Source organism: Neolamprologus multifasciatus, chromosome 2 (genome assembly GCF_963576455.1).
Source record: "Neolamprologus multifasciatus chromosome 2, fNeoMul1.2, whole genome shotgun sequence".
Lineage (NCBI taxonomy): Eukaryota > Metazoa > Chordata > Actinopteri > Cichliformes > Cichlidae > Neolamprologus > Neolamprologus multifasciatus.
Window position 1 is genome coordinate 3719965 of NC_140440.1, and position 60948 is coordinate 3780912.

The 60948-nt window shown below is 40.3% G+C and overlaps 1 protein-coding gene, 1 long non-coding RNA gene and 1 pseudogene across 5 annotated transcripts; 2 read left to right on the forward strand and 1 right to left on the reverse strand.

The window, feature by feature from the left end:
- Positions 1-1831: 1831 nt before the first annotated feature.
- On the reverse strand, positions 1832-18911 carry LOC146523846 (uncharacterized). 3 transcript variants are annotated; one of them, XR_014876025.1, is made up of 4 exons: positions 17723-18911; positions 7476-7623; positions 6831-6942; positions 1832-6186 (listed from the first exon to the last, which is right to left on the reverse strand). It is a non-coding gene; the product is annotated as an uncharacterized LOC146523846 (long non-coding RNA). The 3 variants fall into 3 exon arrangements; XR_014876027.1 differs by having other exon boundaries at positions 1832-6942; positions 17727-18909; XR_014876024.1 differs by having other exon boundaries at positions 1832-6942; positions 17723-18908.
- Positions 18912-23303: 4392 nt separating this feature from the next.
- slc25a48 (solute carrier family 25 member 48) lies at positions 23304-40961 on the forward strand. Its single transcript, XM_085172307.1, has 7 exons — positions 23304-23506; positions 26091-26134; positions 26670-26741; positions 27695-27947; positions 29660-29950; positions 38038-38171; positions 39548-40961. Exons 1-7 carry the CDS (start codon positions 23452-23454, stop codon positions 39650-39652), a joined length of 954 nt encoding a protein of 317 aa, XP_085028433.1. The 5' UTR covers positions 23304-23451; the 3' UTR covers positions 39653-40961.
- Positions 40962-41083: 122 nt separating this feature from the next.
- On the forward strand, positions 41084-60245 carry LOC146523848 (uncharacterized; annotated as a pseudogene). Its single transcript, XR_014876023.1, has 16 exons — positions 41084-43615; positions 43722-43844; positions 43923-44033; positions 44428-44522; positions 44628-44759; positions 44880-44951; positions 45183-45290; positions 45660-45749; positions 45864-46081; positions 48387-50190; positions 50297-50470; positions 50686-50858; positions 55893-56066; positions 56327-56497; positions 56610-56656; positions 56818-60245. The product of XR_014876023.1 is annotated as an uncharacterized LOC146523848 (transcript).
- The last annotated feature ends 703 nt before the right edge of the window (positions 60246-60948 follow it).

Here is a 60948-nt window from a genome sequence, read left to right on the forward strand (position 1 = left end):
TAAAAGGTCCTTTAGACAACAGTGCAAGGGAATAAGTGTTTCAAGCAACATAAATATGAGTGTACAAATATGGAGTTTGTCATGGACAAACTGTGGTTAAGTCCAACAACACAACAGTTCCAGCAGGCTGTTCTTCCCACCAGCTGAGGTCTCAGTTTAATTGCCTAAATGAGCACTGAAGTTCTCCAGCAGGACAATGAAGTCTCCAGCAGGGCCATCTTCAAGCATCCTCCTCTGGGAGTTTGCATACAGTGAACTACTGTGAACTTTTGCTGTCAGAACAGCCCTGACCCATCAAGGCATGGACCCCACCAGAGCCCTCAATGCATGCTGCTGTCTTTTAAGTCCTGTCAGCTGTGAGGTTGGGCCTTCATGGATCGGACTTGTTTGTCCAGCAGATCCTACAGATGCTTGATTGAATTGTGAGGTCAAGGGCAGGTCAAGTCAACACCTCAAACTTGTTGTTGTGCTCCTCAAACCATTGTTGCTGCTGTGGCAGGGTGCATCATCCTGCTGAAAGAGGCCACAGCCATCAGGAAGCACCGTTTCCATGAAAGGGTGTACATGTTCGGACATGTACCACCTACCTAAGCATTGTTGCAATGTAACAGCCACGTGGACGGCAGGACCCAAGGTTTCCCAGCAGGTGTTCCCCAAGTAAGCAACGCACACACATACGGACATCCACGTGATGTAAAAGTAAACATGATTAATTATGATTACTGCAAAGACTCCTGTATCTAAATATATGTAAATAATATTTACAGACATTCAAAATGTTAATAGTCCCAGCTTTTATACTGTTATTTAAAACTTCATTATTTTCACTTCCTGAGCAGGAAAAAAGATTTTTGAATAAATGGAAATAATCTAATAAGCCATTTGGCAGATGGAGTCTTCCGAGGTGCTTTGTAATTTTTAGTATACCTCAATTCAGGAGATGCCGAACCTTTAGCACTGGCGGTGTTAGTGCCTTGCTCTGCGCTCTCTCGTCAGCTGCACAGGAACATGTGAGCAGTGAGTCAGCAGATGCTCTGGGAGGTTTCATATCGCCCTGATTCATATCTACCGAATCCTCAGACCAATAGCCCACCATCTCTGGAGTGTCCTGCATTCCCTGACAGGTGTAGAGAGTTGGCTTCTCTTCACTGCAGAAATGGCATCAACTGTGCTACAGATTATTTTATTACATGGTTGTTGGCTGACTCGCACCTGAGCTGTGAGGAAAGAAAGGAGGGGGTGTTCAGCACAGATGAGCTGGACTCTTAAAGCTGCTCCTCTGCAGCTTGCACACAACATGTTGTGGGAAATCATTTTTAAGCAACATCCAGGTTCTATCCATCCATTCCCTTCCACTTATCCTTATCAGGGTCACGGCTGCAGCCAGTCTATCACAGGGCACAACATCCTGATTATTTTATGACTCATAAGTCAAAAACTAACGTTAAAAAATCCCTGAAGTCAATGTATGTCAGGTACACTCAGCTGTACATCACGGAGAAATGAAGCAGTGGGTTGGACCTGGAGGATGCTCGATCCTCCAGGTTTCTGGGGTAAAGTCTAGACTAGTGTCTTTTAAACTTCTATGACATCCGCTTGAAGTCTGCTGCCTGAGGTGAATGCATGGTTGGTGCAGATGAGTCCACACACTCACAAAAAACAGGCAGGCACACAGACATCTGCACAGACCCTCACACTAACCATTCGATGACATCACTGGGACCTAAGCAGACCCGAGCAGACTCACGGACATGGAAGGTATAATTCCCTTCTTGACAGTTTCTGCACATTTTTTAAACTTTTTTTTTATTAATTTGTTTTTACGGTGGCAAACTCTGCACACATGTTGCAGAATTAATTATGAAAAGCACGAGGAAAAATGTTTTTGTTAAAACACCTGGAAAATGACAAGATTTAGTTGGCTGAGTGATGAACTGTGTGTCTTCAAATGAAAAGTTTCTCTAATGTTTTTAAGCAACTTGTAGCTAGAGCTCTGTAAGCACACAAACTAAGGAAGAGATGTGAAAACAAAGACTGAAAATCCAAACAGACCATGACAGCCTCAAAGAAACTGAGTTACAGTCAAGCAGATCTGTGAAGCGAACAGACGGACACTGCTGTGTTACAGACGCTGTCACGCATCTCCATCATTTACATGTGTGCAGGATTCTGTGAGAGTGGACCTTTGAGTGTGTGTGTGTGTGTGTGTGTGTGTGTGTGTGTGTGTGTGATTTTATTTCACACCCACTCACACGCATAGTTCACTCATATCAAGCAAAGATAACAAAATGTGCATCTGTCAAAAACACTCTGCTCAGCAGTGTGAGAGATATGTGATATTGATGAGCACCGTCTCAAAGCCAAACAGATGTAAGCTGTAGAGAAAACACAAAATTGTTCAGTTCGCTGTCAGTTCTGCTCTATCGTCTCCATTTATCTGGTGATAAGATGTGACCTCTGACCTCAGTAAACTAGCACTGATACAGTACCCACACATCCTCCAGTAATGGCTGTATCAGCAAATGCAGACTGATAAACAAGCTGAAATCTGACACGCTGGTCTAAACCCAGTGAAGTGTTGGGAGCATAGGTGGGTCCGTTACTGTTTACAGCATGAGGAGAAGTATTCCTGTCAGAAACTCGCTAATCTTATTTGCCTTGTGATGTTAGGATATTTCTGAAGTTCTGAGTGATGCCAGCCTGAAGGATGATGAATCTGGGACTTGACGTGCGGTTACAACCAAGCAGCAACCTGAATGCTAGAATTGTATTTCCTTAAATGGCCACTAGAGGGCGACTCCTTAAATGAGTAAAAAAGGCTTCACCTCCATCACTGTTGAAGTCAGTGATCTTGGTGCATGGCTTTCGAGTTGTTTATCAGTTTGTTAGTACACATGCTCTCGTTAGCATGCATCTGCGTTTATGCATTACCTGTGCAGGTGCAGAGCGAGAATAGAGACTAGACTAGTCTATGGTAGAAACACATTTTTTTGCGCTCTGATTTGTAACTGAACAAAGTTTTAGACCTGCCTGTTACACGTGTTGGGTCTAGCTCGCTCCTGTGTGTCGGCTGTGTCTCCTTTTCTAAGTTTATTAAAAGATGCCATAAATAGTCTATGTTGTTAAATAACTATCTAAAATGTTTCGTTAAAAGTTGCAGCTTGCATGCTGTTTTGCTGTGTTTCACTGTGTAAGCCTAAAGGCCAGGGGGGGAAAAAAGTAAAAACTGCAAGCAGTAAGTGAATCTGTGGGTGTTTTTAACACGCTTAATCAGCCAAATCATGCTGTTTATAAGAGTCGACAAGAGTGAACCTTGGCAGACCCACTGCAGAAACTGCAGGCGCAGGTTGGTGCCCGAAGGCCAACTGTGTTGGTGTGTCAGGGCCATTAAGGTCAAGACATGGGAAACTTTGAACTGAAGTCTGTGAAAATAGCTCTGGGCTTAATTTTAGCTTCGAGGCTCAACACTCGGTTCATCTCGTCTCTCAACAGAAGCTATTTTCACCTGGAAGGATGTCACAGGGCGTGATTGTCACAGGCTTTTTTTTTTTTACGTCTTGGGCAACATCAGACTCTCTCAGCACAACGCAGGAGAACATCAGAGCCAGAAGGAAGGAGGCTGGCTGTCAGAGGCAGAGAAATCTTCACGAAAAAGCATTTTATGACTAAAAAGTGAGCCAAAGCTGGACCTTTGGAGAAGGTTAATTATGTGATCACTTCGCTAAAAGTGTGCATCTGTCTGTTTCACCCCTCTCTGACTTCTTTCTTCATCTGTCTTTTCTGGACTCTCCGTCTGTAAAGAAGCAGCAGGTTGGAGCTGGAGGCTTAATACTATTTGGATCAGCCAATAGGTGAATGAATCTCATTATTTCTGCAGCAGCAGTCTCTTAATTTATTTTACCATGAAAAATGATATGTGACACACAGTACATAAGAAAAAACCCATGAGCAAAGAGTTTGTTCCTCTTTACTTCTGATAGAAGAATTATTTTTTATTTTGTCCTATAACCATCACTCTGCATGCCGTCTGCTTCTGGAGATTACTGGTGATGATTTGAGTATGTTCAAGTACTTTTGAGCTCTCCAGAGGATGACCACATCACTCTGAAATCAATCGTTATTGATTTCAATTAGATACAGCTTAAAGTTATAAAGGAGAAACACAGCAAATATGTAAAAGGTATTTTTAACTAAGAGCCGTGGAAGCAGGTGTTTTGCAGACAGTGCAGTCTACCTGCACACATTTGATTTTGTTGCCTTTTTGCTATGGAGTCATTGCATCACAAGCACAGACAGGCCAGACATGACCACAGTTTGTCTCGGAGCACTCAGGTCCGTCACTTGATCGGTTTTCAGATGTCAAGTCCAAGGTTAGACTCTCTGTGCCCACGGGCCTGGTGTCAGTGAGAAAGCAGATCTGAAGGGAGGTAAAAATAAACACACAAACACACAACCAAAGACAAAACAGCACAACCCACAAGAGCCAAGCTAACCTTTTTTATTTATTTTTATTTTTCATTCTGCTGCTACTCAGGGCAAGGTAAAAACAAAAAAAAAGTGTTGAATGGAGAGAGGAAGGAGAGGGGAAAGACTGAAGGGGGAGGCGTTTTGGGGAGTCTGGGAGAGAAGGATGAAATAAAGAAAGAGGGGCAGGAGGTGAAGAGGAGTCACTGGAGAGAAACCGAGCTGAGCTGCTGTCGGATACAGGAGATGCTGCTCACAGACAAATATGTTGATATTCAAGTTACGTTATTGAACATATTTGTAGAAAACAGCAAGAAAGGTTCCACTGCTGTTTGAATTATGGATAGAGGTCTGCTGTGCAAACACAAACTACACACTGAAGCATTTTTGAGTGTTAGCTAGCTTAAATGATTAGCATCTTCTGTGTATTATTCATCAGTTAAGATAAATAACTGATATATATTCATATGTATGCACATGTGCAACGTGTTGATTAGCTGGTTTGGTTACATCCAGATTTTTAAAAGTCAAACAAATGACATTATTTACATAATGGCAGACATCTAAGCTTTGTCTGTCAGGCATTGATGTGTTTCACTTTAATCTACGGTCCATAAACAGACACCGGATACTGTACGATTTTAATAAATGCCTGAGAACAAGAAGGGAAATGTGTGGAATGTGTTATTTATGCAGCAGCAGCATTGCATGGTTTCCTACCCCAGTGATTATCCTGTTACTTTCATGTTTTCAGTGAGACCCCTTGTCGAGGTTTTGTCCTTTCTGTTTTCCAGGACACGGTCGTTAGTGCTAATGATATTCTCAGCAGACACACTCTCGGTAAAATAATAAGCAAACAAGAAAAGTATTCTTCTGGAAAGAGGAATATGTTGACCCAGAAAGCGCTAAGAATAGCAGCTAAATGCTCGCCGTGTGAAAAAGGATGGTCTCAGGCTGACATGTGAACAATCATTGTTTGTTCAAATACACGCTGAGCTTTTAAGGTAAAAATGGAGACTGGTCTAAAAACAGCCACCTGGAATTTCTGTCTTCTCGCTGACGGCAAATGCATGCGTTTCCTTATGGAGCACACTTTTATCCATACAATTTGGCATCGTGTTTGGGCCCCGCTCTGCCTGTAAACACTGCAGCACTTAACCTTTGAGCACAAATGGCTCACACACCACAGAAAAGGCAAAATTCAACTTTGTGCTGCTTCCTTTTTCTTCTCTCCTCATCAAAAAGCCTCCTTTCCAACGTTGCGGTCAGCAGAGTCAACACATTACCCTCCCCACACATAAACACACACACACACACACACACACACACACACACCCTGTGCACAGTATTCTTCTACTACTGTCACTTTACATTAAGGATGCTCACCTCAAACAATTTGCTGGGGGCTGCAGCAGCAAACTGGTTTTACATCAACACATCTCTCTCTCTCTCACACACACACACACACACACACACACACACACACATATAGATATTTGTTCCCCAAGCATATGTTTAATTTTCCTGCATTGTAAAATTCACATTTCCTATTAATGATGTATTGTATTTCAGGTCCTGAGTGACTGACAGTCCCCATCACACAGTGTGAGAGTAAAAGAGAAGCAAAGAGCAAAGATTAGAGGATTGATCAAATTTAAATTTTTACTAATTAAATAAGTTAAACAGCTACGAGGCAGGTGGTCTTCCACTTGTTTCTCCTTTCTGTGAAGAATTGGAAAAAGTATATAAATATATATCCAAAGACACTTCTCAAAATTTAAATTCATATCGCGCCAATTCATAACAGGAATCATCTCAAGGGTCTGGATAAGGTAAAGCTCACACAGTGTTGGGGAAAACCCTAACAATCAAGCAACCCTGTATGAGCGAGCATTGCAACAGTGGGAAGGAAAAACTCCCTTTTAACAGGAGGAAACCTCTGACAGAACCAGGTTCGGGGAAAAACAGAGGTTTGTAGAATCTGACCCTCGTGAAGGATGTAAATGCTCCTGTTCGCAGGTCCTAGCAAGCCTCATCCATCTGATTTACTGAATTCGTCTTCATAGGCTTAGGAAACATTATGCAGCGCCCTCTCATCTGCACTCACACCTTCCTCTGACACCTCTCAGCTCTTTCAGACAAACGTGGCTGCTGCTCTCAGAGTTTGACATGTCTTACAAAGGCCTCCGGTGCCACACGTCGCTTCAGCACTAATCCTACAGGAAATTAATGAGAGATTACCCACACAGCTTTGTTTTTTGCTGAGCTCCTCTAAGAGACAAACTGTGTGGTATTCATCTGATTGAAATCAAAGTCAGCTTTTGTTTTTCTGTGGTAGAGAACAGAAAGCTAAGGTGAGATCCCACCTGGCTCAGAGGCAGCCGCACCAACCAGTGCTGTGCCCTGTAGCTGCTCGCTCCTTTGAACACGCCATGCATATCATCACAGTGGAGGCGTGGCCTCTCTGAAGGGGCTGGCCTGTGAGTCAAGGACATTTATTATTACTGTTTATTGGTGAAAATTCATGATTGGAGTTGTGAATTATTGGCACCTCAAACAACATGTGTTTAATAATCTAGACTGAATGGTCACAAACTGAATAGTAAAGCAAACACCTGGAAAACTCTGATATCAGGCCTCTCACGCTCACATTTTTATTATTTACTGACTAATTTTTACTGTGAAAAGAAATGTTGAATATTTTTCCTTGCAGTTTTCACTTAAATGCAGTTCTGTGGTCTGCATCCAAGTCCAAGGCTTCCATATTAAACATATAAATGACACTGTGACTTCCTTTTTTGTTTCAGTATGTGCATCTTTTTGAGATAAACAGTTTAAGGAGATGAGAAAATAAGAACTAGAAGCAGTTTGGTTCAGAAAAACAGATCTTTTTTCTTTCTCTTCACTTTTTATATCTTTGATTGGATGCTGTAAAAGTCCCTCTACGTTTTCTAGTCTGTTGAGTTAATGATCAGTTGAAGAACAGTTAAATTCATCGCCTGAGTTCTTACCACCAAGGAATGAGGGAAGACGTGATGTTGTGCTTGAGGAGTCGCTCTCCAAGTCGTTTTATCGGGCTTTCTCGCTCTCATGAAAGAAATTTCCTTCAGGACGATGAATTTCTGAGCTCAGCTGCTAGCTCAGATCCTTTGACCTTGACTTGTGGTTGAAAAGAAAAAGCATTCAAAAGGCAGCTGAAGTTTAATTTATACATGCCTATGGTAACAGGACAACCACTGACAAATATGAATAAATATAGATATAAGTTTAAATTAATTATTCACTCAAAGATCTTCACAAAAAAATATTTTTTTCATTTCTAACATGCAACATGTGAAACATTAAAATGATCTGTTTATAATACTTTTTTCTGCTGCTGTTGTTATCTTATTTGACCACATGAGAACATCTGAGGATCTTATTAAAACCTCACTAATAGAGCCAAGCATTAGAGTCACAGGAATTATATTATTTCCCATTAATATAATTCCTGTGGCTCTAATGCTTTTAGAGTTGTTGACATACCCATCCACTAACTTTTCAAATGTATAAATAGGAACTTTCTGCATTGGCATTGCAAATAAATCCAATTTTGCTCCTATTCTCCATGTATTTCACTTTAAAAAGTACAGAGTAATAGTAAAGTATCATCATGGAGTAAGTGTAGCATCTGTACTAACTAAGAAAATCCTCCAGCCTTAGATTCATACTGCTCCTGGAGAACTGCACTCAGACTTATTCATTCTATAAAGTTCCCTTTTAAGCTGATATGGATCAAAGCCAGCTTTTACCTGCAGGGACAAAATGCAACAATATTCATGTTTGTGATTCCAAGGCATCACAATATTAGAGCCTAATGTTATTATGTTATTATCATAACGAACGTTATGACTAGGGATGGGTACCGGTATCCGGTGCCATGATGGCACCGGTTCTGACATAAACGGTAGTAACCAGACCGAAAAGCAGCGCACATTTCGGTGCTTTATTTCGGTGCTTTTTTTCCTGAGATGTGATACACTTTCTTCTTCCTTACATTTGTATTGGCGGTTGGCAAACAACTGAAAGGTGCATTAGCGCCACCAACTGGTATGGAATGATACGCTTTAGATTCTAGCCAATCATTTTACGTTCCGAGGATAGTAGGCGGGTCCAGGTACGTACGTTCTTTTAGAGCAAAGCTACAGATTAAAAATACCCAAGGCAAAGCGGTCAAAAGTCTGGCTGTACTTCTCAGCAAAATATACAAACTCAGCAGCTGCAACAAGTGCTTTAATCTGATACTGTGATACTGTCAAAGGAGGTAACACCTCAAATCTGATGAAACACCTGGCGCCGCATAGCGTTCTTTTTTAAAGCCGAGAAATGCGCCGTATTTGATAGCTTGTTGCGAGACCTCACACCGAGCACATCTACTGCTTGTGGGTTGCCTGTTATCGGACCTGGAGTTAGCAACATCCCCCAAAAACCCGAAGAGGAGAGTCCTGGCCCCTAGCCCTGCCAGTGTAGCAGAAATGATGACGGATGATGATGCAGCAGCAGCTGTTCTTCTCTGCATCAGTAGCTTAATGTTGTTCGTGTGTAATTACGTTGAGTAGGCTAACCACGTTAGTACATTAATGCATGTAAGGTGAACTAGCAAACACCATCATAGCTACATGCGGCTGTCTTCTTGTTTGATGGCAGATACTCCCTTCACCCTGGCCAAAAAGGCTAAAATGACCAAAGAAAAAGTGGAAAACAGCTAAACATAAGAGGATTTTGGACAAAGTTTGTGTTTTTTCCATTGTTTAAGCTGCTTCCAGCCAAGAATGATACCATATATGCCCTATAGCTGCAGAAAAGGCTAACATTGTTATCTTTTTACAAAAAAACAGCTGAACATGAGACGTTTTTGGACCAATTTTGTGTTTTCCATTCTTTAAGCACCGGTTTGAGCACCGTTTAAGCACCGGCACCGTTTCAAAAGTACCGGTTTGGCACCGGTATCGGATAAAACCTAAACGATACCCATCCCTAGTTATGACGTTGTTTGTTTCGCTCTTGGGTTTGAATGCCGGAGCAGTTCAGACTGGTTTGTGCCACACGTGGAATAAAGGCTCAGACATTTGGACGATCTGTGGAGGTTGTGCTGATTTTCAGCAGTCTGAGAGCAGATTCATTCTGTTAATGTGATTAGACGTGTTTTTTCCACTGTTGGCTTGTTCAATAATAGATTAGAGACCGCTGTAAGTTCACTTGGTACTTAGTTGCTGTTTCTTGGAGTGGGGAGAGCTGCTGTATATGTAGGCTGAAGCTTTGGCTCCTGGTGAGATTCATTTTGTCAGGGGGTGGTGTTGAGGAGGCCACGGTGACTGAAAGGGGGTGTAGCCCAGTCCAGAGTCACTTTATCAGTTGTTACATTTAGTTCTGGATGATCGTCTTGAAGTTGTTACTTTTTTATTTTAGCGTAGTTTATTTTTTCTGCACTTTTGGACAAATTGATAATTAAGAAGCATAAATAATCTGGTAAATATCTGGTGAAATGCAAGAAGACAATGAGTTAATTCTGAGGGAACAGTAAGACTCCTGCACTGTCCGTGACCTGTAGAGGGCAGTCCCCACATTTATATGGAAAAAATTACAGGACAAAGTCTCAAAGTGCACACAAGAAATAAATGATTGACAATTATTATTATTATTATTAGAGATGGACAGATCCAATATCACGTACTGACCTAAATTACTGGATTGGATATCGGAGAGAAATAAAAAATGCAATCCGATCTTAAGTATCACAAAATCACAAAATGCGCTACTTGGCTTAACTCAGCTCGGCGCATCGGAGCAGTATGTGTCACGTGATAGAGCGGCTGATGTCTGCGAGACCTGTCGGTGGTCTGTTGGAGCCTTTGGAGCCTCGCTACCTAATTTTTCACACAAACTCCCTGAGCGGTCCCTTGGACCACTGTGAGCAACAACAGACGTGTGCACTGTGGTCACGCCAGCATCGAATCCTTCCAAGTTACATAGTTTATTAAAATAACCAAATTACAGCATTTACATTTATGTTAGACTACTTTTAATTAACTGCTTTAGCCCACTTACAATGAAAATTAAAAAAAATCTTGTTCATGACCTGTGTAGTATGTTAACACTATTGGAAGTAAAAATAACTTGAAGTCCAATTTTGAAAAAACAACTTTTCAGAGCTTTTTTTATAAAGCTCTGACTTGTATTATGAGTATGAGTCTGTGGTCTGGCAGAGAGTCCTGTAACTCTGTGTCTGCAAAATACAGTATATAATGACCAATGTTGGGCAATTATATAGTTACTTCAGTACGAATCCTACAGGAAATTAAGGTGGCATTGTTCTAATCCCATACGGGAGCAGCCAGTCACTTACTGGCTAACACTGCAAAACAGAATTGTTAAAGTATTAATTTTAATTTCAATTCAGGTTAGATTTATTTTGTGCGCAACGCAGATTTTCTGTGCGCAGAGACCGTGCCAGGAGTGCGCAATTCCGCATGCGCGCAGCTTAGAGGGAACATTGCTCGCTACATGCTTCCTAACCGCGGCATTTCATCTCGGCGAAAACTATCCCAGAGAAGTAAAGCAAGTGTGTAAGTTCATCCCTGAATGTTTGCATAGTATTTCCACGTTAAGCTTAACAACTGATATATTGAGCCACAGCTGGACTGGCCATCGGAGTTCCATATTGAGGTGAAAAGGACGCGATTTGTCCAGTACTTCAGCTAGAATTAAAAAATAGATTTATAGAGTTATTCTGTCTTTGCTGCGCAGTTGCATCTACTTCCCTCATCCCCCTTCCTCTCCTGTTATTACTTCAAACATGAAACTGATCAATGATCAGCTGATCGGCTTTTCTGCCCAAGTCCAGTCTTTCTTGTTTGTTTATCGCCCACTTTGCACTTGAAAGAGGAGATCAGCGAATAAACAACAGCAGCACGTTTAAGCGTGATAAGCTGCTGTTAGAATGTATTGAATATTACTTTCTAGTATCAGCTGAGGTTTGCTGGAGCCACAGCTGTAAAAGCTGCTGGTCATGATGTCGGTTTGGATATCCTGGTGAGAGGGAAACATGACGATGAAACCAGGAGATGTCCTTACTAAATCATCAGAGCTGAACAGGTGATGGAGAAACAGGTTTACCTTTTAGATGACATGAATGAGTTGAAGGGAAGTTGAACTGTTTCTGAGAGACAAATAACACCAGGATCCTTTTCTACATAGCTGACAGCTGGTAACTGTGCAGAGGCGGGTCTAGCAAAGTTTTGCCAGGGGGGCAGGTTGGACATTAACAGGGAAAGGGGGGCGCAAAGAAATATTTTTCTTTGTTATGTAATTTAAAAACTTTGAATAAATAATTATCTGAATCTTAGAACAAAATTGGTCACCTGATTAAATGTATAGAAATCCATTATTGTATATAGTAACTAATAAGTCTAATATACACCCTAGTAAGCTATAGTACTTTTTCCTTTGGGAAGGTACCATCTGTGCAGTCTGCAATTCTGTTGAAGAAAGATGTTGAATCTATTTAATTATAGTAGAAAAATAATTGATTCCTGTGCATTTGTTTTACACTTGCATTAAATTAAAGTTGATTACATCGATTAAGGGCAGGGGGTGGTTCCCTAATATTTTTGCTGGGAGTTTTAGAACCCTATTAGTTAGGTAGGTAAGTACTCTTTAAAATACCAGAATAGGGAGGATGGTGTAGGTTTAAATTTATTAGATTGATCAGTGTTGCTGAACTATAAAATATTTTGGGTGGAGTGTATTTTTTGCATACAGGTATAACAGAATAGCTTCAGTCTCTTGTTTTTTAAAACTTGAGTATGAACTTATACAAAATGCAGCAAGATATTTATTTTAAAAAAACAGTTTTATTGATTACAAAATACGCTATATCGGATTCATATCGGTATCGGCAGATATCCAAATCTATGATATCGGAATCGGTATCGGACATTAAAAAGTGGTTTTGTGCCATCTCTAATTATTATTATTATTTATTAATTATTATTGGCTAATGATCAATACACACATGTTTATTAATACCAACTGTCTCCCATATAAACAGTAGAGTATAAATATAAGTGTCCTGAGCTGTAAACTTCAAACGACAGCATGCATCAGTAGTTTTGCTGAAATATGCTGAGGAGTACAGACCTTCTGTGTGTAAGGAAGTGGTTTGGACGATGACACTCGGGTGAATAATGTTATTACTACATGTAGTTTGCTGCATGATTAATATTATTATTATTATTAATTTTACGTAATATTAAAATGCTTACAAATAAAAGAAAAATGCCCAAAAGCTTCACAGATGTGCTCCATCTTTACAAGCTGCAAATGAAAAGTTGTACTTCTGTTTTTCTTTTATCAGAATGTTTTCTAATTGTTGTACTTTATCTAATTCATGAATACTGTGCATACAATGATGTGTTTGTGTATAAATAATTTTTTAAGGAGTTCATTTGGAGAAAACCATTAAATATCTCTCCTTGTTACTGCGTCACTGCTGAGTTTTGGATCAGCTGAGGGGGTTTCAGGGAGGACAATGAGGAATCACAACAGTCCAATCTCAAAGTAAGAAATGCATCTCCGCATTCAACCGGAGGTGAAAGGTCAGCGTGGTATTAAATGCTCATCAGAGAAGTTTGTGTGCAAACAGGTTCACTGTGATCAGCTGCATAATGGATGTGATTAGCAGTCTTTGTATGATGGAGATGGAAAATGAGTCTTATTTCTTGTTCCGTTGTCTTTTCTGTGATGAGCTGAAAGACGTGCGTTGCAGCACAGCTGCCTCAGTTTCTACTATATTCCTTTGATAATAAAATATTTAGAAATGTAGAAAACACAGCAGCATGTTGAGTTTCCTTGACGCGTAAATCTAAAGCTTGACTTAGATTTCTGCAGGAAATTTAGGACCTAACTTATGTAGCAACTCCTTTTATGCCTACAGGGAAACTTCTACATCATCCAAGTCACTGTGGTACACGTCGAAGACACCAACAGATGAAGGTTATTTTTACCACCAGGGTGTAGAAACAAGCTGCCAACTGCAAATCTAGGGAAACATTCCCATTCAGCCCTATCAGACCTCTTCATATGTCAGCATGTGTGACTCGTTAAACCGTTTGTATCTGTGAGGTGTAGTGCACACTGACGCCTCTGGGGGCATCCGTGTGAAATCTTTAGTGTTGATTATCTGATTTTAATTTCCTGCTGAGCGCTTTCTCTTTTTTCTTTGCATTTTTCCACCTCGTTCTCTGTTTTCATCCCCCTGTTTTGAGGAATAATTACCTCCTTTCTACATATTTTTAATGTCTCACAGTCTGAGCCTCAAATAAAAAATTTACTCTGTCGCCTCAGGACTTGGGCTCATTAAACCATATTTCAGTCCATGTCATGTAGGAGTCTCACGGCAATGAGACTGCACCTCATTTTAGGTTCCGGTCTGCAGAGTCTGAAAACCACCCACACGTTAATAGAATTCATGAAAAGAGCCTTTTTCCTGTTTCAGCCGGACCGCTCAGACAGGAGGGACATAGAAGAGTCAGGATTGAATTTATTTAGGCTCAAAGTCAAATTTAATTTTGTTCTATAAATGCCATCAGGGGTTCATATTTTCTACAAAGAAAGTATTATATCATCCAGTGAATTAAGTAGCCGTGAAAGGACATTAAAAGGAGCGTGTTGCCCTGATAGTCTGCTCAAAGAATGAGTTTGTTCACATTACCATGCCATGAATTACATCCAGGGTTCATAAACAGTCGGGAGTCGTAAAAGTTGTAGATTAGAGCTCACAGCACATCGCACTCAGTGTTGGGAAGGTTACTTTTAAAATGTATTCCACTACAGATTACAGAATACATGCCCCAAATGTATTTTGTAACGTATTCCATTAAGTTACTCAATGTGAGTAATGTATTCTGAGTACTTTGAATTACTTGATATATTGTCATGGTTTTTACAACTACATAAATGTACTATTTCTGTGTGATTTATTACTATTACTGAAGGCTACTCGCCACCGAGTCAGATTTCATCCCTTTCTTCTTTAAATGTGAAGTGGTTTCTGATTTTCTGTTGTGCTGGCCCCGGGTCCGTGGTGTAACTGACACCAACAACATTAACAGGACGCTTACATTAGAGCCTCTTATTGTGTGTTTTTTGGGGGGTTTACACCTGCATGGAATTACCAAAATTAGAGAGAGGCTAGAGAGGGGATAGCATAACATATGAAACATATGAATCCATTTATTTCAACAAAGTAACTGTATTCTGAATACCACCTTTTTAAACAGTAACTATAACAGAATACAGTTACTCATATTTTGTATTTTAAATACGTAACGCCTGTACATGTATTCCATTACTCCCCAGCACTGATTGCACTAAAACTATCAGCAGGGTCCTCATACACACATTTCAGCACAACGGAACTAAATGTGAGAAATGAAAGTATTACTTTATGGAAAAGGTATTGATTACATTTCAGTGACTAAACTAAAATCTAAAGCTTTATTTTCTTAAAAACGTTGACTTATTTACTCACTTTACATTTAATTTACATTTTTGAGAATATAACAGAAAAAATCAAGCTGCTAAATTGAGATTTTGAGATAATAACCCAAAGTTTTGACTTGTTGACCAAATTTTTGTGGTTTGAATAACTGAACCAAGCTTCTATACTGTAGGTATGTGCATGTTATGAAACTAGCTTCTGCATAAATATTTGAGTTCTTTCTTACATATTTTTATTAGACAGAAAAAAGGAAAAGCTGTTTGACTAATTAAAAGGAAATGTGCATTATTTTTATTTCCAACAAGAAGACAAATTGACCAAAACTTTGACTCGTCTAAGGTGAGTGAATGTTCACAGGAGCTAAGTTTCAAATCTATAAGCACAAACATTCAGTGCGTTTTATATGGTGCTGTAAAATATTGCCTTTAACACCTCGGAACCCATCAGAGAAAGGAACAGAAACAAAAAGTGTTTTAATACTGCTTTTATTTGAAATAATGTCAATTATTAAGCGTTATTTGGCTATGCATGTCTATGCAGTAAGCGTGGATAAATTTCTTCACATTTCTTCCAATAAGGACATTTCTATACCAACATGAGTTTACAGGCAGTGTGCTTTTAAACCCATGCTGCTTCTTCAGGACTCCATGAGTCATGATGTGTATTAGCATTATTTTATTTACTGGAACACTTTAGGAATTCCTCGGGAATCACTTGTTCTGTCGCAAGAATGCTACTACGGGAGGCGGAAAAGGTAATCCGTAATTGAAAATGTGACATTGAAGAGGTAGAACAGAAGGATAATTAACGGGCATCCCTGAAACTCAAAGATGAAGTTATTCTGCCCTCTAGTGTCAGCAGGAGGCAGGTACATTTTTCACATATTTTTCTTTTCTATTATATAGGCAGTGACTTGCTGTTGTTCACTATCATGTCACCACCTCGCTCATCGAGCCAGTCACTGTTTAGTCTAAATTTAAGAGAATGACCAGTTATCACTTATATAACTCAAACACTTCAGCGGTTTTGTTCCTGTTCAGATTTTGTGGAAGTAAATGTTTTTGAGCCAAATCAGAGAGTGTTTGTACCGGTTACCAGGTTGGCTCACGCTGATGTGATTAACCTGGATGCAGCAGTGTTGAGCGCCATACATTTGATTGGAAGAACTATGATATAAGAAAAAGATTCAGTGGGTTAGATAATCTATTATAATCTCTGGAAGTCACATGATGCTGTGACACAATCCACGGTTTTTAGTGTAACACACACACACACACACATATTTTTATATCTTAGTGTGGACATCTAATTGACATAATACTTCCTGGTGACCAGTCCACCTTTACCAGGTCCATATTATCAGTCCAGCTAATACAGAAGGAATTTAACGTTTTGTAATTTGGTCATTTGTAGTTTGATTCCTTCCAAAAATGTATTAAATTGGAAAATAGCATGTCACTTTAATTTGTTCTGTACATCTCCTTTTTTCTATGTTCTGATAGAGGGAGACACTTTGACTTTATGAAACCTTTATTTTTCAAAAAAAGAATTCATACAATAGGTTTCGAGAATAATTGTGGTGAAGTCTATAACCTGTTTTCTCTCGCTGAGCTTCTATATTCAGAGAAACATATCTGCATAAATTCCTTTTGCCATTCCCAGCAGTACTGAGTTTCCAGTTCCTGTGAATAAACCTTTTAAAACTGCTGTCGGCCTCTGGGTTAGCTGTTTGAGGCCAACCTCTGGTAAATGTGACAAAGTTGTTTGTGAGTCATAGAATTTCTCAACTTTCACAGTGAAGAAATGTAAAAATGAAGTGATCACTTTGTGTAGACACACTGAGAATTGTACTTTGTTCTCTTCATCACAATGAACACGTGAACTATTTTTTATTAAAAAACTATTTTTAGGACTGTGTGGTTAATGTTTTTCTTCACCCTCCCCTGCACAGCATTACCCTCAGGCAATGGAAAGTTTTTGAGCCACTTGTCCAGATAATATCTACTGGAATAATTGCAGCTTCAACAAAACAGCCAAAAAAGTTTTTATACTTTCTGTGACAGCTGGCCTGGATGGCATTCATTCAAACCTGTGAAATATGGTTCAAATAATTCATTCTGTGTTTCTGCTGCCAATGAATACCTCACACTGGCCAATAGCATGTACTCGTGGATACACAGGAACTCCAGAGGTTATTGTTCAAAAATATAATGTGCACCTCTGTTTCACAGTTTAGTATTACTGCTTTTCTAAGTTTCACACTGAATGAAAGCTCATTATATGATATGACAATGTACATGACACAGCCGTGTATGAAAGCATGACAAAACAGATCAGTCGTGGGGTACATTTATTCTTTATGGCAAGTAAACCCCTCTAAGTTTACGATACTAACCAACCTGTAGATTGTTTTTCATCCATCCATCCAATTCAATTGAATTCAATGTTATTTATACAGCGGCAAATCACAACAACAGTTGCCTCAAGGTGCTTTATATTGTAAGGTAGCCCCCCACAATAATACATACAGAGAAAAACCCAACAATCATATGACCCCCTATGAGCAAGCACTTTGGTGACAGTGGGAAGGAAAAACTCCCTTTTAACAGGAAGAAACCTCCAGCAGAACCAGGCTCAGGGAGGGGCGGTGCCATCTGCTGCAACCGCTTGGGGAGAGATAAGGAAGACAGGATTAAAGGCATCCATCCATCCACCTACCTACCAGCTCTTCCAAGTCAACAATAAGTTGTTTGTAGGCCAGCTGAGAGACAATGTCACCGGGGTGTCCTGGGTCTGCCTGGCCGGTCTCTGCCCTGTGGAATATGCCTCTAACACCTCACCCAGGAAAGGCTCCCTGGAGGCCACCTAAAATGACTCAGTTTGATGTGTAGGAGTAGCAGCTCTGCTCTGAGCCCCTCCCACATGACTGAGCTCCTCAGCCTGTCTCTGAAGGGCTCATTATTGTCATCCTCACAAACAACCCAGAGCTGCACTTTGGTGTAACTTCGGCCAATAATGCATCTCTCCAGTTTATAACCCAACAGGTGTACACCTGCTGCCTTCCTAACCAGCTTAAAAATCTGAGTTTTGTTTTTTTTTTACTGCTGCTTCAATGATCTATCAGTGCAGAAGTTCAGACTCAGATTCTACAAAGAGAGATGCTGCAACAGCTGGGAGATGTGACTTCCTGAAGGACAGTTCTCCTCCTCTACCAGCGCTGATATGAAGGTTTGTCTGAGCAGTGACACCCATCATTCATGAGCAGGTACCCACGGCCTCGGAGAGAAATGTTGATGTCTGCTGTTTACAAGGAACCATAATGGGGCCCTGAGGTTGAGCCCACCCACCTTTGAGGAAGCTCTTTTCTGACACTCCCATCTTCTATCTCATTCGTTCAGACATCACCCAGAGCTTGTGTTCATATGTAAGGGTGGGATAAAAGAATCAGCCACTTCACTCTCTCTCAGCCCTCCTCTCCCCTCCTCTCCCCTCACTTGGGGCAGTGTCTTTCATTTTACTCACTTTTCTAAGTTAATAAACCAAAACTGTCATTGTGTCAAAATCTGTCCTAATAATACAACCCTGGAGATAAATGTTTGGGCTTTTCAGACTGACTTTTACGTGAAATGATGTAATGCTTGCCTCAATCTGTAGTAAAAGAGTGACAGGAGACACAAACACACTGTTTTGTTTTTGTTTTATTTATTTTTTCGATAAGTCAACGGGCCTCTTGGCTGCTTCCTTGTTCCTTATTATTTCCCAAGCAGGTAGATCCGTATATTTTATTTGGCCCTGATATCACAGTGGATGTAGTCCCTGACCCGGCCTGTTTATCCACTTTAAGTTGCCTCCTGGAATCGAACCAAAAAAAATCGGAAATCCTGTCAAATTAGAAGAATATAATTATTCAATAATAACTTCAACATATATCAGAATCTTACTCGGGATGGTTGCCTTGTTGTTTTGAGTTTCTCGACTTTAGGAATATTTTCTAAATAATGTTCCCTTTATTTTTACAGATGAACATTAATGGATCAGCACTGAGCTCATGTATGTTTTTTTCATTTCAGGGAAAGCTGAAAGGGGGGAGGGAAATAGAGGAGCTGTTCTTTGCTGGTTGTTTTTTTTTTTTAAATCTTTGTCGGTCAAACTTGACTCACTTGTGTTTTCTGGTAATTTTCCATAAAGTACGAAAGCGCTGTGTCTCTGTTATCAGCGTCTTATCGCAGGGTGGAGCACGTGTGGAGGTGCAGGAGGAAAGGGGGGAGTGTTCACCACAAAGACATAAGGTCATGTGATTTCAGGGGAAGTACATGTGTTTACAAATGATTTAACCCTAAATTATATTTGTGTGTTCACTCCCAGCACAGCAGAGTTTAAGCACATAAAGTTTAGATGTCTTCTCATTTGGATCCTTAAATTAAAGGACAGAGTATGAATGCTGTGCTCAGTGTTACACTTGTATAATGCACAAGAATGTTTCCTCAGTAATTTACATTTTTGTGACAGACTGAAGTTGATGTGTTTTTGTAGCACTTTGTTGTTGGTTTTTGTGTTCAAAGTTTTCACATGTTGAATATGAATATTTAATATCTAACATCTCTTTTTTGTTGTCTGAGTTTATTTCCAGCTGTTGTTGAAAAATATTGCAGGATTTTGACAAAATAAGAAGGATCGATACAACGTTGATATCAGCCTCTGTTATAAAATAGAAACAAAGCTCCACTTTTGTCCCAATAACTCACATCTGGTGCCTGAAATGTTGTTTTTCACCAAAGCAGTGAGCTGAAAAGTGGAGATGATTCCAAGCTGCCACCCTGTTTCCTTCTTAATAATTACAAGGAAGGTCAAAAGCAAAGGACAAAAGCCCCGGGAACTAATAATTAACTTCAGTTAACTTAAAAAGACCTTTTACAAGACAGCGAACGAACAGTTTCCTTTTCCATGCAGCTGAAGGGCCGTGAGATACCTGCAGAAAGATACAGGACACAAGGATAATGCCGTGCAGTTTTGCCATATATCTCCAGTAGGAGTGATACAGAGAAGAGCAGCCAAAGGAGATCACCCAGCAGCCTGAAGCTGCTTAACATAGAGGTGGTTTAAGTTCACATAATCCAGCTCTAACTATCAAAAAGGAAAGTTTGAAGCCTATTCTTAAAAGTAGAGATAGTTTATGTCTCCTGAATCCAAACTGGAAGCTGGTTCCACAGAAGAGGGGCCTGAAAACTGAAGGCTCTGCCCCCCGTTCTACTTTTAAATACTCTGGGAACAACAAGTAAGCCTGCAGTGCGAGAGTGAAGAGCTCTGTTAGGATAATTCAGGATTCTGAATTATAGGAGAAGGATTTTGTTCTGAATGTAGCAAGGAACCAATGAAAAGAAGCTAATATGGGAGATAATATGGGAGCGACCTTATAAAAGTGAGTTACAATACACAGGAAGTTGTTTCTGCTCATCTGGATGTTGGATTTTCAGTGGAAGAAACATCTGAGTGACTTCTTCAGTCTCAGCTGACTGCAGGTTTCCCCAACCTTATAAACAATGCTTCTGCATAACGGCTGACAACAGCACCATGACTAAAGGTCAAGTTTCAGGGTCATTAATATGCAAATTGTTGTGACCATTGATTAGCAACCATGAATAACATTCACAGAGAGCTGGCTATAATCACAGCATTGTAAGATCGTGAAAGATTTCCCTTCTCCTCAATTCAGAGATGGCCATTATCATGTAAATGCTGGAATACTGTAAAGTAGTACTAAATGCATGAACTAGTTTTTCAGCATCACTATGACACAAGATATTTCTCATTTCAGAGATATCGCACAAATGGAAGAAAGCAGTCCTACATATTTGTTTAATATGTGCATTGAAGGACATATCCTGGTCAGAAAGGACTCTGAGGTTCCTCACAGTGTTGCTGGAGGTCAAGCTATCATCTGGATTCAGCATCTGGTTAGATACCATATTTCTAAGATTTTCAGGGCCGAATACATTTTCACTTTTATCTGAACTGAGATGTTTTGTGGCCTATGCGATATAAGTCCGTTTTTTAAATACGTTGTGCATTCAGCATTGCACCTTTTGAATAGCTCTGTGTTGTTGTCTAAAGAGCTTGGAAAGAAAAGCGTCTGGACTTCTTTAAGTTGCTTGAAGACGTTTCACCTCTCATCTGAGAAGCTTCTTCAGTTCTAAGGTCAAATGGTGGAGAGTCCCAGATTTAAGTCGTAGTGTCCCCCAAGGGAGTCATGAACCCCCTGTTGATCCTTTACTTAATCACACAAGCCAAGGTGTGAAAATGGGTGTAGGTCACAATCAGTGTTGGGAAGGTTACTTTTAAAATTTATTCCACTACAGATTACAGAATACATGCCCCAAAATGTATTTTGCAAGGTATTCCGTTGCGTTACTAAGTGAGAGTAACGTATTCTGAATACTTTGGATTACTTAATATATTATCATGCTTTTTACAACTACATGAATGTACTATTGCTGTGTGATTGATTACTATTACTGAAGGTTACTTGCATACCAATGCCAACTAGAGTTTTAAATTTTAATATAAAATGAGCAACAGTAGGGTGGAGGCTGCCCTTTTTGCAGCGATCTCGTATAGAAAACTATTCCGCACGTATATAAAACAGGTCCACTGCTCCAAACCGTAAAGGCGTAAAACCGTAAAGGGACCTCTAGCTAATACGTCGGGTTATAGCTGAAAACTAGCTTTACTTTGTTGTCTGGGTCAAATTTGCTAGCGAGAGACAGAGACAGGCGTTGAAAGGCTGCTCCAACGGAACTTATTGTTTCGGAGGAAAACACGAACAAACTGTACAGTCCATCCAGTCTTAATATCTTACTTACAACTGGGCGCGTCAGGCACTCTTTTTGGCTGCAGTGCATACGTAACGGGTATGGCAGTCCATTCTCCCTGCAGCACGGACTACACTGCCTATGAGGCTACATTCTTTAGGGCTGTGCCTGTAACACTTTGCCTATTACCTTCTTATTAAATAATTTTTGTGAATATTTTTTTTTTAATATTTCTTCACGTCATTTTGTGGGCTACAAATAGAGGTGACATGGGCCGCGAGATTGAGACCCAGGCATTAGACCCTCTTAATGCGCGTTTTGTTTAGGTTTCCACCGGCGTGGAATTACCAAAAATAGAGAGGGCACAGCCTAACATAGGACAAACAGGAAAAGACCGCAGAGTAATCTATTTATTTCAACAAAGTAACTGTATTCTGAATACCACCTTTTTAAATGGTAACTGTAACGGAATACAGTTATTCATATTTTGTATTTTAAATACGTAACAGCGGTACATGTATTCCGTTACTCCCCAACACTGGTCACAATCAGCCAAGGATGAGCCTGCTGTAAAACCTAGCCCCGCCGTATCATGTGATGTCTTGAGGTCAATGTATTGTTATATGATTTGAGGATCCTTACCTTATAGTATAAAGTTCATCGAGGTGACTGTTGTTGATGCCACAAAAATAAAACTGAAATCATATTTATAAGCAGTTTGTGTAACTGCAGTCTTCAATTTGTAACCCAGGGGTGGGGAAATTCCAGGCCTCAAAGGGCCGGTGTCCTGCAGGTTTTAGATGTGTCCTTGATCCAGCACCGCTCATTTAAATGGCCAAATTACCTCCTCAACATGTCTTAAAGTTCTCCAAAGGTCTTGTAATGAACTAATCATTTGATTCAGGTGTGTGGAACCAGGGTGATCTAAAACCTGCACGTCACCGGCCCTTGAGGGCTGGAATTCCCCACCCCTGTTGTAACCCTTCTTGTTTTTAAAGAAATCAGATCTTCATCAAACACCTTCTATGATGTTCTCTTTATTATTGTTTTTTTTTTTTTTACTTTTCCCTTCAGCAGACAATTTTTATCCAGCTCAGTCTGTTTGAGTGCAGCTCTGTTTCACAGCTGTGTCACTGATCACACTCCACCATTCATATATATGAAGTGTATAGAAGATCAATATAAGCACAAGCTGCTTTAATTACATCCATGATGATCATTTTACAGCACATACAGGAAGTTACTTTTTCTTGTCCGTCTTTAAGAGTTTTACTCTTATTGGGCAGGCTGAGGTGAAGTACGAGAAAGGTCAAAGTGTGCAGCAGTATCTGTTTTTCTGCTCAGCTTTCCTCATGGCTCATTTCCATCCCGGCCTCTCTATAGGCCGCATAGCTTTGGATAGCTCACTTCTGATTGGCCAGCAGAACGGCCTCGCAGATTCAGGCTTTGCTCTGATTGGTTGCTAGTGACAACTCCCGGAGTTACCTTCTATAAGCTGTTTTTTTCCCTTCTTGTGAAAAAAGTTTGGGCCGATACATGATCAGCGGGAGCCGGCAGCAGTAAGTGTTCTGTCCCGTGGAGAGCGCGCAGACTGTGAGATTACTGGCGTGGGGCGCGCAGAGCAGCTCCAAGTGGAAGATGCAGACCTCCAAAAGTTTCCGCGTGGATGATTTCATCGCAGGATGGATCGCAGGTGAGTTCCTCAGTCAGACACTCCGTCAATGCGTCACTCCGTCAATGTTTTCAGTGGATCTTTGTTGGGTGTGTGGGGCGAACTGAAGAGGGCATGGGTGGGAGGTGGAGGGAGGCTCAACAGCGCGTTTGTTTGGGTCCAGTGAGCTTCACACAGAACTCCACAGACACTCACAATCCTCCGTTGTTGTACTGTAAAAACACGTTTATCAGGGGAAAAAACGTCATGAGCTCCGCGTGCATCCTCATCCAGATAAACAATGGAGGCTCTGCGCAGACTCCCACCCCCACCCGAACCCCTCATGTTCCCACAGTGTCACCGCAACGTGTCACCGCAACGAGGCTCACCGCCTCCGTTTACTCGGAAAGCTGCTCGCTAAATGCTCTCTCCCCTCGGTCAGTCTACAGGATTCAGTCTGCGCACGTTTTTATTCTAAGGACAAAAATTCGCTTTTTCCAAGCTTAATGCGTGCTGTGTCTGGGCTAGCCGCTAGGGGCTTTATTTGAATTGTTCTATGAAACCGAAATTATAAAAAGATGTAAAACAAATTAAAACCTGACATATAAAAACAAAAAAGCACATAAAGCCCTGCAAAACACATTATCTGTTTAAGCTGTCATATAGTGATATTCTAAATCCCAGCTGTAATACAAAACACAGAAAAACCCTGACATTGTTAATATTCAGCAAGTCTGGTTTGGATAGGAAAAAGCTCCAGCTGAAAAGCTAAGACAGTCTCTGGGCTTATTAATTTTGCTTTATTTTGCAATGTGAAGCCCTGCTGCCAGTTGGACATTGCATTATTATGATGTCAGAGTCACACCCGAGCTTTTGCAGTCACAAAGAAGGTTACACAACGAGCTGGTGCCGAAAATCTATGTAGACCTACTTCTTTTCTCCAAATGTTCAGCTGAAGCAATAGCGGTGATCCTATCAATAAAAGCTTTTTGGAGGCCGATGATGAACTCAGAAAAACCCCACAAGTTTGGTTCAAGTGCAGGACTTCTAATCTGATTTTAAACGACAGTGTCCAGGGGCGCATTGCATTTTTCTGTCATCACCAAGATTTCACGTTTTTTGGCTGCTTTGCAAAATGCAATTAAATTTAAATTTTAAAAAAAGAAGAAGAATAGAAAGCTAGAAATAGACCTTAAAGAATATCTCAATGATTTCCCTGAATGTTATAATATATTAAGAAACGTATGCGGCCTCATTTGCAGCTTGACTTTGTGTTTCACTGCCTTCACAGCAAAGGTGAACTGACGTTTTTTAAAAAAGTATATACGTTTTGCAGGGTTACAAATTCAGTATGAAATCACTGTGATTTTTAATATTTGCGATATGTCGACCAACCTTCCAGTTCTATAGCAGTAAATGGACTGATTCTTATATAGCGCTTTTCTACTCTCTCAGAGCGAGAGTAGAGTACTCAGAGTACTCTCTCAGAGCACTCAAAGCGCTCTATACAACATGCCACATTCACCCAATCACACCCATTCTCACAAGCACTTTATCTATACTTAGTGCTATTAACTACATTCACACACATTCATACTCCGATGGATGCATCGGAGAGCAACTTGGGGTTAGTATCTTGCCCAAGGATACTTGACATGCAGACTGGAGGAGCCAAGGATCGAACCACCAACCTTCCGATCAGTAGGTGACCTGCTCTACCTCCTGAGCTACAGCCACCCCATCAGAATACCAGCAGCTGGCAGCCAGTTGAGTCAAGTCCCCTGAAGTTGTGCTCGATGATAAAGACTCTTTCAGATTGGTGGCAGCATGCTGTCAGTCTGTTTGCATTCATAAATTAGACAGAAGTTATTTAAAAACCTTTAAAAATCCAGTCAGACTGTGACTGTTTGCAGATAGGTTTGCTTCTATCGGCCCACCTGTGCCGTCACCATGTGATCTAAGTCTTGCTCAGTGTGCAACACCTTCAAGCTGTGGGTAATTATTTAGTCTCCACACTCCAGTTGGTCACAGAAGGTGGAATAATCATGAGGTACCTTCATCAAGCTGTGTGTGGATGGTTTTGATGTAATGTTACGTTTGCTCTGCTTCCTGATGGCGGTGCGTGCGGCAAACCCTCTTGTTTTTTTTATTTGATATTTGGTGTCCTTGCATCGATACAATATTGCCACACAAAATACTGCAGTACTATGCAGTATCAGTTTTCCCCGCACTTCTTGTAACTTTATGAAGTCACTGAACACTAACAGAAATTCTGTGGCCATGCACTGCTGGTTCTTGTCTGGGCAACAACTGAGCGAGATCCTGTGGCATGTATGTTGTGTGTGTGTGTGTTTGATACCCACGCATGCACACACACAGTAGCTCGCGTTCCCCCCTGTGATGGCTGCTCATTTGAAGTAAACTTTAAGCCCTGACTGCAAACATGCAGGTCTGATGTCCTGCAGTAAAAACAGTTTAAGACGCTTTAGTTTTTGGCTGAGACACGTTGCCTTTCAGCATGTTGGTTATGAGTAAAACTCTTGAGATTTTTGTGGAAAGTTGTCTCTGTTTTTCTCTCTCTGGCATTTTGTGCTTCATTCCTCTTTTCTTTCTGTTTTGGCTGCAGGAGCTTCCAGTGTGGTTGTTGGCCATCCGCTGGATACAGTAAAGGTATGTCAGACCTCTGGAATCATTTTACTGCAGCATTCCTCCACTTTTGTGTTATAGCTGTTATAAACATGGACAAGCCTGCAGCTCATTAAGTCATATACACTCTGTTGCACATTCTTTTGGGCCATTCTTTTTTTTATTTACGTCCTTATCCATCCTACAAATCAGGATCTGTGTTTGTATGACACATAGAGTCAGTTTCTTCCCTATAATTATAATTGAATTGATGTTTTGATGTCACATATTTCTTTTGCCAAAAAGAATTTAGTATGTGTAGCAGCTAAGGAAGGAAGCATTTATCAGAAATGATCTGAATGTGCTCAAAACCAGTGTGGGTGTTATGAACTGTCTTCAGTCAGAGATGTGTGCAATGACTCCAAGGTGAAAAGCCTGAATATTTTTGTCCAACAAACTCCAAAATAAGAAATCTGAAAACCTATGTTTCCCATTCGGGGGGAAAAAAAACCCAAATCAACTTTATTTATTCCTCATATGGAAATAACTTGTTTAAATAAAGTCAGTGGCACTGTTTCAGACTCGGCTCCAGGCAGGGAATGGCTACAGAAACACTCTGCACTGCATCCTCACCATCTACAGGAAGGAAACGGTAAACATTCAAACTTCTTCTCTTTCCTCCATTTCTGCATCTCTCCAAACAGTATAAACGGTAATAAGTTATCTGACATGCTTTGAAAATATGCTTTTCATTCACCCTGCAGTATATTTAACCAATATAAAACTGAATATGGATATATTGTATCTGTCCCAGTGTTTTTCCACACAACTCCGGTCAGTACATGAGAGTCCCTCAGAGCCAGGGTTAAGACAGATTTATAGGATCTGGACACAAAATGTGGTCCTTCAGAGCCCGATCAGAACTACAGCACTCATATCTAAGATTGAGTTAATCATTTCATCATGGATTGGACCTAAAACCACGTTCAGCTCAGAGCCAGCACTGCACAATATGCAAACATCCACAGTCATTCTGTCGCTTTAAGTTGTTTCCACAGCTCCCAGTCGCTTTATTTCTCCTGTGACCCAGTTTCCCAGCTGGATGCTTTAAGCTTTAATGCTTTTAAGACCTTTTGTTTACCACCACCATGAAAAGCTTAAACCAGCTGAGTGATGATAGCAGCTTATTTTACAGAAAAATAATACATTTAGGTGAGGCTAAATATGTGCAAAGGGTTGAATTTAAGCTGCATCTATCGGTTTTATCTCTTTGGGGTGTCATATGATAAGAAGTTTTTGGTGTGTCCGTTACAAATCACATGCCTGCTGCTCTCAGAGGTCACATGATTTATTCAGCTATGTTTGATTCTCACCATATGTCTCCCCAGACTGTAACCGCCTCCTCAGGTTGGCCCGAGGAAAGGTTTCCATACTATTTGGCAGCAGCTGCACCCCATATTTAATTCTGTGCATGTCATCAGTGTAAACGCCTCACTTACAGTTCTTTACTGTTCCCTCCACACTTTTCCTGCTTTTACCCGTGCATATGTATGTTTTTTCACATGTTGTGCTGACCTTCTTGCTTCCCTCTCGACTCTTTTTCAGGTCACAGGATTCTTTAAGGGCATGTCTTTCCCCCTGGCTAGCATCACGGTCTACAACTCTGCCGTGTTTGGCTTCTTCAGTAACACTCAAAGACTCATAAGCAATTATCGCTATGGCGACGGGCAGCATCCCTGCAGCATGTTGGACCTGACAATGGCCAGCATGCTGACCGGACTGATGTCCGTGAGCCTGGGAGCTCCAGTGGATTTGGTTAAGATCAGACTGCAAATGCAAACGCAGATGGTTCTAGCAGGTAACGTGGGGATCACTTTTTTCAGATCGGGACCCTTTGTTTTTGTAGCTTAGCCTTGAAAAAAAGGTTTTGCTGTTTTTAACCTCTCTAAGATTTTGGCACATAGACAGCACACGCCCAGATAAAAAGCAGCCTTGTCTGCATAGTAACAACTTTGTCCCAAATTCACCTCTGTCAGAGGAAGCTCAAATAATGGCTTTGTTTTTAATCCTCGTTCTTTTCTAAAATTTCAAAGAGAACAAGTTGACTAAGGATCGCATCAAAGAGAGTTAAGCTGTGCCCTTTCTGCTCGTTAATTACCGGCCAGCCACAAACTGCCATGTGGCATTCATCAGAGGACATTAATACATGAAATGCTGACACAGCTCCAGCTTCTGTTCTGCAATGTTTCCTTCTTATTATATCATGAACTTTTGGGGATACAAAGTTCTCGCCGAGCTGCTGTCTTTGATAGTCAAATAGTTAAATAGTTTACTTTTGTATTTATTATCTAAATCGAGCAAGACCTATCTAGACTGAGTGTCACGGTAACATAGCCTCAGAACTCAATATGAATATGTCCTGATGACACAGACATCAAAACATGCTGCAGAAAACATTTCTGCTCGTGTCATCTTTTCCATAACTACATGCTGATATTCACTGATACACAGAATAACATTACAGCATCTATAAGTGTATCAGGATGTTTGGCAGCATATGGTAAATATTAATAAAGAACGTTTAATATGAAAGTGGCCATAAACAGCTGCCAGAGAGGTAACTGTTCATCTAAGAGAGATCTGAGGAGCTGAGCCATTAGAAGAACACAGTTTCCCTTCAGTTCTACTTATTAACCCTTTATCCCTCATATGCACCAATGCAGTGCTGGTAGAGGGTCCTGGTCTTTAAGTGTGCTGTCATATTGTGTACAGAGATTTTTCCTTTCTAACAAAATCTCATTTTTCTGTGTTTGTAGCATTTTTAGGACCTTTGAATGATGGATTTAAGGACTAAATGTCAATTTTCTCCACAGTTAGGAACCCTTTCTTGCATGAATATAAAGTCTGTCGTTATATTGTTTCTTGGTCTTGTGATTTCTGGCCCGCGTCTTTCTGTTAAACAATAAAATAATAAAGCCGAGCACAGAGGGATTCCAGTCAGACATTTCTAGCTTTCTACATGTTTACAGTGTTTGACGGGCTCATACATCTTCCACCGGTCACTATGATTAATCACATTTCTTTCATTGGACTTGACTTTGAATAGAGCCGACTCTTTTATGATGGAGCAAAGTGTCAGCGAGTTCAGCCAGGGTCAGGAAACCGTTTCACTGTAAACTCAGCATTACATACTGCAATTAGCATGACTGACTTACTGAGCCCGATACTTGGTATGATCACCGTCACTAAAACAGAAAGTCATTTCACTCTAATGTAAAAGGACTGCTACATATTAACGGTATTGTGTTTGTCGGTTGGTTCTTTTCCACATGATATGGAAAGACTCGAGCACCTTCCTGTGTTTCAGACACCAACGTTTTTGGACTGTGAGAAAGAAACAAAAAAGTTTGAAAAACGTTCTGCTGAGACTGAAAATCCCCTGAAGTTGAAACACCTTTGCTTAAAGTTCCCAGAGATGAGGACACATAGAGGAGAACAAACTGGATGAAGCAGATCCCTAACTAACCTGCTCACTGACTTCACTCTCATATATTTTTGTTTTTTAAACAGAGAACCTCCACCTTGCGGGCAACATGTCAAATGGCACCAACATCCGTCTGCGCTCCGTCAGCATTCCCAGCCAGCAGCAGCTGTACCGAGGGCCCATCCACTGCATCAGCAGCATCCTGCAGACCGAGGGCCTCCAGGGCCTGTACAGAGGAGCCGGAGCCATGATCCTGAGGGACGTACCTGGATACACGCTCTACTTCATCCCTTACGCCATCTTCTGCGACCTGCTGAGGCCGGACGACACTTCGAGCCCACATCCATGTTCCATCTGGCTGGCAGGAGGACTGGCAGGTAAATGTCACCAAAACAAAGTTTCCTCTGATATTTTCAGTGTCATTAGCGTTGTTTGAGTTATTGGTGACTTTAGACGTCAGTTAAATTTATGCCTGTTGCCACAGACCTGTGAGTCAGATGTACAGGAAAACATTTGTGGAAGTTCTTTCCTCGTCCACTCACCGCTGAGCTGGGTGATGGGTCACTGTGCACCAAATTAACAACAAAGGAGAAAAGGAGTGAACAGACAGCTGGCCGTACTCAAAGTGCTGATTCTGGGTCTTTGGGAGGAAGCTGATGACTTTGTTAGGACACACAGTAGCTAACATTAACCTGTGATGTCAATGCAGCAGTTCTGGCAGTTTCAATGTGAGCCTGACTGGACTGGATGTGATGTGGCAGCGCTGCAGCGGTAGAAGAATTAGACGAGCCTTAGGTGCACAGTCAGAGCACAATTAAACCTGCTATTAAAACCTTTGTTATTTATTTAAGGTTTTATTTCAGAGTCCGACTCATTTGAAAATGTTTTGAGACCTTCACACACCCTGAAGTGTCTGCTTTAACCTTAACATAACCTTGTTCTTCAGAGCTGTCCTTCTGTTAGTAATGAACCAGAGCAGGTCGATGTCAGCTGAACATGTGAGAATAAAAGTGATTAGATCATAAGGTTTTCTTCTTTCGTATTTTTGCTAAAACCTCTTTATATTTCTCTACTTGTATCAGTTACAGTTACACTGGCAGAACCTCCCAGAGATAATAAAAGTTAATTATTAATAAGATATAAGTAAACGCTTCCGCTGATGCCAGTCGGCATTAAACCAAACTGTTGCACAACCAGAGCCACCAGTAACCCCCAATTACAAGGAATTTGGCAAGAAATCAAGAACTTCTGAACAATGGCCAGAAATCACTCTGGGTCTGTCAGATGGGACTAGAGCACGGACAAACCAGTAATTCCATTAAGTGATAAATCTTTGAGTATGTTACTTTTGTTTTTTGGGGGGGGGGTTTTCTTCAGGTTTATGAACTGATAGACTCAGATGAAACTGTACTGTAAAACAACAGCTGACACTGTTTTCTTTTCTTATATAAGATGACAGAAGTCTGAGATATTTTTAGTTTGGGGTCAGATCAGTGCTATTATTGATACTTATTGATCAATACTTTTACATAATTAAGTCACTGTAGCATCTATTCAGTGTCCAAAAAAACTAAAGTTGCACATTATCTTTGCCCTCGCTCCTCTGATTCAGTTGTTGATGAAATGTCGCAGCTCTTCAGTTCAATTCAATTCAATTCAATTCAATTCAATTCAATTTTATTTATATAGCGCCAAATCACAACAAAAGTCGCCTCAAGGCGCTTCATAGATACAGAGAAAAACCCAACAATCATATGACCCCCTATGAGCAAGCACTTTGGCGACAGTGGGAAGGAAAAACTCCCTTTTAACAGGAAGAAACCTCCAGCAGAACCAGGCTCAGGGAGGGGCGGCCATCTGCTGCGACCGGTTGGGGTGAGAGAAGGAAGACAGGATTAAAGACATGCTGTGGAAGAGAGACAGAGGTTAATAACAGATATGATTCAATGCAGAGAGGTCTGTTAATACATAGTGAGCGAGAAAGGTGACTGGAAAGGAAAAACTCAATGCATCATGGGAATCCCCCGGCAGCCTACATCTATTGCAGCATAACTAAGGGAGGATTCAGGGTCACCTGGTCCAGCCCTAACTATATGCTTTAGCAAAAAGGAAAGTTTTAAGCCTAATCTTAAAAGTAGAGATAGTGTCTGTCTTCCGAATCCAAACTGGAAGCTGGTTCCACAGAAGAGGGGCCTGAAAACTGAAGGCTCTCCCTCCCATTCTACTTTTAAATACTCTAGGAACAACAAGTAGGCCTGCAGAGCGGGAGCGAAGTGCTCTAATAGGGTGATATGGTACTACAAGGTCATTAAGATAAGATGGGGCCTGATTATTTAAGACCTTGTATGTGAGGAGCAGGATTTTGAATTCAATTCTGGATTTAACAGGAAGCCAATGAAGGGAAGCCAAAACAGGAGAAATATGCTCTCTCTTTCTAGTCCCTGTCAGTACTCTTGCTGCAGCATTTTGGATTAGCTGAAGGTTTTCAGTGAGTTTTTTGGACATCCTGATAATAATGAATTGCAGTAGTCTAGCAATAAATAGTCTAGTAATAAATGCATGAACTAGTTTTTCAGCGTCACTCTGAGACAGGATATTTCTAATTTTAGAGATGTTGCGCAAATGGAAGAACGCAGTCTTACATATTTGTTTAATATGTGCGTTGAAGGACATATCCTGGTCAAAAATGACTCCAAGGGTCCTCACAGTGTTACTGGAGGCCAAGGTAATGCCATCCAGAGTAAGAATCTGCTTAGATACCATATTTCTAAGCTTTTCAGCGCCGAGTACAATGACCTCAGTTTTATCTGAATTAAGAAGCAGAAAGTTAGTGGCCATCCAGGTCTTTATGTCTTTAAGACATTCCTGCAGTTTAACTAATTGATGTGTGTTATCTGGCTTCATGGACAGATAGAGCTGGGTGTCATCTGCATAGCAGTGAAAATGTATGCTATGTCTTCTAATGATGCTGCCTAGGGGAAGCATGTATAATGTAAACAGAATTGGTCCTAGCACTGAACCCTGTGGAACTCCATAATTAACCTCAGTGTGTGAAGAGGACTCTCCATTTACATGCACAAATTGGAGTCTATTAGATAGATATGATACAAACCACTGCAGTGCAGTACCTGCAATACCTACAGCATGTTCTAATCGCTCTAATAGGATATTATGGTCAACAGTATCGAATGCTGCACTAAGGTCTAGCAGGACAAGCACAGAGATGAGTCCACTGTCAGAGGCCATAAGAAGATCATTTGCAAAAATAAACCATTCCTCTGCAGATGATCTGTTAGCTGTTTGACAACTACTATATGAAAGGAAGGTTGGAGATTGGCCTATAATTAGCTAAGACTGCTGGGTCTAGAGATGGCTTTTTGAGTAAAGGTTTAACTGCAGCCACCTTGAAGGCCTGTGGTACATAGCCGATTATTAGAGATAGGTTGATCATATTTAAGATCGAAGAATTAATTAATGGCAGGACTTCTTTGAGCAGTTTTGTAGGAATGGGGTCTAAAAGACACGTTGATGGTTTGGAGGAAGTAATTATTGAAGTTAACTCAGAAAGATCGATTGGAAAAAAAGAGTCTAACTTAACATCAATGGTACTAAGAGTAGCTGTAGATAATATTACATCTGTGGCATGATTATTGGTAATTTTTTCTCTAATGATAAAAATTTTATTTGTGAAGAAGTTCATGAAGTCATCACTAGTTAACGTTAAAGGGATGGTTGGCTCAAAAGAGCTCTGACTTTTTGTCAGCCTGGCTACAGTGCTGAAGAGAAACCTGGGGTTGTTCTTATTTTCTTCAATCAGTGACGAATAGTAAAATGTTCTGGCTTTGCGGAGGGCTTTCTTATAAAGCAACAAACTATTTCTCCAGGCTAAATGATGATCCTCTAAATTTGTGACACTCCATTTCCTCTCCAGATTACAAGTCATCTGCTTTAGGGTACGTGTTTGAGAATTATACCACGGAGTCAGGTACTTCTGATTAGAGACCTTAGTTTTCACTGGAGCTACAGTATCCAGAGTCGTACGTAGTGAGGAGGTGAAATTATTAACAAGATAATCGACCTCTGTTGGGGTAGCGTTCAGATAGCTGCTCTGCTCTGTGTTGGTACAGGGCATTGACGATGATAACAGTGGCTGGATTATATTCTTAAACTTAGTTACAGCGCTTTCAGAAAGACATCTACTTTGATAAAGTCTACTCTCCACTGCTGTGTAATCAATTATTGTAAATGTAAATGTTATCAGGAAATGATCAGACAGGAGAGGGTTTTCAGGAAACACTGTTAAATGTTCAGTTTCTATGCCATATGTTAAAACAAGATCTAGAGTGTGATTAAAGTGGTGGGTGGGTTCTTTTACATTTTGAGAGAAACCAATTGAGTCTAATAACAGATTAAATGCCATGTTGAGGCTGTCATTTTTAGCATCTACATGGATGTTAAAATCACCCACAATAATTATTTTATCTGAGCTCAGAACTAAATTAGATATAAAGTCTGAGAAATCAGACAGAAACTCTGTGTAAGGCCCAGGTGGACGATAGATGATAACAAGTAAGACTGGTTTCTGAGTTTCAAAGCTGGGGTGGACAATGTTAAGCATCAGGCTTTCAAATGAATTAAAAGTCTGTCTTGGTCTTTCATTAATTAATAGACTGGTGTGAAAAATTGCTGCCACACCTCCCCCTCGACCTGTGCTTCGAGATTTCTGGTAGTTAGAATGACTCGGGGGTGTTGATTCATTTAAATTAACATAATCATCCTGCTGCAACCAGGTTTCTGTAAGGCAGAGTAAATCAATTTGTTGATCAATTATTAAGTCATGTACTAACAGAGACTTGGAGGAGAGAGACCTAATATTTAATAATCCACATTTCACTGTTTTACTCTTTGGTTCAGATGTGGATACTGTATTGTTCTTTCTTTGTAAATGTTTAAGTTGTTTGTTGCTGGTTTTTAGTCTGTTTTTTGTCTTTTTGGAAGCTGACACAGTCTCTATGGAGATGGGTTTTTGGGGGGGTAGCAGGAGGAGAGAAGCTGCAGAGAGGCGTGTAAGACTGCAACTCTGCTTCCTGGTCCCAACTCTGGATAGTCATATTTTGAGGGGTTTAATAAATTTGTCCATATTTCTAGAAATGAGAGCTGCTCCATCCAAAGTGGGATGGATGCCGTCTCTCCTAACAAGACCAGGTTTCCTCCAGAAGGTTTGCCAATTATCTATGAAGCCCACATCGTTTCTGGGACACCACTCAGACAGCCAGCAATTTAAGGAGAACATGCGGCTAAACATGTCACTCCTGGTCTGATTGGGGAGGGGACCAGAGAAAACTACAGAGTCCGACATTGTTTTGGCAAAGTTGCACACCGATTCAATATTGATTTTAGTGACCTCCGATTGGCGTAACCGGGTGTCATTACTGCCGACGTGAATTATGATTTTTCTGAATTTACGTTTATCCTTAGCCAGCAGTTTTAAATTTCCTTCAATGTCGCCTGCTCTGGCCCCTGGAAGACAATTGACTATGGTTGCCGGTGTCTCTAGCTTCACATGTCTGAGAACAGAATCACCAATTACCAGAGTTTGACCCCCAGCGGGTGTGTCGCCGAGAAGGGAAAAACGGTTAGACACATGAACGGGTTGGTGGTGTACCTGGGGCTTCTGTTTAGGACTATGCTTCCTCCTCACCATCACCCAGCCGCCCTCTTTCCCCAGCTGCTTGGGATCTGCCGGGGAACAGCTAGCGGGGCCTACGCTATCTTCGGCTGCACCAGCTACAGGGGCCTGGCTAGCTAAGGGTGAATGACGGGTGCGAAGCCGAGTCTCCAATTCAGTAATCCTGGCCTCCAGAGCTGCAAATATGCTACATTTGTTACAGATATCATTACTGCTAAAGGAGGCCGAGGAGTAACTAAACATCTGACACAATGAGCAAGAAAGTGCAGGAGGGACTGGTGAAGTAGCCATGGTGCTAACGAGTCGGCTACGAGCTAAGCTAAGCTAGCGAAACAGTACAGAGACAGTGAGTGAATACTTTGGCTATAAAGAAGAACAAAGGGGGGGCGACGCAGTATCTGCACAGTCCATTTTCAAGGTTTATCTTTGACTTTCAATCTTCAGTTGAACTCAGGACTCCACAGTCTCACCCACGCTTAAACCACAGCATGTCTGCTTTCTCTCTGGGAACTTTTAAAAAACCTCAACAGCTGCGTCAGATTATTCAAAGGAGAAAAATAAGGACGAGTGCTGCACAGCATGTTCTCATAAAACATAAAACACACATTTAAGGCCAAAAAAACCAAAACAACAACAACAACTAAAAACAAACCCTCGTAAAACTACAACAGCTCCCTAACTCTAAAAGCTTTCTGAACTAAGAACGGAAACGTACTGAGTACACAGAAAGTGTGCTTCAGATGAAGCACGTGAAGATTATACTCTGGAAAAAGAATGTATTTAAAAGTGGTTAATTAAATTGCTAAGCAAATAAGCTACTCAGAAACACCACTGTGTTTGAGCAGGAACAGGAAGTGATACTCTACCACAGAGCGAGCGAACACAAAATGACAGCCAAAAGTTGTGTCTTATTTTAACAATTCATGACACTGAGGCTAAAATGTGATGAAGTTCTTTTTAAACTTGGTTCAAGCTGTAATGTTCACACTGTTAACAAGGTATGAACTGTAACAGCCTCAAAAATGTGGAGAGTCATTGCCTCCGACAGTTTGGCTGTAAATAGGTCACTGTTATTATTCAGTTCAAAGGGTTTGGGGATAAAATCCAGACCTAAAGGTAACTTTGTTTTTTCAGTACCTTTATTTTTCCTTTACTTTCCTCTGCTGACACACATCATTGTCCTGCTGTGTCCCAGACCTTCTGCTCTGTACATAAACACCAGTATTGATCCGAGCAGGTCAGACCGAGCTGTGGGTGGTTTCTGTTTGTCTGACCAGCCTCTGAATGACGTTCGTGGGCTGTTATTAACCTGGCGAAGACTCTATATGTGACCGTATCTTTGTTCATTCGTAGGTTCCACAGAGCTGCAATAGCAAGAAATCAATATGAGCAAACACATCTGAGACCAATCAAGTTCTGGCTAGAGCAAACACATCTGAGACCAATCAAGTTCTGGCTGGTGCAAACGGATGCATGGAGTCGGAGGCTGGAGTTTCAGGGTTGTTTGGTCTCAGAGGTTAAAGCAGGCTCCACATGCAGACCAGCCAGCTGTGAACATCTGACTGAGTGAAAAATGTAGTGTGAGAGCAACGGTCAGCTGGGCGGCATAAATCTGAAATGCTGCCATGTTTAGCCTCCCATTAGGTCTGAATCCGTCGTAGTTGAACTACAACTCGGACAATATCCTGATGATTTTTCCTCCAAACCTTCAACAATGAGTTACAGTAAATGTTTTAATTATGTTCTGTACGTCTTAAAGTCTAAATAACCCTTAAAAACTCGTGTATCAGCTGATGCCAAGTCATTTCCTCTTTACTGCTGGCTGTGTGAGTGAATCTATTACAGATGTTATAAGGAGCGCCTGAATGCAGCATGTGAAGTTTGTGCTAAGCCCTGTAATCCTCATTTAACCCCCTAGGACTTGGCGTCCACATATGTGGACATCACATTTTGGGTTATTTAGACCAAAATTCTGGTAATGGCCTGCATTTGTATAGCGTTTTACTCAGTCCCTAAGGACTTTACACTACATCACCCACCCATTCACACACACATTCACACACTGGCAATGGCAAGCTACGTTGTAGCCACAGCTGCCCTGGGGCGCACTGACAGAGGCGAGGCTGCCGGACACTGGCGCCACCGGGCCCTCTGACCACCACCAGTAGGCAAACATGGGGTTAGTATCTTGCCCAAGGATATTTGGCATGCAGCCAGGAGGCAGCGTGGGATTGAACCACCGATCTTCTGATTAGTGGCTGACCTGCTCTGCCACCTGAGCTACAGCCACCCCAAATGCTCAATTTTGCTCTACATGGGCCTGATATCCACTTACGGGGACATTATACTGCTAGTGTTCTATCAAAATTTTAAACAAATATCCTCATTTGTTTAAAATCTTATTTTTCTTAAAAACAAAAATAAGGTAAAAAAAAAAAATCTGGTAATTCTTTGTTTTAGCATTCATCAGGCCCCAATATGCCCAAATATCAAAGAGAAATTAAAAATGCATGCTGGGGAAGAGTTTGGGTCTTAGGAGGTTAAAGATCCTCATTTTTGGCAAACTCCCTAAAAGGTTCCAGAAGCTGAACTGTGATCTTTGGTCCTACACAATAAAATGACAAAATCTTAGTATCAGAGGAGACTTTTACAGTCTGAGATTTTGTTATGTGCTTGCTCTAGTCCTTGTCTGGTTCCATATGTGACTTCCACCTGGTTTAGAGTCCTTGCACCATGACATCAGCAGGAAGTTCAGAGCTCTCTCCTCTTTCTCAGGGTCCATTTCCTGGGTCACAGCCACACCAACCGACGTGGTAAAGAGTCGAATGCAGGCTGATGCTCAGCTGCAGAGGAAGTACAAGGGAATTTTACACTGCATCATCCACAGCTACAAGACAGAGGGAGTACAGGTGAGTAATGACTTCAACCAGCCAAAACTATAAGAACACTGTTTTTAAGCACCTCGATCTGGCTCCACACAAACAGCAAAAACACCTTGCAAACTCAGTTACCCGCTGTGTTTGGACACTTAGCTGTGTCCTTGTGAGCTTTGTATCTGAGAATCCAGCAGAGCACACAAGTTACCGCAGCTTGAACACTGAAGCTTCTGCCTGAAGAATTCAACCAAGATGCACAAAGTTTGTCCATCAGACACACTGTAGTTTCTCTGATGGACAAACATTCATTCAGGGCTTCCTGATTGAATGTTGTGTGTGCTTGGGTCAACATGTTGTCCCTGAAATCGTATGAATATCTATTTAAAAAAAGAAAAAGAAAGAAATTTTACAAACATCTTACCAAACTGAGCCTCGATGACACGCCTCCACATGGGTAAGTCATGACACTCTCTGGGCATCAATGGGCCATATAGCTGCTACAAACATCTGTCCAATAAGCAGACTGAATACTCTCACATGTTTGAAGTTCACTTTATAGTTCCTCAAATGTTTCTGCTGAAAATATTTAAATTACAAGGAAAAAATTCTCTCCAGATACTTGGCATGAAACCTCTTCCCCAGCGAGGCTTAAAAGGTCTGTTACGCCTGCCTTTGTCACTGCCAACACCAAAAGTGATGTCAGAGATGCTGCTGAAAGTTGCCCTTTGGTGTTTCCACTCATCCTGCACCTCCAGAGATTTCTAGACCCTAACATGGACAACAACAAGAATTATATTTTAGGATTAAAAATATCATTTCCAGGAAAGAGGCCGTTCATACTGCTGATAATTGCAGTAATTATCAGTATTGTTAGTTTAGGGCAGCTGCGGCAACAAACCTTACTTTGGGGGGGTGGTCTAATAATTTTGCTAAGACCTGCACAGGATGAAAAAGCGAAACTCCTCGTCGTAAAAAAATATCCTCTTATAAAATAAAACGGGCTACATGCTGCAGAAAACCTTATGTGGGGTTATGTCAGGTCAGCATTTGCCACACGGCTGGTGTCCTGGCCTGAGATGAGCAAATGTTGCATCTGTGTGTCCGACCCGTGCTGTTCATAATGTCAAAGGTTGAAAACTGTAGACAAGCTATCGCAGTGTCCAGAAATCAGGAGGGGTCAGGTTCTGAGAAAGTAAACTGGACTGTTGATGTGAACAGAGGCCAGTGAGTTGGGTTACTACAGGCCAGCGTCCCCAAAGCAAAATCAACGTAACACTGCGGTCTGTGGGCTGTGTTCACCTTCACTCGTGTTTCCTGTCAGCACGGCACCAAAGATCTGGAATGATAACAGATGTGTGTAGACAGTTTAACTTATTTAATTCCAACTTTCTCTTTTTTTTAATGTTCAGGTGTTCTTCAGGGGAGCATCAGTGAACGCCATCCGAGGCTTCCCGATGAGCTCCACCATGTTCCTGACCTATGAACTCTCTCTGCGGTTCTTCAGGGGTCTTTAGGACACATTTTACTAATTAAAGGAGTCACACTGAGTTACTTGGAAAAATGAGCACAAAGCAAATAGAGCCCAGCGTCTCTGAGACGAGAAACCGGTGACAGTGTAAGTCATCTGATCAAACCTTTAGCTCACAGTCACACAGACAGTTTTATCACACCAGTGGCCAGCGATGTTACGCAATGCTGCTAGAGTTATTCAGAGATTAAAGATTTTAGTGTTGGTGCTGCAGAGTGATTGTGTGGAGCTATTTTTAGTTTTCTAAATTGGATCAGTTTCAGGTGAATTGCAATGATTGATCAAATCAAAAAGTATCTTCTTGTTATGTGTAGTATAATAGTTGAATGACATGTTGATGTCAGAATTTTACTGAAGCTGAATTTTTCTTTGCTGCATATTTACCAAAGAACTCTGTGTGTTCCTCCGAGGTTTGTTTTTGGGGCAAGTCTGAACTTCCTGTGAAAAAGACGGTCAGTATGGAGGTGATGTGCACAGTAATATTGTGTTAATACACAATAGCGCACTGTTAGCATGTGATTGGTGATCTGTAGGGAAAAGAAAGGAAGTCCGGTGATGAGGAGTAAAACTGACAAAGATGTCATGTGTAGTATTCAGCGCGTAATGTTTCATACTGAATACGATCAGCTAAAAGATTTTTAAACAGATCTCATGTATAACTTAGCTATTTCCCTTTGTAACCTCCACATGTAGAAGTGTTTATCTGGCCTTTATGTGCTGCACTTTATCTCGGAGAGATAAGCTCAATTGACCAAGTCAATGTGAAAATATGAGTTTGACATTTTCAATACAAGCAGAGGGTCAACATATTCTGTTACCTCTTAGTTGTAGGTTTACTTTATGAACTGGATGTACCTTACATATATTCAAAATGATAAAACGCATCATTTTAATGAGTTTCAGATGTTCTTTCTTCTGCTCTCTCGTTCTGTACTTTAAAATCCCGTTTATGTTGAAAATGGCACATCCACAGAGTCATAATATGAAATGTAGACTTCCATGCGGACTGTATGTGTGTTGCACACTAACGTCCTCTTGTACATTTGTTTGTGTGTTTCTTATATTAAGCAAAGTGAGTTTTACAAGTTCATAATTAAACCTCCTGCTAACAAACTTTCCACAGACTGCAGTTAAAAGCTTTGGAGTTTCACTCTGAAGTCAGATTAAAATTATAACAGGATTGATTGTTTTTTAAAACCCTGACATGTAAATATGTGTAAATATGTTCGCTGCCATTCCACATGACAGGGAGCCAGAAATTTCTTATTGTACATAAATAAAAGCTTTTAATCACACTGCTCTCCTTTTCTGAATCGGCTCTTCTCAGAATAATGTGACATTCATGTGACTTGTCATGTGACAGCTCGTCTACTTAGAGATAATGACCTGCGTCAGATAAACACTCCGTGATGTCGACACGTGCTACGAGAGCTGATTTTCGTGTCATATCTGAGGCCCAAAGCGAAGACTCTGGCTTCAGTAGAATTGCAGACAGGCGTTGACCTTCTGCCTGCAGTCGGCTGATAAGAACCTGGAGCTCTGAAGTCACTCTCATAACTACAGTGAAAGCTGTTGGTTATTTTCACCTGAACTTCCCTCTGAGGGCTCACAGCACCCACAAGAGGGCAGCATCTAGCAACACAACTCAATGAAGCTGCTATTCGCACAAATCTTCCCACGATGCACTGAGTGTTTCTTCTTTTTAATCTGTGGCTCTCTTCCATAGCGTGTCTTTGCCCCATCCCTGATACTGGGACTGGTTTCTTTCTGCTAAAAACAGTTTTGCCTTTCTGCTGTCATCAAAGGCTGATTGGTCGAGTTTTCTTTGTATTACTGACTTGCAGTATAAAGCGCTTTGAGGCAACTGTTGTGATTTGGCGCTGTATAAATAATATAAAATGAATCAATTAAATTGAAACTCTAGTCAATTTGTAATAGTAAGAAGGCTTATTTTTAGTCATTTACATATTTCTCATATAACAGTTTAATAATGAACACTGTTAATATAAATCGTTCTTCTTTGGAACTTCAAGCAGAGTTTGTATTGCAGCAGGTCCTCCTTAAGAAAAAGAAAAACCGCCTAATAATGAAAACAGCTGCGTGTTGGTATCATTTAGGGTGGTACATCGCCACATTGTGGAATAAACTGTAATCAACCTTTGTAAATACTGCATATCCCAGCAAATACTGCATTAACGTTATACTGCAAGAACTCTGCAAGTATAACTAATTTTTTTTTTATAATTATTATTATGGAATGTCAATATAAAATTGTACTTAGTAGTCAGTATAATCTTTTAGTGATATAAGTTTGCATATTATAGAATACTGCATGATGACCCTATTATGACTTAGACTGTTGTTGGAATCAAGACTTGCTTTATAAATTCTTTCTCATAGTGATAATAGCTGAGCAAGCTGTTATCATTTCACTCCTGCCAGGAAGAGGAGAGGTGGATACTCTTATCTTCAAGAAGAGGGGCCACGTCCTGCAGAATAACACACACACATACACCTGAACCACTTTTATCTTCACTCCCTACATACTAACATTCCTCTGTTAATGAATAGACGTATTCACTGTTGTATTACTTTTGTATATAAATAAAGGCAAGTGCAGGAACAGAGCGCACATCACAGGGCCCCCACTCTGGTGTGAGCGTTCTGTGATCATGCCCTTGCAAGTAAAAACTGCAGCGTCTGTGTGTTTCTACCTTTAGATTCTTAGCTGAAGAAGTGTCTTTAAAATAAATCTCTTGACATGGAAAATCTTCTGGTTTGCAGATAAACAATAGTGTGCACAGTTTATGGTTTTTGACTTGACCAGTAATATTCATGCAGTGTTGCTTTGATTGTGGCACAGATGCTCATGCATGTAGTGAAAAAAAAAAGAGTAAGGAAACTCTGTTATTATATTTGTCTCACTTTAAGCAATAATGGGTTCATAAATTCTTGCTTTGATCTGGCTGACGGGCAGTGGGGGGAGCAAGAGAATTTTAATAGGGGCTGGCAGCCTGAGATTATTACTGATACAGCACAGAGACACAGAAAACAAATCTGTAATATTATTTAAATAAAAACAGATTTTTCCTTTAATGTGGACTCAGGTCTGTCAGGATACAGCACTTAGATGTTTTGGCTGTTGGTGTTAGTGTGGCAGACACAAAGTTCAAGGAGAAGAGACGATTTGTTCGCTTGGCTGACAAATAAAACCGGTGAAACTATGAGACACACTTTGACTTATTGTGGCTGCAAAATTTAAAATTTTGTGGGTTTTTTATCCTTCCCTCTCTGTAATTTCTGCCTTCATTTTTAATGCACGTCTCAGGAGTTTGCTGTGGACACTGGGAAGAATAGTAGCACGTGGAACAAAAGGAAAACATTTCTACACTGTGAAGTGTTTGGTCAAACTGAGGCACTCGGTATAAACTGTAGGCAAAAGGTTTCATTTTTAAAGTTATGAACAAACTTTGATGGAGTGACATGAAGCACAGTAAAGTAGCTCTTTTTTTAAAAAAAATGTTTTTGTGGATGAATTTCTTGGCCCATTTAAAAATCCTGCCTATCCTGCCCACTCCAGCCTAGCAGGGGGCAGTGTTACTCCTACATGCTTAAAAGAATAAAAGAAGAAGAGTCGTAGCAAGCCTGCAGTGACATCATCGCTTCCTGGTTATTATTTACTTTCATTTTATGAATTTGTGAATCTGCAGACGATTGTCTCCGTGTAGAGGTGAGTAAGGCCTACGGTTCACTGCTGGGCTCTGACTCTTATTTGCTTCACTCAGAGCTGTGAGTTTGTGACACTCAGAATGAGGAGAAATCTTTTTTTTTTTTCTGCAGGTTTCTGTGCTTCAGCTGACTCTGTGATGTCGCTGTGTGAGAACAAAGTGGAGCTTCCTCCTCCCTCTAAAGCCACTCTGTGTGGAGACGAGCTCACCAAAGCTCAGAGGTCAGATGACTTTCTTTACCGCCAGGGACTCTTCTACATGCTACAGCTCTGCATTTAAATCACTGCACCATCATTTTTATTCACATGTAAAACTGTGTGTGTGAAGCCCAGAGAAGCAGCACAGACCCCACACAGCCCACCGTGAACCTGAACCCAGCTGTATGTCCGTGATGAGCGACCAGTCAAATGAGCGATATATTGATTTCAAACAAGGAGCAGAGGAAACAAAGTGAGTTTTTGTCAGCATTAAAACTTAACAGTTACGCTGAATATGTGACCTTTGAAACATTTATCAATATTTTATCAGGATACGTCAGCGAAAACAATCTCCTAAACCTGAACTCATCTGTGTGTCCACGATGAGCAGCAGCTCAAATGAGCGATATATTGATTTCAAACAAGGACCAGTGGAGACAAGGTGAGTTGTTGTCAGACATGTAACATATATGTTAAAAATTGTTTGCCCCTTTTTTTTTGCATATTTGCCAGTGCCACACAAATCTTAATATTAGACAAAAACAAACTGAGAAGATACAAAATGCAGTTTTTCATTTAAATTTATTAAGGCCAAAAAAATCTATCAAATCTACCTGCCCTTTGTGGAAAAAGTACTTTCTCCTAAACCTAATAACTGGTTGTGCCACCCTTGGCAGAGTAGACTGCAGTCAAGTTTGTGCCAGAAACATGTAAATTTTACAAAGAAAAGGAGGCAAATACTTTTCAAACCACTGTATTTATTTATTATATTATTTTAATCTGTGACAGTTAAGCTGAATTTGTGACCTATGATACATTTCCTATTGTTGTATCAGGGGTCATCAGATTCCCGATGCTTCTAACCCCGGATCCAGCTGTGTGTCAATAATGAGCGACACATTGACTTCAAACAAGGATCACAGGACACAAAGTGAGTTGTTGTCAGCATTAAAACTTAACAATTTATTCTCTATTGAAATGTTTTACAGTTAAACTGAATGTGTGACCTTTGATACATTTACTGATATTTTATCAGGAAACATAGGAGAAAGAAATCTCCTAAACCTGAACCCGTCTGTGTGTCCATGATGAGCAGCAGCTCAAATGAGCGATATATTGATTTCAGCCGAGATACAGAGAACCGTCAGAACCTGCCTGCTAATGAAGGGTAAGCATGGAAAGCTACCAGAAATATTTAACTGGACTTTAGCAAATAAAATATTTTAACCACGAGTTAATGAACTTCATGCTGTTCATTGTAATTATATGTTTTCTTGTCCATATGCAGCTGGTTATCCTTCATAAAGAACTGGATCATGGATGTGATCGTGAATTTATTACAAAGATTATTTGTGAAACAGTAAGTCGTTGCATTACATCTTACTAATTATTCATTGTGTTTGTCTCTGCAGAGCTGCAAGGAGACGAAGCATGTGGTTGAGAATGTTGTGACTAAAAGAAACCTGAACATAGAGATGTAGTGGTAGCACATCTGTCCACCAGACATCAGCTGTTTACAATAACATCTGTCACTCACTGCAGCCAAGGGGCATCTTTTCTTCTTCAGTTAACCTTATCTGCTGTTATTCAGGTTACAACAGATACCAGCATCTTCTGAACCTGATTCATCAGCACCCACAACGTGCGATGAATCAATTCTTTATAACTCCAGTGATGAACTCGACTCTGTTAACGAAGCGTAAATACTTCAGGATGATAGTGAAAACTGAATACTAGCGCTCGTTGTAGTGAAACGTTGAAGTTTCCAGTATAACCAGTCGGAGAACCTAAAGAGGAGCAGTAGGAGGTTATAGATGACTTGCTTCAGAGAGCTTCAGAAGTTTACAGTGAAGGAGGGGGAGTTAGTGCAAGCTGCTAGGACTAGACCCAGCTGAGGATGCTGAAAGCAACAGAAACCTGTTAATTCTTAAAAGCTTCAGCATCACTCACTGCTCACAGTCACTCACGTTCACTGTTTGAGACCAAATGTTACTAGATGGACCTTTGCCTTGTGGTTGTTTTTGTGTGAACAGATGTGATGGGAGCTAATTTTTCACAATTCTTCCAGATTTGACAAGGAAAGTACAGAGGCTCCAAGTGATCATTCTGCCCAGCAGCATCAATCACATCCGGACTCAGTCTTTATGGTGTGTACAACAACTTCTTTTACATGTGTTTTGTTCCCAGTCATCTCCATGCTGCACTTGTGTCTGATGGTCATTGTGATGATTTAAATCTGGTTTCATTAATTGATATATTACAATTAATATATCAACATTATCACTTTTGTGAAAAATGAGCTGAAGAAGATCCAGAAGATTTTGTTTCCAGATAACTCAGAGAGTCAGATGGAGGAAGAGACACTGCTGGGGGGGGGGGGGGGGGGGGGGGGGGGTGAAGAACACAGGAACAGAGAGGCATTGGTGAAGCTTGCCCTGCATTTCCTGAGGAAAATGAAACGGAACGACATGGCTGACTGTCTGCAGAACAGTAAGTAAAATGAGCCTGATCAGTAAATGTGACAGATCATTGCAGTCACTTATCTGTGTTTTCATGAATGAGCAGTTCTCGAAAAGCTGATATCTAGCATGCTAAAAGTTGACAGGAATTGCAGATTGTACTATATTTGATCTGTTTGGGTGCAAAAATTCAGTTCCTGAACCATATACCGATTCTGCCTTTTAATTAGAAAATTCCTCACTTAGCACATTAGCACTGATCACATTAGCAGTTTTGGTCCTACCCCCCCCCCCCCCCCCCCCCCAAAAAAAAAAAAAAACCTAATAACTGATTTCTGTGAGTGTAGAAATTCTCAAATAGGGCTGAGCAATATCATATTGTCTATGGTAATATAAATATAAATTAGTATGTGATATAAGGGTCACATAATGATATAATTTCTACAGCAATGCAATTTAAGTTCCCTAGTGCATGAGACAAACCCAGGCATGTCTGCAAGCAAGCGCTGTCTGTCAGCATCTAATAGCAATATAGTACCAAAGAAACAACGCTGCCCAAAAAATAACAAAGGAACAGGTTAATTCAACTTCTGGGGATTGTTTCAACTGCTTTGATGTTCAAGAAGTAACAACAGGTGTACTAGAAGGGGAACAATGAGGCAACACCCAAAAGGTGGAGGAACTGACATTTTTCTCTCCTCTCCCCAGTGTTTTTTTTCACTGGTTTTGGATTTGGCTGGGGTCAGTGTCACTGGTGGTCCATCTCCAGACCATTCAGAGACCTCCTATGCACTGAGTGGTCTTAGTTTTTTCACTAACTATGGCTGCCCCTCTCTGAACCTGGTTTTAGTTTTTAGTTTACGTCCTGTTTAAAGTGAGCTTTTCCTTCCTACAGTCACCAAGTTGTTGCTCAAGGGGGCCGTTTGATTGTTGGAGTTTTCTCTGTATTATTGTAGGGTCTTTACCTTACAGTATAAAACAGGAGTGGGCAACTCCAGGCCTCAAGGGCCGGTGTCTTGCAGGTTTTAGATGTGTCCTTGATCCAACACAGCCGAATCAAATGGCTAAATTACCTCTTCAACATGTCTTGTAGTTCTCCAGAGGCCTAGTAATGAACTAATCCTTTAATTCAGGTGGGTTGAACCAGGGTGATATCTAAAACCTGCAGGACACTGGCCATCGAGGCCTGGATTTGCCCACCCCTGGTATAAAAATATAAAGCGCCTTGAGGTGACTGCTGTTGTGTTTTGCACTGTATAAATAAAATTTAACTGCTTGGCGGGACCTGGGCCCCCTGGCACTGTTGGGCCCCTGCTGGGGGGTGGGGGGCACTTGGGTCTCGGGTCTGTGTGCCTGGAGCTCAGACTGCTCCGGTGGAGCCTGCGGGGCTCTCCTCTGCTCTTCTCTGAGTGGGGGTCGTGGTTGTCCCTGCAATGGCCGTCCTCGGGCTCAGGCTCTCTCTCCCTCTCCATCTGTTAACATTTTGACAGTTTCTCTTTCTTGTTATATAAAATATATTTTATAATGTGATATTATTGTGCAGTTCCTAAATAGTTACAAGTTTTAGTTACTTTAGGTGTTGTTAAAATAAAGTATTTAACAGTTATTGTATACTAAAATTTCCAGTGAAAAAACTACCTGAGCTACATTTATGCTTACGTGTCACTACTATTGCGCTGCTGCTGCTGCTGGTACCTTGTTTCAGTAGATTCAGACTTCAAATTAGGTGGCCTATAATTGGTTACAGTAACACATTCAAAAAGAAGGATATGAAATGCCCTTTATTTACTTGCACTTATAAATTGTGCTGCCTGCAAGGATCAATAAAATTTTCAGTATCTTTTTTTAAGGAGTTTTGTCACATGACACCATGCAGAGGTTGCTCAAGAGTTATCCACCACATTGGACTTGAATCACAGTTGCTATGGAAAAATGTGAAAATAACCTAGGTTACACTCTCGTTCCCAAAATAGGAACTGAACATTTTAGATTAAATGAGAATCTCTTCTAAGAGTATCCAATAACACTAAACGAACATGAAATTATACTGCCCTGTTTTTGTTTTTTTTTTTCAAATTTGTTTTTTTACTTTAATTCTTAAATTACTGGTTCATTTACTCTTTTATTGATAACAAGAGAAGAACCATAACAGCATATTCTGTTGTACTTCATTATATTTCTGCTACCTTCCATTCTTCTGCCATTATTATCCCAAGATGGGAAAATAACAGCACCTACTTTTCACAAGGCATATACAGTACTGTTACTACTGTAAACTTTGTTTGTGCTTTAATTTGGTCAATTTTTGCTCACTGATGCAATTTCTGTCCATTTAGAACTTTTTGCTCCACAATGTCAACGTAAACTTAAAAGTAATCTGAAGGAGAAATCCCAGTGTGTGTTTGAGGGGATCGCTAAAGCAGGAAACCAAACCCTTCTCAATCAGATCTACACTGAGCTCTACATCACAGAGGGAGGGACTGCAGAAGTCAATAATGAACATGAGGTCAGACAGCTCGCAACAGCATCCAGGAAGCCAGACAGAACAGAAACAACAATCAGACGAGAAGACATCTTTAAAAAGTCACCTGGAAGAGATGAACCAATCAGAACAGTGCTGACAAAGGGAGTGGCCGGCATTGGGAAAACAGTCTTAATTCAAAAGTTTACGCTAGACTGGGCTGAAGAACAAGCTAACCAGGACATCCAGTTTACATTTACATTTACATTCAGAGAGCTGAATGTGTTGAAAGAGAAAAAGTTCAGCTTGGTGGGACTTGTTCATCACTTCTTTACTGAAACCAGAAAAGCAGGAATTTGCTGGTTTGAACACTTCCAGGTTGTGTTCATCTTGGATGGTCTGGATGAGTGTCGACTTCCTCTGGACTTCCACCGCAATGAAACTCTAACTGATATTACACAGTCCGCCTCAGTGGGTGTGCTGCTTACAAACCTCATCAGGGGGAAACTGCTTCCCTCAGCTCGTGTCTGGATAACCACACGGCCTGCAGCAGCCAGTCAGATTCCTCCTGAGTTTGTTCACATGGTGACCGAAGTCAGAGGGTTCACCGATGAACAGAAGGAGGAGTACTTCAGGAAGAGATTCAGAGATGAGGAACAGGCCAGCAGGATCATCTCCCACATCAAATCATCATGAAGCCTCCACATCATGTGCCATATCCCAGTCTTCTGCTGGATCACTGCTACTGTTCTGGAGGATATGTTGAAAACCAGAGAGGGAGGAATATTACCTAAGACTCTGACTGAGATGTACATCTATTTCCTGGTGGTTCAGTCCAAAGTAAGGAAGATTAAGTATGATGGTGGTGCTGAGACAGATTGTCACTGGGGTCCAGAAAGCAAGAAGATGATTGAATCACTGGGAAAACTGGCTTTTGACCAGCTAGAGAAAGGAAACCTGATCTTTTATAAATCAGACCTGAAAGAGTGTGGCATTGATATTAGAGCAGCCTCAGTGTACTCAGAAGTGTTCACACAGATCTTTAAAGAGGAAAAGGGGCTATATCAGGACACAGTGTTCTGCTTCATCCATCTGAGTGTTCAGGAGTTTCTGGCTACTCTTCATGTCCACCTGACCTTCATCAACTCTGGAGTCAGTGTGCTACCAGAGGAACAAACAGCATCTCAGACATCTGAAACACCTAAAAATAAGATTGTAAAAACAGACTTCTACCAACGTGCTGTGGACAATGCTTTGCAGAGTCCAAATGGACACATGGACTTGTTCCTCCGCTTCCTCCTGGGTCTTTCATTGCAGTCAAATCAGGACCTTCTAAAAGGCCTGCAGACACAGACAGAAAGCAGTTCAGAAACCAATCAAAAAACAGTCCAGTACATTAGGATGAAGATAAGTGAGAATCTGTCTGCAGAAAAAAGCATCAATCTGTTCCACTGTCTGAATGAACTGAACGACCGTTCTCTAGTGGAGGAGATCCAACAGTCCCTGAGTTCAAGAACCCTCTCTGTGGATAAACTGTCTACTGCCTAGTGGTCAGCTCTGGTCTTCATCTTACTGTCATCAGAAAATGATCTGGATGAGTTTTTCCTGAAGAAATACTCTGCTTCGGAGGAGGCTCTTCTGAAGCTGCTGCCAGTGATCAAAGCCTCCAAAAAAGCCATGTAAGTACACAGACAGGTACACATTTATTAAAAACAGGAAAGCAGCATTTCTTTTGTTTCAGTATTTAAAAATTTGTTGTTTTTTTTTTTCACATTCTGTTTTTAGACTGACTGACTGTAACCTCTCAAAGACAAGCTGTGAAGCTCTGACTTCAGTTCTCAGTAACCCAGTCTCTAGTCTGCTTGAGCTAGACCTGAGCAACAACACCCTGCAGGATTCTGGGGTGAAAGAACTTTCTGTTGAACTGGGGAGCCCACACTGTAAACTGTAAACTCTAAGGTATGGATAAATAATATAAATAACTGATGTGGTCAGATCAGACATTTAACAATCTTTAACCTGTGAAAAAACAGGTTATGGAATCACAATGAGTGTCATGTGTCCTCCCTCTTTCATCCCTAACTAAGCACCATCCATTACAAATTTTTCAATTCGCGATACCGAAAATAGAAAATGAAAATAAATTGGACTTGTGTTGTTTTCTGGTTCGGCAGACTGTCAGGCTGTCAGATTACAGAGGATGCTGTAGGTATCTTGTCTCAGCTCTCAACTCTAACCATACCCACTTGAAAGAACTGGACTTGAGCTACAATAATCCAGGGGACTCAGGAGTGCAACTGTTGTCAGATGGACTAGAGCATTCATTACGAAAGTTAGAAACTCTGAGGTCAGTTCTTATGATTATTTTTAATTTTTCTCTTTTTGGTATCTTTGTTTCCTTTTTGAGGATTTTCAGTGTGTGCAAAAAAACTCTGCTCTTTTCATATTCAATTCAATTCAATTTTATTTATATAGTGCCAAATCACAACAGCAGTCACCTCAAGGCACTTTATATTATACAGTAGATACAGAGGAAAAACCCAACAATCATATGACCCTCTATGAGCAAGCACTCTGGCGACAGTGGGAAGGAAAAACTCCCTTTTAACAGGAAGAAACCTCCGGCAGAACCAGGCTCAGGGAGGGGCGGGGCCATCTGCTGCCACCGGTTGGGGTGAGAGAAGGAAGACAGGATGAAAGACATGCTGTGGAAGAGAGACAGAAATTAATAACAGATATGATTCAATCCCGAGAGGTCTATTAACACATAGTGAGTGAGAAAGGTGACTGGAAAGGAAAACTCAGTGCATCATGGGAAGCCCCCAGCAGCCTACGTCTATTGCAGCATAACTAAGGGAGGATTCAGGGTCACCTGATCCAGCCCTAACTATATGCTTTAGCAAAAAGGAAAGTATTAAGCCTAATCTTAAAAGTAGAGATAGTGTATGTCTCCCGAATCCAAATTGGAAGCTGGTTCCACAGAAGAGGGGCCTGAAAACTGAAGGCTCTCCCTCCCATTCTACTTTTAAATACTTTAGGAACAACAAATAAGCCTGCAGTGTGAGAGCAAAGTGCTCTAATAGTACTAAAAGGTACTAAAAGGTCATTAAGATAAGATGGGACCTGATTATTTAAGACCTTGTATGTGAGGAGCAGGATTTTGAATTCAATTCTAGATTTAACAGGAAGCCAATGAAGGGAAGCCAATACATGAGAAATATGCTCTCTCTTTCTAGTCCCTGTCAATACTCTTGCTGCAGCATTTTGGATTAACTGAAGGCTTTTCAGGGAGTTTTTAGGACATCCTGATAATAATGAATTGCAGTAGTCCAGCCTAGAAGTAATAAATGCATGAACTAGTTTTTCAGCATCATCCTGAGACAGGATATTTCTAATTCATGAGATGTTGTGGAAATGGAAGAAAGCAGTCTTGCATATTTGTTTAATATGTGTATTGAAGGACATGTCTTGGTGAAAAACGACTCCAAGGTTCCTCACAGTGTTACTGGAGGCCAAGGTAATGCCATCCAGAGTAAGAATCTGGTTAGATATCACATTTCTAAGATTTTCAGGGCCAAGTAAAATAACCTCAGTTTTATCTGAATTAAGAAGCAGAAAGTTAGCGGCCATCCAGGTCTTTATGTCTTTAAGACATTCCTGCAGTTTAACTAATTGGTGTGTATTATCTGACTTCATGGACAGATAGAGCTGGGTGTCATCAGCATAGCAGTGAAAATGTATGCTATGACTTCTAATGATACTGCCTAAGGGAAGCATGTATAATGTAAACATAATTGGTCCTTGCACTGAACCCTGTGGGACACCATAACTGACCTTAGTGTGTGAAGAGGACTCTCCATTTACATGCACAAATTGGAGTCTATTAGATAGATATGATACAAACCACTGCAGCGCAGTACCTGAAATACCTACAGCGTGCTCTAATCCTGCTAATAGAATATTATGGTCAACAGTATCGAACGCTGCACTGAGGTCTAGCAGGACAAGCACACAGATGAGTCCACTGTCAGAGGCCATAAGAAGATCATTTGTAACTTTCACTAAAGCTGTTTCTGTGCTGTGATGAGCTCTGAAACCTGACTGAAACTCTTCAAATAAGCCATTCCTCTGCAGATGATCTGTTAGCTGTTTGACAACTACTCTTTCAAGGATTTTTGATATGAAAGGAAGGTTGGAGATTGGCCTATAATTAGCTAAGACTGCTGAGTCTAGAGATGGTTTTTTAAGTAAGGGTTTAACTACTGCCAGCTTAAATGCCTGTGGTACATAGCCGATTATTAGAGATGAGTTGATCATATTTAGGATTGAAGAATTAATTAATGGCAGGACTTCTTTGAGCAGTTTTGTAGGAATGGGTGTCTAAAAGACATGTTGATGGTTTGGAGGAAGTAATTATTGAAGTTAACTCAGAAAGATCAATTGGAGAAAAAGAGTCTAACTTAACATCAAAGGTACTAAGAGTAGCTGTAGATAATATTACATCTGTGGGATGATTATTGGTAATTTTTTCTCTAATGATAAAAATTTTATTTCATGTTCATGAAGTCATTACTAGTTAACGTTAAAGGGATGGTTGGCTCAAAAGAGCTCTGACTTTTTGTCAACCTGGCTACAGTGCTGAAGAGAAACCTAGGGTTGTTCTTATTTTCTTCAATCAGTGATGAATAGTAAGATGTTCTGGCTTTGCGGAGGGCTTTCTTATAAAGCAACAAACTATTTCTCCAGGCTAAATGATGATCTTCTAAATTTGTGACACGCTATTTCCTCTCTAGCTTACGAGTTATCTGCTTTAGGCTACGTGTTTGGGAACTATACCACAGAGTCAGGTACTTCTGATTTGAGGCCTTAGTTTTCACCGGAGCTACAGTATCCAGAGTCGTACGTAGTGAGGTGGTAAAATTATTAACAAGATGTTGGTACAGGGCATTGAAGATGATAACAGTGGGTGGATTATATTTTTAAACTTAGTTACAGCGCTTTCAGAAAGACATCTACTCTGATAAAGTCTACTCTCCACTGCTGTGTAATCAATTATTGTAAATGTAAATGTTATCAGGAAATGATCAGACAGGAGAGGGTTTTCAGGAAACACTGTTAAATGTTCAGTTTCTATGCCATATGTTAAAACAAGATCTAGAGTGTGATTAAAGTGGTGGATGGGTTCTTTTACATTTTGAGAGAAGCCAATTGAGTCTAATAACAGATTAAATGCCATGTTGAGGCTGTCATTTTTAGCATCTACATGATTGTTAAAATCACCCACAATAATTATTTTATCTGAGCTGAGCACTAAATCACATAAAAAGTCTGAGAAATCAGACAGAAACTCTGTGTAAGGCCCAGGTGGACGATAGATGATAACAAGTAAGACTGGTTTCTGAGTTTTACAGCTGGGGTGGACAAGGCTAAGCACCAGGCTTTCAAATGAATTAAAAGTCTGTCTTAGTCTTTCGTTGATTGATAGGCTGGTGTGAAAAATTGCTGCCACACTGCCCCCTCTGCCTGTGCTTCGAGATTTCTGGTAGTTAGAATGACTCGGGGGTGTTGATTCATTTAAACAAACATAATCATCCTGCTGCAATCAGGTTTCTGTAAGGCAGAGTAAATCAATTTGCTGATCAATTATTAAGTCATGTACTAACAGAGACTTGGAGGAGAGAGACCTAATATTTAATAATCCACATTTCACTGTTTTACTCTTTGGTTCAGATGTGGATACTGTATTGTTCTTTCTTTGTGATTTTTGTTATGTTTAAGTTGTTTATTGCTGGTTTTTAGTTTGTTTTTCGTCTGTTTGGGAGCTGACACAGTCTCTGTGGAGATGGGTTTTTGGGGGGGTAACAGGAGGAGAGAAGCTGCAGAGAGGCGTGTAAGACTGCAACTCTGCTTCCTGGTCCCAACTCTGGATAGTCATATTTTGGGGGGGTTTAATAAATTTGTCCATATTTCTAGAAATGAGAGCTGCTCCATCCAAAGTGGGATGGATGCCGTCTCTCCTAACAAGACCAGGTTTCCTCCAGAAGGTCTGCCAATTATCTATGAAGCCCATATTGTTTCTTGGACACCACTCAGACAGCCAGCAATTTAAGGAGAACATACGGCTAAACATGTCCCTCCTGGTCTGATTGGGGAGGGGACCAGAGAGTCCGACATTGCCACAGATTTATTGAAGGGGGGATGCCTTACAATATAAAGTGACTTGAGACCACTGTTGTTGTGATATGATGCTGTATAAATAAAACTGAATTAAATTGAATGTTGTGACTTTGAGGAATAGCTGTGGGAGTAAAACAGCACAGCAGAGAACTTTATCGATCCTTTAAAAGCAGATACAAGTACCAACATTTTTATATTTGGCCATCTGGAACCATTTGAGTTACTTCATGATTGCTAATGGCATATAGAACACTTAACCACAGTATACATGCTTGCATAAATCAAATATATTTATTTAATTTATGGGTACATTGTTTTCTTAATCAAGTTATTTATACAAGACATTATCTAAAAATTCTCTCAGTGCCTTTTAAATCACAAGGTGTGAATTCTGAACTAGTGCTGTCCCCTGAAAAGTTTAGCTTACTGTGCTTTACCCTTACCTAATTTAATCCTGTGTAAATTGTCTGGGATGTGATTTCAACAAAACGTCTACCTGTATTTGTACATCTCTATGATGCTCATAGAAAATTATGGGAAAAAAATGTATTGTAGAGTAGAGTTCGTAAATAATCTGGGACTATTATTTGCAAATAATCTGAGACTTTTAAAGTATCTGTATAAAAATGTATGATTTGACAGTAAGATAACTTAAAAGCCAATTTTGTTTTCTAATATGTTGCGCCAGACCATGACCCTAAACACTGCTCAAAATCATTCATGCAGAGGAACAAGTACAATGTTCTGGAATGGCCATCTTAGTCCCCAGACCTGAATATTATTGAAAATCTATGGTGTGACTTAAAGCGGGCTGTCCATGCTCGGAAACCATCAAACCTGACTGAATTGGACATGTTTTGTAAAGACAAAAGGTCCAAAATACCTTCAACCAGAATCCAGACTCTCATTGGAAGCTATAAGAAGTGTTTGGAGGTTATTTCTGCAAAAGGAGGATCTACTAAATATTGGTGTAATTTTTCTGTTGGGGTACCCAAATTTATGCACCTGCCTAATTTAGTTTAAGTAACTATTGCACACTATTGCTGATCCAAACAACCAATGATTTATGAAGGAAAAACATGAAAATTATCAGGAGTACCCAAACTTTTGCATACCACTGTAGTTGATAAGATTTTATGCTCATTATTAGATTATTTGTTTATTCAAACCAATCATTATGTCCTATTCATTGTTGTCTTTTCAGACTGGGTGTCTGCAACCTGTCGGAGAAAAGCTGTGAAGCTCTTTCTCCAGCTCTCTCCTGCCAGTCATCGAGTCTGAGAGAGCTGGACCTGAATGACAACAACCTGAAGGATACAGGAGTGAAGGCACTGTCCACTGGACTGGAAAGTCAACACTGCAAACTGGAAGCTCTCAGGTTAAGATTAGCCTCTGCAATCAGTATTTACACTGTGAATTAAGATGACTGTTTCTCTGCTTACATTGTTATATTATAATATTTATTTTTATTACGTTTTCTATTGGGACACCTGATTATTGGTTGAAGTTAATGGTCTGGATTATAATTAAAGAAACAAAATGTGATGATAATAATCAGCTTAATTAAATGATAGATAACAGTACCTCAGCGTATTATTGCTTTAGTAGCTTATCCAGCCTCATTTTGTGTGCCTCCAGGCTTTCGGGCTGCTTGATCACAAAGGATGGCTGTGCTTCTCTGGCCTCAGCTCTGAACTCCAACCCCTCTCATCTGAAAGTGCTGGACTTGAGTTACAATCATCCAGACGATGCAGGAGTAGAGCTTCAGACTGGAGTAAAGGATCAACGCTGGAAACTGGAAAACCTAAGGTTGATGAGATGACATTATTGTTAATGACTGAGCACAATGGGTGTTGATACACTGGATGTAATTTCTGTTTTTGCATGTTGAAAGATATGGTGCTGATACTTGTCATTTCAGGGTGGAACCTGCTGGAGCAGAGTGGTTGAAACCAGGATTGAAGAAGTGTAAGCGTTTTGTTTTTTTAATTCATAAAAATAAAACAGTAAATATTAAGCTGTCTTTATATTTTGGTGTCATTCTCTTAAGATTATCACTGATATTGTGAAGTGTTAAAGGAACAGCCGGTAGATTAACTGCAGCTGCATTGTGTCTCTTTTCTTGACAGATCTCTCTAAACTTACAGTCAACACAAATACAATAAACAAAAATCTCAGACTGTCTATGAATAACATGAAGGTGACACATACGAGAAACATGTTATTCCCGATCATGCTGACAGATTTGTTGACTGGTGTCAGCTGCTGTGTAGAGATGTTTTACATGGTCGGAGGTACTGGGAGGTGGAGTGGACAGGTGAGGTTGACATATCAGTAAGTTACAGAGGAATAGGAAGAAAAGGAGAACGTAAAAACTGCAGATTTGGAGAGAATCCTCAGTCCTGGAGTCTGGACTGCTCCAATGCACGCGGCTACACCGTGTATCACAATCAGAGAATATCAGTCATTCACCCCTCATCCTCCTCGTCCCCTTCCTGTGGTCCTAAGCGAGTAGCAGTGTATGTCGACTGTCCTGCTGGCACTCTGTCTTTCTACAATGTCTCCAGTGACTCTCTGATCCACCTCCACACCTTCAACACCACATTCACTGAACCTCTTTATCCTGGCTTTGGAGTCTGGCACCATTCATGTGGTTCCTCAGTGCGTCTGTGTTCTGTGCAGGTAGAAGTATCTCCTTCTGTTAGAGAAGCTGTGTAACTGCAGATACACGGACTCATTGATGAAAGAAGCATTTTTGTAACTTTCACTTACAGAACTGTTTTGTACTAAAATTTGGATAAAAACTGAAAAGTAAGCTTTAAACACTAAGTGAAATTCACACTACAATTACACTAATGTAAGATAAGTATATTGTTTAATATGGTACTTTACAAAGGATATACTATGCATGTGGTAGATATAAGTATCTCAGTTGATTATGTATTAAAGAAAAGAAAACAACTCTTGATCAGGTATTGAAACACCATCTATTTTCAGCACAACTGTTCTTAAAAACAGATTTACATACGTCATTAATCGTTCATTGCAGTCAAGTTCTCAAGGAGAATTAAAACAGTTGAATACAGTTTAAATATAGTTTTAAGTGATTTTAAATACAGTTTAAAATCACATTTCTCTCTGTAGATTTTGAATAAAATGGTGAGCATTACTTGTCTTTATTAGCACTGCACTGTTTTTTTCATTATCTGATTATCAGAATTATATCTTTCTGACATAAACATTAACAAGATAGAGTAGTTACTCATTGTGTCCATTGGAGGGCAGTGATCCTCATAGATTATGTCCCTTTACCAGTTTTTCATTTACAATTAAATAAAACTTCAAGTTTAAATAAATGAGAATTAAATTAAAGACAAAAAGAATATCATAGAAGGAGAAAAAAATACATTACATGAGTGAAAGAGGCAAAGATTTCAAGACAAACACTGTAAGTTTGTATTTTGGTCGCAGAGAAGAAATTAATAACTAAGTGTTGAGTTGACTGTGAAGAGCCCGTCAGACTGACCTCACTTGTGTGCTTCAGCTGTACTGACATTTACTGCATTTACATACTTTAGCAACAACATTAATCAATAATGAAACTATGATTTCAGTCATACTGAAGAGAGATGGATGGATGGTCTTATCAGATTGGCTGATTGGTATTTACTGCACTCAGCACGTCACACAATGCTCACAGCCTGGCAGTCAAAATGAATGTACACCGTAAAAATAATTAGCACAAACATAAAGCAGATAAACTCTAAAAGCAAACAGATACAGGGCAAAATGATTTAGTGGACATGATAAAATATAGAAATGCCAAACAGAAAAACAATAAACCACTTTTATGTCCATGTGGGAAGCAACTTAATTTTTATATAGAAACTTGATCAATTTCTTTATTAAGGCTGCAGCTCAAAGAATACTAATATATCCTGTAACGTTACACATGAAGCCAGACTGCTTTCATAGTGATATTTATATTAGAAATACTGAGTATAGACATGCATTGAATAATACTGTCAGACTTCAGGAAATAACCAGTTGCTGTATTTCTGAGAAAGTGGAAACAGTTTCTGTAAACCTGTAAATTTGTCTTTTATCTTTTAAAGAGCGACTAGCCTTTTCTGACATTCCTCAAACGCCTCACTGTTTTATGTGAGTTTCAGTTTCATTGTGAGAATGACAGCAGAGCAGATGATGTTCTCCGTGAGAAACCTCAATTTGAAGGTAATGGGTGCAGATTTGAATGCTTTGCTCGTTGACAACAGCAGTGGTTCGGTTACTTACACTAGTAAGTTATGTTCAAGTTACTTATAATCAAGTAACTTATGTTCAAGTAACGGAGTCAGGACTTCTGTTTTTTCGACACATCAGCTACGAGCTGGAATTCGTCCAAAAATGACTTCACGTGTCCTCTACCGATGGCTTTTTCTTTCATCAAAGAAATTTGTGAAGAATAATTGTCACTGTCAAACCGGTCACAGTGATGTAACGAAGGTGTGGAGAAACATGCAAGCATATAAAGAGGAAGAACTGTTCCTTCGCTTCATCCTATAAAGGTTTAACATACAGAGCAAGACAGCTGTTGTATACAGAAGTGCTCGGGACACCAGAGAGCTGCACACTGATTGATTTTGTGTCTGAAAGTCCAGTGAGTAGATCACTGATCGGTTGAAATGGTATTAGCCTACTGTTAAACATTAGCAGTTTGATTATGTTCTCAGGAAAACAACTGAGGGTGAATGTGTTATTGTTGCGGGTGTAACATAATATTTGAATCACTCAAGAAAACGTTTAATAATAAAAGATCTGAATCACATTATCAGCTCCATTGACAGACGTTTCATTATGTTATGTAACAGATCTGTACAAGACACATGAAGTTATTTGAGACATTACAGAGCTACAGAGACTTTACTGCTGTCTGTGTAGAAATGTGTCTAAAAAACAGAAATACTGCAAACCCATTGTATCACTGTGAAAACTATTTTGGCTGCTTGTCAGTTTTAGTTTATTGTATGTGTTTTGTAACTGGCAACTAATTTTCCCCTACCTATAACTCAGAGGACCAGAATAGGTCAGGATGAGGATTCAGTGAATAGTAACAAAACAAAGCCAAAGTTTTAGAGTTATGTATATTTAGAGTAAATTGCCCAACACAAATATAAATAAATCACAATTGTATCATTCTTTTAATTATTCTCATCACCCTATTTTGTCCACTTAAAGAAAACCTCTTACTAATACATATGAAAGAAGACCAAACACAAACTGCATCCATGCCTTTCCTTCCCTAAGCTGACACTGTTTGTCAGTAGCTGAGCATCCACAGTTTTGGGATATAATTTTAAAGTCTATTGCGACAATAGAAGTCTTTTCTTTGCACTGAATCCAAGCACTTTGCAACCTCTTGTCTAATGTTATTTACTCCTCCTGTCTTACTATTTATATTTTGTTCTGTCACAGTTTGTATGGAGCATCCACAATTTTGTTGTATATGTTCAATGACAATAAAGGGCTATTCTATTCTATTCTATTCTATTCTATTCTATTGTGTTGTAATAAAAAAAAGCTTTAGTATTGCCCTTCCCCGTTGGGGGGATTTGTATTCTCTGACTTCTCTGTGACACTGCACCTCAAAGTGCTTACAGTTTCTTTACTCTGCTGTGAAAACTTTCACCTGCATGTTCTCAGTGCTGAGGTCAATAAGTTGCTGCAGTGCTTGATAGCTTTAATCGAGTCAGAGGTATAATGTGACTCTCCCCCCAGCTTGATGTTTGTGTGAAGGTCTAGGCTTGGGTATGACTTGGATCTCTAACTATCCACGACTCTTCTCTGTATCAGAGCTCAGCACCTGATTATCATTCACAATCACTGCTCTGTGTGTCCTTTGTATTGAAGCCTGAGCAGCAGCAGCAGCAGCACATGCCACACTCTATTGGACCTGCTGGACCTGAAACTGGAAATAAACTAAATTCTGTGTCCATGAAAACTGACCAGCCAATGGAGTCTTATTTTAAAAAAAATGTGCTGATGGAAGGTAAATTTGGAGAGAGATTTTAGACACAATACTTTTTTTATTTATTTATTTTTATTTTAAAAAAAATTAATATTTACAGAAAGTAATTTATTAACATTTATCATTGCTTTTTCATTTCAGGATTGATCACAGACTACAATCTTCTGGATCTTCACCCAGCTGTGTCTCCTTCAACAGCAACAAGTCAAAAAGCATGATTTATAGGTTTAAAAAG

Coding starts and splice junctions, on each gene's coding strand:
- slc25a48 (XM_085172307.1), top strand. CDS start 23,452: ATGCAGACCTCCAAAAGTTTCCGCGTGGATGATTTCATCGCAGGATGG. Junction 23,507..26,090: donor CATCGCAGGATGGATCGCAG/GTGAGTTCCTCA, acceptor TTTTGGCTGCAG/GAGCTTCCAGTGTGGTTGTT. Junction 29,951..38,037: donor GCTGGCAGGAGGACTGGCAG/GTAAATGTCACC, acceptor CCTCTTTCTCAG/GGTCCATTTCCTGGGTCACA.